A 72,089-nucleotide genomic window follows, 5' to 3' on the forward strand; every position below is an offset into this window, starting at 1 on the left:
GAGCCCAGCTCCAGCACATCGTCAGTTGCTCTTCCCCCCAAGAGCGGCTGTCACTTGACCCTTTTCTGAGCTCGCGTAGCTCAAACGGACCTGGATAATTGGATATCGGCGAACGGCAACCCTTAATGGACGACCTCCAATCGGACTGGAAAATGAACAACAGCCACACATCATTTCATCATCGTGCTCATCATTCTACCAAGGGTAGAAAAATGAAAGCAGCACAAATGCAAACCAGTTCGCTATAGTAGAATGAGAATATAATATACGACATTTAGGCAATGTACAAAGTGTAAGTGCAGCCGCCAATTAGAATCGCTCACGTAGTGCCCTAGTGGATAATAGAGCTGTAAAATAGGTTAAGTGGTTAAGAATAAAAAATGGAAATTCCTAAACAACTCCTCGCAGGTGAATTGCACTGAGGTTTCATTAGGGTTTCAGAGGTATTTCAAAGCGTATAAAGGAGTTTCAATACATTTCAGGAGATTTCACAGGCGTTTTTTGGGGGCTTCAGAGGATCTCAGGTAAATTTACGGAGGTTTTAAAGGGATTTCAGAGGCGTTTCAGAGGCGTTTCAGAGCGTTTCAAGGCTTTTCAATGCGTTACAGGAGGTTTCATATGGGTTTGAACTCTTTTTGATACAACTAGTAGCGATGACCTATAGTCAAGAGAACATTATAGGATCATCGAACTCGCTACTTGATAGATCATATCTACCTGAGGTTTTGTGAGTATGGACCTTATTCATGAAGCTCTTAGAAACAATCAACTACGTTGGTAAAGCCGATTACTTATACTCAAGGAAGTTCTTGGAGATCCTCAAACTGACAACAAACTCACCACTTGCGGCACATAGCTGCATGAGGCTAAGCAGGCATAAATTTCATTCATAATACTCCAATAGCTCACTGATTACGCTTGTAGATAAGATGGTCTTTGCTATAGGGAGTTCTCGGATACTCCTATACAATCATAGGACCCACCACTTGATAGAACACAGACGTGTGGGGCTATGTGAGTACAAACCTCATTCTTAATGCTCTTAGATACAACTAGTGGCCCTCGTAGATTCGATGACCTATACTCAAGGGAATGCTTGGAGACCCTTGAAAATTCTTCGAACTCAAAACTTGGTAGATCATAGTTAGCTGAGGTTGTGTGAGAATGAACCAAATGACAACCAAATACGTTAAAAGATCCGATGACCTGTACGCAAGGAAGTTCTTGGAGATCTTCAAACTAAAAAATTCGTCCCCTCAATAGATTTTACTTTAATGGATCCTACCTAAATAGAGGTTTCAGCGTACCAATAACAAAACAACAAGTTTTAAACAACCTTTTGAGCGAACCGTAGCAAAGGCAGTTGAGAACCCCTGTGAGTACCTAGAGCAGCTAGAACAAGTGCTTTTCCGGTGACGACGGGCGGTGTGATCTGCGGCGTTGACGATGACGACGACGACAACGAAGACGTTGACCATTGCTAGCTGATCGGGACGATCGTCGTCGTCGTCTTCGTCGGTAGGTATTTATAATGAGCGGTATTATGAGCGTCACTGATTCCGCACATAGCTAATGAGCTGATTAAATGAGAACATCGGCCCAGTTGACCGCGGTGGCAGCCGGAAGAAGATATGGAACAGAGAGGCAAACCGATCACCGATCCGTGACAGGTGTCAGAGCACTTGCTCTACAACAACAGAGGGAAAGATACGTGTCGCACTGCTGATGGAACCAACCTAGGTAGAAAGCCCCGTTTTGTTGTCGACTGAATGTATCAACAGTCGCTTACGTAATGTGCAATGTTCAACGAGACAAAAAAACGACTCGAGTACACGAAGAAATTGACAGTTGGTTTAATTCAAGGAGACTGTTTTATCCGATAGCGGCGGCGTCCCCTGCATTGTCCAACGCCTTGCTTGAGTGGGCAATTTCTCACATATCTGAGAAGGAACGGAGGAAGACCTTATGGTCCGAAAAAATAGTGTGGCGGTGCGCGGTTGACTTAATTCACATAATTGGGCTGACTGCTCGATCGCGCGCTGATCGGTTCGAGTCTCTGGTTCGTCAAATGTGCAACTCTGCGACGACCTGCTGCTGCTGTTGATGAATCTGTTGCCGCGCGCAGTGAAGACTGATGAAACAATCACTTGTATCGAATTAGTTAAAACCGAATGAAATTTGGCAAATCATGTGCAATTATGCTCCGAGGGGAGTAAAATGCTGTTGAATGGAGTGGTTAGTAGATGAGATTGGCAAATGGCACCAGTTGAGGCAGTTCACAGTTGCCCGATGGGTTTGTGGTGAAAATGGTTGGGTGGGGCGACTACCTATTGGAATTGGCGTTGCATCAATGCGAAAGGATATTATTTTGACTATCAATTGTTAGCCAATTTTAACCTCATTGACAATAACTAAAAACTACAGGTTTGCACCAATATTCAAGATTACACGATAAACGCTGGAATAGACATCGTTAACCGTGAAAGAAATATCACTATAACTTTGTCAACTAACAGCTGCGAGTACTTCGGCTTCCCAAACAATTATAGTATTAAGGTAGTAAAAATTGTGACATATTAAATCAATGTAAAAACAAAATAATAATAAATGATTTCGGCTCTATTATGCCCATGTGGCGCCCGAGACTTCCAAATAAATGAATAAGTAAAAAAAAACTCTGTCAACTATGCTGAACGGAGGTCAACTGTTTTGCATAATTATTCAATTTTAGTGTTAGCTCAAATGAAATAACATGTGTGATGACACCACAGCTTCGGCACCAAGTCCATGCCCAAGTGGCGAGGTGTATTCCGTTGCATTGATCCTCAGTATCTGCGTTATTCGTGCCGTTCCTTCTTCCTTCTGTATGGCTCGACGTTCTCACTGGAACTTGGCCTGCCTCTCTCCAACTTAGTGTTCTTTGAGCACTTCCACAGTTATTAATTGGAGGGCTTTCTTTGCCAGCCGTTGCATGAATTTGTATATTGTGAGGCAAGCACAATGATACATTATGCCCAGGGAGTCGAGAAAATTTTCCCGACCGGAACAGGAATCGAACCCGTCGTTTCCGGATTGGCGATCCATAGCCTTAACCACTAGGCTAACTGGAGACCCGTTCGATCCGTTAGAATGTTTATCGAAATGCTGTGCAACTAGGGGTAGGCGGGGCATTATGGACACCCGGGGCAGAATGGACACCCTCAATATTTTGAAATATGCGAACTTTTCTGAACTTTTAATGAATGGAGAATATAGTCCATTTGTCTAAAACGTAGTTTCAGAAAAGTAACATTCGAAATTAAAATTATGCTTGATTTTACACGAAAAAGTTGCGTCCTCCGTTTTTTGTGCATGGAAATTATAATTTTCACACCATCCAAAATAAGATTTAGTGATTAATTTATTGCAGGTCGATTAAAACCTGATATTTCTAGAACACATGCAAGTAGTTTTGCTGTATCTACATGCTTATCATGTTTATATTCTCTTCTTTATTATATCAAAAATCAAGTTTGGAAATATCTTCTGCTGCCGGGGCAAAATGGACACTCACCTTTTTGAAAGAAGCGGCAAGGGAAAAATATAACCTAAATCACAAACCAACCAAATTCTTCGATTTCAGTACATTTTCGGTTAAATGTTCACTATAGTAGACATAGGGTGAAACAAATTGGTCAAAAAACGACAGCAGTGGAAATTAGTTGTTCTAGGCACAGCTGTACATGCCGACAAAAACGAAGCTTTATACAAAACAGCCTGAATTTAAATTAACTGAACAAAAATGAACTACTTCGGCGTATTATTCATCCATAATAGTTGTTTTGTAATGAAATGACTTTATAGGTGTAAATAATGTACGAAATTCGTAAAAGTCTCATGGTGTCCATATTGCCCCGTATGCTTGAAGACGGTCATGAAAAACTAACATTTTTCATAACATTTTTTGAATTGGATAAATCATTTTTCTTCGTGAGCATTCTTATGCAATCGATGCTAAATAGACGTTAAAAGGATACATGTATCAAAAAACTAAACTTTTTTGACATCTTGCCAGGTAAAGTTGGCAAAAACCTTAGGGTGTCCATATTGCCCCGCCTACCCCTACCTTTCAATAACTTCACAACCAGTCTTTAAAAAGGCAATTTTGCACAATTCGGATAGGGTCATGTCATGAACCCAATTTCAATGACAGGCAATGGGAGCCCTTCATTTAATAACTGTGGAAGCGCTCAAAAGAACACTGTAGAGAGGCAGACCAAGTTCCTGCGGGACCGTAGAGCCATACCGAAGAAACAGAAGAAGGAATAGAAGGAAAAGAAGAAGAAGGAGGAGGAGAAGACACATGTATGAAAAGCTTCTCAACGAAATTAGGAATTGTTTCCACCCTACTGGATATAAGAAGATCCTATTTTTTCTGTAATTTCGTGGCCATCCAGGCTTCCATGTACAAAAAAGGCGGCAAAGGAGAGGTTTTTTTCGTGTTTTCAGTAGAAAACGGAGGAGCGCCTACTAAATGGAGAGCGTCCAACATAGCTCTGGTGCTCACAAGTTCCTACCTCATGCTTCCACGGGTCAAGCGATGACAAAGACCGCCAGCTAAGAGTTGTGTGCTTAGCTGGTAGTGCAGCCTGGGCACTGTTGTCCTTCTGACTTCAGCTAGATTGAGGAGGTACGACCCGAGCGTCTGTTCACCAAGGAGGTGCAGCTCAAACAGCGTCTGTTCTGGCATCTAGCGGCTGAGTAAGAAACGCTGCACCACGTCCAGCTAGATCCAAGGTGGTAGCCCCATCAGCGTGGTCGTCCCAGTGTTGGTTGTGACGTTAAACAGAACTGGCACGATGGCCCTCCGGCGAGACAGGAGTGTTGGCGTAGGCCCAATAAGCCACCCGTAAAAATCCCCATTGCGAATAACATAGGAAAAAATACGACTCGATACAATCGGCATAGACCCACGCGACGAAATAAGGACTACGATTTGAAACTTGGAACATGGAATTGCAAGTCACTAGGTTTCGCAGGATGTGACAGGATAATCTACGACGAACCACATCTCCGCAACTTCGACATCGTGGCGTTGCAGGAACTTTATTGGACTGGATAAAAAATGTGGAAAAGCAGGCATCGAGCGGCTACCTTCTACCAAAGCTGTGGCACCACCAATGAAGTGGGAACAGGATCTAGTGTTGGGCAAGATGCGACAACGTCTGATCGGGTGGCAGCCTCAACTAAAGCATCATCAACGCCCACTGTCCACGTCTCCCTTCGTGTGACCTGATAACGAGAAAGAAGCGTTCTACGCGCAGTTCGAGCAAACATACGATGGGTGCTTGCCGCATGACGTGAAAATCGTTGTCGACGACATAAAAGCGCAGGTAGGAAGGGAGGAAATGTACAGACCGGTAATCGGGCGAAACAGCCTGCACGCCGTATCGAATGATAACGGCCAGCGATGCGTAAACTTTGCAGCCTCCCGTGGTATGGTAGTCCGAAGCACCTTCTTCCCCCACAAAGATATCCACAAAGCCACCTGGAGATCACCCGACCAACAAACAGAAAACCGAATCGACCACGTTCTAATCGACGGTAAATTCTTCTCGGTTATAATAAATTTCCGCACATACCGCAGTGCGAATATAGATTCGGATCACTACTTAGTAACGACATGAATGCACCTTCTGGTGTGAAATGTCGAAAATAAACAAACAAACAAACAAACTACTTAGCAGCTGTATGCATACGCTCAAAACTGTCGACGGTTATTACCACGCATCGAAGCAGCTGCGTAACGTAGAAGTGGCTCAAGACTACGCGCAGCAGTTAGCAGTGGCCCTACCAACGGAAGAGCAGCTTGGCGCAGCTACACTTGAAGATGGCTGGAGGGACATCCGATCCGCCATAGGTAGTACCTCGGCTACAGCACTAGGCTTCGCGACTCCGAATCACAGAAACGACTGGTACGACGGCGAATGTGAACAGTTGAAAAACGAGAAGAATGCAGCATGGGCGAGAATGCTGCAACACCGTACGAGAGCGAATGAGGCACGTTACAAACAGGCGCGGAACAGGCAGAACTCAGTCTTCCGGATGAAGAAGCGCCAACAGGAAGAACGAGATCGCGAAGCGATGGAAGAGCTGTACCGCGCCAAGGACACACGAAAGTTCTACGAGAAACTGAACCGCTCGCGCAGAGGCTTCGTGCCACAAGCCGGCATGTGCCGAGATAATCACGGGAATATTCTCACGAGCGAGCGTGAGGTGGTCGAAAGGTGGCGGCAGCATTGCGACGAGCTCCTCAATGGCGACGTTGCAAGTACCGAAGGTGACGTGGTAACAGATTTATAAGTATCAATCCAAGAGATTGAGGAGGAGGTTGGCCGGTTGAAAAACAACAAAGACGCTGGAGCAGATCAACTACCAAGCGAGCTTCTAAAATACGGTGGATAAGCATTGATGAGAGCACTACACTGGGTCATTACCAAGATTTGGGAGGAGGAAGTATTACCGGAGGAATTGATGGAAGGTATCGTTTGTCCCATCTACAAAAAGAGCGACAAGTTGTATTGCGGGAACTATCGCGCGATCACACTACTGAGCGCTGCCTACAAGGTACTCTCCCAAATTTTATGCCGCCGTCTATCACCGATTGCAAGAGAGTTCGTGGGGCAATATCAGGCTGGATTCATGGGTGAACGCGCACAACGGACCAGATGTTCGCCATCCGCCAGGTGTTGCAGAAATGCCGCGAATACAACGTGCCCACACATCACTTGTTCATCGATTTCAAATCGGCGTATGATACAATCGATCGAGAACAGCTATGGCAGATTATGCACGAATACGGATTCCCGGATAAACTGATACGATTGATCAAGCCAACGATGGATTGAGTGATGTGCGTAGTTCGAGTATCAGGGACACTCTCGAGATCCCTACGGCAAGGTGATGGTCTTTTGTGCTTGCTGTTCAACATTGCTATAGAGGGTGTAATTAGGAGAGCGGGGATAAACACGAGTGGAACGATTTTCACGAAGTCCGTTAGCTACTTGGTTTCGCTGAGGATATTGATATTATTGCTCGTAAATTTGAGACGATGGCGGAAACGTATATCCGACTAAACAGTGAAGCCAGGCGAATCGGATTAGTCATTAATGTGTCGAAGACAAAGTACATGATGGCAAAGGGCTCCAGGGAGGAATCACCGCGCCCGCCACCCCGAATTCATATCGACGGTGATGAAATCGAGGCGGTTGAAGAATTCGTGTACTTGGGCTCCCTGGTGACCGCCGACAACGACACCAGCAGAGAAATTCAGAGGCGCATTGTGGCAGGAAATCGTGCTTACTTTGGACTCCGCAGAACTCTACGATCGAATAAAGTTCGCCGTAACACGAAGTTAACCATCTACAAAACGCTGATTAGACCGGTCGTCCTCTATGGGTACGAAACATGGACCCTACGTGCAGATGACCAACGCGCCCTTGGAGTTTTCGAACGGAAGGTGTTGCGTACCATCTACGGCGGAGTGCAGATGGAAGACGGGACTTGGAGAAGGCGAATGAACCACGAGCTGCATCAGCTGCTGAGAGAACCAACCATCGTCCATACCGCGAAAATCGGGAGGCTACGGTGGGCGGGTCACGTCATCAGGATGTCGGATAACTACCCGACTAAAATGGTTCTCGAGAGTCATCCGACCGGTACAAGAAGACGTGGAGTGCAGCGAGCTAGGTGGGTCGACCAAGTGGAGGACGATCTGCGGACCCTACGCAGAGTGCGGAACTGGAGACAAACAGCCATGGACCGAGTGGAGTGGAGGCGACTACTATGTACAACAGAGGCGCAGAGGCCACTCAGGCTTAAGTCTAACCGATAAGGTAAGTACTCCATAAACTTACAAGTCTTGAAATTCTCACAGAACTAAAGCCTGTCCCGTTAAGATCAAACTCTTGAAACAAACTTATTTGACTGTGCGAATTCAACACACCATTGAGCCATGAGTAAAACAACTAATTTACCTCAAAAAAAAAAAAAAAAATCATCGTACCGATTGACCAATTCATCCCCCAACCCTTCCTCACTTTGGTACCACCACGTTCTTCATCACCCTTCAACAGATCAATACAAATTTACCCATACCTAAATTTGTCGATAGTTTCGGCCTCAACAGAAAATCCCCAAGCAGCACAAACAAACTCCGACCATAATGAGCTCACGTCTGAATTGAGATTATTTTCATTTCAGCTAGTTTAAAACAATAAAATATCATTATCTCGTTCGGTTTGAGCTCTGAGAAAGAAAAATCACTGACTCTGCTGAAGCACCTGATCTTCTCGGCGCGCTCGGAGGGGACGCGCTCATCGTCAGGGTTCGGCTTGTTTATGTTTGCCCCTCCCTAGCTCCCATCATCCCTTGCTTTCTTAAGATCTTCTATTGTTGAGACGGACGACGACGCTGCGCTGCTGGGACCGTGTGAGCTTTTTTTGGCAATTTGGCTGCAGTTTATCGAAACAATATTGGTTTATTGATTGGTTTCTTCAATTACACTTATTGTCCAAAATTTTCATGCCTCATTGAGCGAACCCAGCCGGCCGCATATCGCGCTCTTGCTGGCTCGGCCGCTGGCTGAGCTGTTGTAAGTGTTTGTGGGCAAGCACAGGTGACCGTTAGGATATGCCGGCTTTTGGTAAGTCGCGCGAGTCGCGAGAAGAAGCCTTTCACTGTGAAGTACGCACCGAACAACAACGAAAATTTGTCGAGATCGATGATAATTGACCATTCCCAGAAGAAGAGAGGTTTGGTAAGATGTTTTCGTTCATGAGGACCAAGACGAAAGTTCCCAGGGAATCGGAAAACTTATGGAATTTGAGATTTGTTGCTCTTTAAAATTGTTAGTTGAAATTGTATCTTGGGTAGCTATACAATTTGATATTTGAACACAAAGTATAAGAGAGTATCACTACATAAATAAATTATTTAACTGAATGGTAATATAGATTTTCTAAGAGTTAGGCTAATGCAAGTATTTAATTTGTTTCATGTATGAGATATGGAAATATCCTTAGATTTTATGGAAAGCTCTCGATTGATACACGGTGTCAAAATTTCGATTATTATCGAACATTCATGTACCTCGGATTTTTCTTCGAAAATGATTAGTACTTGGGCTATATATTCATAATCGGAAAACTAGAAAATATTTCATCGGCGAAAATTTTTCCATACATTTTGTATGGGACGTTTTTTGGGCTAAAATAGTAATTATTTATTTTTAGTATGGGAAATAGCCAAAAACTCAGCTAACTCAATTTTTCCCCGATAGAATATTTTCAAATTTTGCATTTATACATTATAGCCGAAATTCTAACATTCTATGAAGAAAAATCCGAGGTACATGAAAGTTCGATAATAATCAAAATTTTGACACCGTGTGATAACTGTTGTAGCAAAGATAAATACTAAGATCAAACAGTACGAATAAAATCGATTTAATTTCGGGGTCTTTTCATTTTAAATGAAACGGGGTCTTTTCATCCGCGAGCCCCTTGTTTTGATATTAACTGCGATTTACTTTGGCGATCCCCTCGTTTATTATTTTGGTTTTTTTTTACTCCGCGTCTTGTTTATGTCTTTGTTTTGATTAGACACAAGGTGCGAGTTAGACAACGAAAACGCTGCAGCTGTTCCGGAATCGCCATCCCCCGGTCTCTGTCAGCAACAGCCAGGACCAACAGAACCAAGAAGAAGAAGAAGTTCCGGAATCGAATTAACGACTCTCTCGTTAAGGTAAGCACACAGTCTGTTTGAGTGAAATAAACTACTAATGACGGTAATTGAAAAAAACATTGTAGATGCTTTCTGATGACAGCGGATCGGAGCAAGTTTTTCGGATGGCAGGGTTCACTGTTAGCCCCACTCGTGACCGGTATCTCCACTGACAGTGAGAGCTGTGAAGAACCGATTTCACCCAAGCCGGAATCACAAAATTATATACCTATGCTGCAGATGGAAGTCATGGAGCGAGTGTATGGCAAGGTGAGTTTTTATAGATTTTGTGATAGGTTTCCAATCATTTTTTCCTGGAGGAGGTTGATGCCGTTTCTACAGTTACTAACCGCCTCCTTACCATCCTTACTCCTAAGCCGCCCACGCATAGTGATGAATTGTAGCAACTGAATAGCCACGAACTAGGAAAAATATGGAAACCTCCTGTTGACTATTTGAACATGTTTAAGTATTACAGAACGCGAGACAGAACGTTTATGCACCAGGGTAACTGAAGCAGCTTTCCAACATCACCATATCTAGACTTCCCATTCCAGCTGACTTTCTTAGGCATATAGGGATTGGGTTCTAGTAATGGACTCTGCGCCTATAGTGGACCCCCTACAGGAAAAAAATAACGAATATAAAAGCCCAATCAATGGATTCCAGGAAACTTTTACCGCAAGAACATCAATACATTGCTGCACAGCAGTTCCTGGCAAACGGATTACCCAGGAGCCGCAAAATAATTAGGGTATTTTAACTATTTCATTAATGTAATCACTTCAAAAGGTTCCACAATAGGCACATTCACGAGGGTCCATTACTAACACCCAAACCCTATAATCAATCATTATCTCTGTCACACGAATGCAGAAATGATGGAGTAGAGAGTTCTCAGCTAATAACTGTGGAGGGGTTAAAGAACACAATGCTAAGATGCACACTCAGAGAGAAGACGAAAAATCTTTTAGCCTATACGAGCATTTTAAGTTTCTGATTTTTCCTATTTCTGTAGGTAGCAAGCATTCCAAAATTTCAAGTCTTTTTTATAATGTTCTCTTTTCTTGGTGTAATGTCCCCAATAGGACAAATCCTGCTTTTCAGCTTAGTGTTCTATGAAAATTTCCACAGCTATTAACATAGAACTACATCTACTGCTAATGATAATTTTGCGTTCGTACATTCGTACAGGTAGTGCTAAAAAAGTAGCCTCAGAAGACGGTGGCAACAAAACAGCGTTCCTTTTTTTTGTATGAAAAATATATTCGTTTTTCATCAAAATGTAAAAATACAATTTGTGCTTTTGATAACTTTTAAGCCTCAGCATAAAAAAAGCATAGGGTCTAGGATTATTTGAGGAGGAGCACCTATTTTGGGCACTTGCTGCTATAACTCAGTCAATTTCAAGCCGATTGACTTGAATTTTTGCACCCGGCTAGATACTGTGCGTATCTGATCGTGTCTCAAAAATCAAGTCAATTGATTCAAAATTGACTGAGTTATAGCAGCAAGTGACCAAAAAAGGTGCTCCTCCTCAAATGGTCTCAGACCCTACATACAGTGTATCAAACAATTGTCCGTACAGCAAATTTTTTATCAAAATATTTTTTCTTCCGAATGTTTATAACTTTTTTATACGTCATTCAAAAACGCTGAAATTTTGACCAATCATAAACCATATATTGAAGTTTCATTGGTAAAATTTTGAGCTAGAACGAATAAGTTTTCTGAAAGTTATAGAACTTTTAGTAAAACTTATAAGATTCTTGAACACATTTTCAAAACATTATATCTCAATATGTACTCGATGAAACTTTTTCAACTTTTTTTGTGTTACAGCTGATACCTAAGGCTTTCATATGCAGCTACGTTTGAAGTTTTATATTCACTACAAAAAATATGAAAAATGTGACCCTACTCCTCTTTGCATAGCCTTTATCACTTTTCCTAGCCACGACAATTTATGGGTTTTTTTAACTGAGGCATTGAGGTGCATTTTTTATTATAATTTCCAACATAATTCTATTTGCATTCCTATGTGACAACATATCTATATATTTAATCAATAAACCTAAACCTGAACAATCCGTTTTTTATCCTTTTTAGGTCTTCCTGCAAACCATCGATAAGTAGAATATCAACCTGTTGGGTTATTTGGCGAAGGATTCTTCGTGGAGGAGATATATTACTGTTCAGTACCTCTGAAACTAGACATTAACTAAGAGTTGTAATTCCGTTGTTCCATCTATCTATTATGATATTATTCTATTGATAAATAAATAGGGTGAAAGGGGTGGGGTGGGCATCGTATTGGAAAAATAACCGAAAACTCCCAACGGAACATACCTAGATACATGGACTTCTTAACGGACTGTATCCAAAGTGATAGCGATTGTGAACTGTTCCAGAAATTCCTAGGCAATATTGTCTTTAATAAAGCTTCGATATAGGTTTGTAGGTTCACCATGTCCACCCATTGCAAGGTGATGCAGACAAGACTGCCTTTTTAATTTGACCATTTCTCTCCAGAACTTCTGGTATTGTCCCAGAAATTCCTAGGCAATTTTGTCTTTGATAATGTTTCGATGTAGGTTCACCATGTCCACCCATTGCAAGGTGGTGCAGACAAGACTGCCTTTTTAATTTGACCATTTCTCTTCAGAACTTCTGGTATTGTCCCAGAATTTCTTAGGCAACATTGGCGTTAATAAAGTTTTGGTAAAGGTTTGTAGGTTCACCATGTCCACCCATTGCAAGGTGATGCAGACCTTCATTCTTGTTTACGGGCGTATCCGCTTTCGAATGTATTTGGTTCGTTCGAAGCCGTAGCTCATTTAATTTTGCTGGCGCAAACGGGAATGCGCGCGATTTACGTTCGAAAGTGGATTCGATCGAAAACAAGAATGAGGGTGTCCTGAGTAACGAGGTGACGCAAAGTACACGAAAACTATTGAAATTAACCATTACTCATCAGAGCTTCGAGAAGTACTCCTGAGGTCCATCAGTAGTTTTTCTTTTACATCAAAGAAAATAATGTTGCTTAATAGGTTCACCATATCCTCTAAGTAGCGGAATGACGCAAAGTACATTAAAACTGTTGATATCCATCATTACTTATCAAGAGTTCTATTGGTACTCCTGAGGTCCATGATTTTTTCTTTTTCTAATGTGATTTTGGTGTTGCTCAACAGGTTCACCACGTCCTCTCAACTAGCGAGATGACGCAATGCTCATCTCTCATAGAATGCATTATTACGTCTTATTAAATATATTTATCTTATTATACTAAGGGCCAAAAGTCTCTTAAATAAAGACAAATCAGTCAATATTTTATTATATCTCTGATTTAACATTTAATTTTATTAATTTTATCGTTCCCTCCTTCCACCGTCGCTCTGCAGGTTTTCAGCAGCCACTATTTGAGCCTTATGGATTATCCGAAGCTTTCAAGAGGTTTCCAGCATACAGCCCAGGTTACGAGTGTCACTTCACGGTGAAAACGAAAAAGTTACACCGGTAAAAGGACGGTGAAAGTGATTCCCATTTAATTAACCCACAACTTTTTCACGGAACGTGAAGTGACACTCATAATAAGGGCCCCAGCGTATTGATTGGTTGATTCAACTTGTTTGACTCGAAAATAACAGTTGGTGTCGTCATATCGTCAGAAGGAATTCCGGATCCGGTAAATCCAGACTTGGTTTGTTTCTTCCGGATGAATTTTTATATGGCGGCGATGTTATCGCTGAAACCGTACTTCAGGAACATCCATTTTGGGGCTGATGGCACGGATCCAGAGACCACCTTCGTGCAATTTATCCTTGAATGTCGTACCCTTTCTTCATCATCGGATTGTCCGGATCGTGTTTTACTTTTGCGCTCGCTTTTGTGCCATCATCGATCGATAAAATTACACCGTCATTCTCGATACCTAGTTTGTTCCGCATCGAGAATCAGGAGAATTCAAAGTGGACACTCAGATGGGCGACGTTTCGCGAAACCCGCGGATTTCGATTCTCGTAATGGCACAAAACGTTTCGGATCGGATTGTTTTGATTCACTCGCATAACGCAGAAAAAAACAAATGTCACTTTGACGTTCATGTCAAAATGAAGGGGTCGACCATAAACGCGGCTAACAAATGAAAAGCCCCATATGCCGATCACAAATGACGACATGGTCACCAAAAAAATGACTAGTTGTACATCGTTTCGTTGGTTGTAGTGCTCATAGAACACTAAGCCTCTCAGCAAAATCTGTCTCAGTGAAAAGGTAATGCCAAAAATCAGCAGCTATGGTCAACATACACACTCAAAACAGATTTGCGGGCTCGGCAAAAACGCGCACAGCCGTCTGCTCAGTAAAACTATCAGCTGATATCCCAGCAAAAAGTGACATTTGTTAGCTGACTCTCAGCAAAACGATTGCCGAAGCTCAGCAATGAACTGTCAAAATTGCTGAGATCTCAGCAAAATTGTTGTTTGCTGATTACTCGGCTGTGCAAATCTCGGCAAAAGAATGGAAAAATGCTGATATCCCGGCAATCTGAATTAAGTGTGTAGATTATGAACAAGCCTCAATGACATCCCTAAGTAAACGTTTAACCAATTCGAAGTGTTTTACTCCGCTGACCACTTTCCAACAGTGTCTGACATTTTCTCGACTTCCTGAAGTATGACGACGATTTGCTCCCGTTGCTAAAACTGGTGACCGAGCGCATAAATTCCATTTCCATTTCCTGTTTGCCATGCTCACCTGAGCCCTGAGTTCTGTCCCCATCGGGTTGTGAGGTCGTCACCTCTCGTCATCATTTTCTTCACTCACAACTGTGGTATCACACCCACCTACCACCTGTGTCTTTCCCATTCCGAGTCACCGTGCTTCTTAATTGTCTCTTAATAGATGAAAATGAATTCAGCTTTTAATTTTATAATCTTTCCTCCGGTGGGCACAAACAATACCAAACCAGACCGAACGCAGAAGAGACAAGCAAAAAAAAAAAAACTGTCTTCCACACTCCACATACTCACATACCGAGTCGCAGAGACATGCGACGTTTTCTTACTGAACCGGGAGGTGGTGCGTTGAACGTCTTCTTGGTACCTATTCGTCTGGCACCTGACTGCGCTATGCGCTGTGTGTCCGTCCAGTCCACCTCATGGATGGGCGGTTGCGACTCGCAGGCTTGACGTCGCCCAAGCCTGAGTAAAAAAGGAATGAATTCTTATGAATTTTAAAACCAACTGGGCTCATTTGCAATTATGACAGTGCTCGGAGTCTTGGCTCGGAAGAAACACGTAGCTTCGGAGTGACATAAAAATGTGAACCAATTTCATTAAATTTGCTCAGCCAACCACGAGAGGATTACGGATTGGAATGTGGCTTATGGGCTAATTGCTGGACGGTCGCCCAGTGGTCGACACTTTTGGTGTGGAACTGATTGTGCTTTAGATCTTATCTGTCGTTCTGAGATCTCGTGGAACAGATAGCACGTGGATTAATCTGGCGATCAATTAACTCTCTTGATTAAAAACTAACAGAGTACGATTTGCTGTAAGTTCAATGGACTTGTAGTAGGGGACAATGTTATGAACAATCACACTAATTTTCGATTCTTATACATTTATTAGTAGGGTATAAACCTAGGTTAAGAGCACTTATAACCAAAGCAATAAACGTACAGATATTCAAAAGGACTATACTGAGGGTAACGGAACCAATAAATTCACATGCGAAATGGTCATTGACAGAGGAAGCTTTCATATGTAATGGTTCGTAGTACCCCCTCAGCAGGTTGGTGAGATTTCGTCGCGGTCTAGGGTAGTTTCGTCTGTTTGTTTATTTAAAATGTAGGAAAGTGTTTGTGTTGTTTGTTTCCACTTATTGTGTTTGCTGGTCACCCGAACAGGACGCAGCCATAAATACCAACTACCATCATCCTGCAATATTCTTCACCAGATGTCTCTGCATGTGACCATCGGGGTGATAGCAAATGGTAGTTGGTAGAGGCCATTGCTGAAATATAGATTCTGGTTTGATCGTAAACCTAAGATCGGCCATTTGTCCAGGTAGTCCCCACCAGTGATAGGTGCGAATGTGAGAGTGGTATTTTGCGGACACAGAACCCCCAAGGTCCTACCATGCTCGTTCGGTAGAACGACACAACCCCGAGGTTTTACCACAACTACAAAGGTTCACCCTAACTTCAGAATGGGCCACCTTCCGCCGTGGCTACATCCGGCGAAGACTAGGGCAGACGAGAATCCGGCCATTCGCTACTCCAGGCCGAGTACTACCCTAAAAGCTGTTCTCCAGTGGTCGCAGATACCCCGATTCGATTGGGCGGCAAAAGTCGCATCGAACGGGAAGAAGAAGGACGAGGAAGGAGAGGATCGGTGGATGATGGCAGCAGGAGGAGAAAGGAAGAAAGAAGGTCAGATTGGTATTAAGAAAGTGGGTGAAGCGAAGTTGAGTAAAGGTAGATAGCTAGAAGATACAAGGTGCACAAAGTTTGGAGAAATATACAGGAGTGGGAAAAGGCAATCCAAGTGTTTCCCTGAATCCGCGAAAGAGCAAGGATAAGCATGCCGACCTTTGAGATGTGAGGTCCTAATACAGATTCTCATTGGCCGCTGGGAAGGATCACCTTCGGTGACCCTCTCCTCAAGCCAACGGTAGCTGTGGCCGAACCGCCATTAGTTACATATGCAATAACCGTGAATGTGCTCATAGAGTAGTGGCGAATCACCAAGAAGAGGAAAATGGAGTTAAGTTAACCCTCGAGCAGTCGCAGATTCGATCACCCTCAGTTACACCGCGTGTATACTGAGTACAACAAGCGTGTTTTTTTTATCATGGTGCGTGTACTCACAATTCGTTCAAACATTCTTTTGTTTCGAGTGTACTATCTCTGTGTGATGGGTATCGCAACAAAATAAGTTGCGTTACTTGTCGTCTAGTTGCATTGTTAGAAGTGATCAATTTCAGCACTGCCACGAAAAAATATAAACATTTTGTTATGTTTTTTTCGTTTTTTTTTTCTTTCTCGTGCTTCTACGGGTCTTTAACATACACTTTTTGTGATGTTCCGATGACCCTGGAGAGATCGGTCAAGCTTATATTCTCTGAGCAGAAACATAATAATTATTATTCTTATAGTTAATAGAACAAATTTGTTTTTTTTTTTGTTGATCGGCATTTAAAAGATTATTTTTTAGCCCTGAGTTCATCGCCAGAGTACCAGGGTTCCAGGTGAATCCACTCTCAATCTCCCACTTCGTAGTTCTTATGAGCGGGTTGCTGTGTTGGAGCGCCTCTGATTAAGTACAGAAGGTAACCTAATGCTGTGTCGATTTCGACTTCATGTTAAGTTGTAAATGCTAGCTCGATTTGATGCAATAGTTTTCAGTGCAGCAACCCTTAGTAATGGAATACGTCATCTGCAATCGCGTACTAAACACGCGGACATTGTTCGAACCTTTCTGTTCTAAATTTTCTATGCTAACGCACTGGTGGGTCGTTGGCTGGTTGCCAATAGGTTTGGAGATTTGGTTTGGGAGGTTTACAAATATTCTCTTAGAGTAGTGTTTCCAATACTTTATTGAGATTCGTCCCCCAAGGTGCCTTAGTCTATTTTTTTATTTTTTAAGTATGGTGCTGAAATAATTGGGCTAAGCTATAGTTGTATCCAACGGTTCTAGCTAAGAACAAAATAATAATATTTCTGTACAAAATGCCAAAACCATAAGGTTTCATTACAATTATAACAGTGATTTGTGATTTGAAATATTTTAGGAAATATTCATATTGAGATCTGGCAACTTTTCCAAATGATTGATATGTTAAAAAGTTAAACAATCAATTTGACTACACAGCAAATAATTTTGTAATATCCAGGCGCGTAATTTCTGATGATGTATTCATTTTCGAACGTAATTTCACTCGATTACATCGTTTTCCAACAATTATCACACTTACCATGCACACCCTGGTTGGCACCGGAAAGTATCAACAAACCCATTCCAGCGGATACCTAGAAGCAGTATCATATTTATCACCTTCCATCTAACTCGGTGAAATAGCCGAGAGGCAAGGGGTACGCCTCACAATCCACGGATCAGTGTACGAATCCATGCCAATATTTTACTTATATATGAAACATCTATCGTTCCGGTTCTAGCGATTGCTAGACCCACTTTGAAGCTAAGGCGGCTGATTTGCTGCGTGGGAAGGATGTAATTTGTACATCACTTTAAAGACGCGACTGATGTGCAGCGAAAATGGTGTGATATCACAAGATTTTTTTTGCTGTGTACTGATAATCATTTTAAGTGTAGTATCATGCCTCAGTTCAAATACGTTAAGACAAAAAAAAAATACAGTAGAGCGGATTTTTTTTTTGATTTTCCATATAAGACTAACGATTTGAAATCTATTGTTGTTCTATTTTTGAGGCATAGTTACTCCCTTCATACATCTCGTTTTCTTTTACGAATGCTCTGATTGAGCTGATATTTTTGCTGTAAAACGCTAACAATTTAAATTTAAATTGTACGTTTTTTTGTAAATTGATTTTTATTGAAAGAAAAATACGAAATAACTTCATTTTTTGGAAAGTTTGCTAAAATTTAAGGAAATTGTCTCATGTATTCAGCAATATCTCGAATTACATCAATTTGACGCAAAAGTTGTGTTCAAATGATCGAAACATTTCATATTTTACTTTATAATTATGCAAAAGATTTGATTGCAATGTAAAATATTGGAATTACAGTAAATTCCATATTTTTAAAAACGTGCTTTACAGGAAAAACTGAAAAACTATTCTACTTAAAAATTTTTAAAGCACGGTCTCAAACTCAGCCTTTCAAAAGCAGACTTTCTTTTTATTTTGTAAACGAGTGTGATGAATCTGGTAGATGCAAATTTCAATGTAATTGAAAATACTGTTTTTATAAGAATAAATTTGCTTTCTGGAGACGTATGAAAGAGATTATTAGTGACTTTCTTGAAATAGTTACGTGTGATAGGATTTAGCAAGAATACAGCATGGAATATCTCGCTGACTTTTTGAAACATTTCTAAATCAAATCCTAGTGAAAAGCAAAGTTTGAAATTTTACTGAAATTATTCTATGAAATAACCTTCAAAACTCAAAAAGATCTTCCTTTAAAGTTTGTGAACCCAGAAATGCTTCAAAGACATTCGTTCAAAACGTATTCGTTTTTGGTTGAACACTTAGACAAACTGCAGAAACCCATTCGTCCTGGTTACGTTGCGAAGGATTCCTCGTTGATACTGAGATACAGGAATTTCCTGATAAACTACGTTTTCTCTCTTTCCCTGAAAAAAAAACTTACTTCAAAATCTAATTATTGGTTACACATTATTTCCCTCGCACCCGCAGTTTGTCTCACTTCAGAGAGTGAACATCTAGAAAAATTCTAAGATTTTCACAAAAATTTAAATAACTAATAATTTAACAAACACAAAAAACTGAGAAATTTCACCTTGATTTTATTTAACAATTTTGATCACTCCACCGCAATATATCTCCAATAAAACTTTATGCACATTTTCTCGAAAATTTGAACACGAACTTCATGCAAAAATGCTTGCAGTAACAGAAACTTCTCTACAAATTTCTTAAACTAATTTCTCCGGATTGTTGCAAATAGAATTACTATGCGCTATCTTAGAGAAATTTCTGTAATATGAAGCCAAAATGAAATTCTTGAAAAACTAATATAGCATATATAAAGGGGATATTTTAGGAAAAAATTGGAAAGAATTTTAAATTAAAGAAAAAAATCTTTAAGTGAATTGAAGGGAACACACTTATTTCTGAATTGCCTGTTCGGTACTTTTTTGACGAGATTATAACAGCAGTACGATCTCGGTAGTTTCGGTAATCGATTTTACTGAGGCTCAGTAAAACAACTGTCAAAATCGTATGGAAAAGGTAAACAATGCATTTTTGCTGAACGAGTTCGGTGCTCAGCAGTTTTAATCTCGTCAAAAAATTACCGAACTCGGTAATCAAAATTAAGTGTGAAAAGAACTAGAGGGAGGATAATGGATGAATTTAAACAATTTTGGTGAATTTTTCCAAGTTGATTCTCAAAAAATTTCTGGAGAAATTTCCCTTAAAAATTCATGAATAATTTTTTGGAATACAGTCATTTTTAGAATAAGAATATGAAAATAATTTATGGAATCTTGATGAGTCTCGTCAGATTTTATTTTTGACAAATACTGGTTGGACTTGATTATTCGGGTGACTCCAAAAAAATCACCGCGGATAATCGAAACATACTTTTTGTTTTTATTTTTTGTGTTTGTGTCCATCAATCAAAACCAATTGAATAAAGCACCGTGCTAGGAGTGCGGGTTCGATTCCCGCCGCAGCTGTCAGGAAAAGTTTTCGGCTGCACCACTGAGCGTTGCATGCTAGTCCGTTGTCTAGTGTTGTACTTCCTTCAAAGAGCGAATAGCTCACTGGAAGTACTAAACGTGTCCGTGTCTTTTTTTTAAAGAAGCAAACTTATATGATCTTCTAGGACTTAAACATCGGCTGTGCTAATCATAATCATTTTTATTGAATGAAATTTTTTGCTTCAAAATCTGCTCAATAAAAGAAATTCTCAAGTGGCCTCAATCTTATTTTTGAGTGTTGTTTTGACATTTGCTACAACTTTTGTCATATTTTCATTTAAAATTGTGTAGAGCTAAGTTTAATTTGTTCCCCGTATAATCGAGCCCTGGATTATCAGGTTCCGGCAGGCCCATACACATAAGTGGTGCCAAGGGAAAAGTTTTTCTTAATTTCGACAAAAGGCGGAGGTGCGCCTAGTGTATGAACCACACCCCCCCCCCCCCCCAAACCCCACCCTTGTGCACGCACTTGGGTTCCGGTTAACTGTATCTTCGGATAATCGAGGACGATCTGTATAAGTATTTTTTCTCGAATTTTAGATTTTTGGTATACTTCAAAATAGTTTTGTCAAGAATTACTCTCAGAATTTCTTAAAGATTTTTCTAGAACCATGTTTATGTCTTCTTGAACGAATTTACCGGTTCTCTGATAAATTCATTCGAACAACTAATTTGAGAAAACTCCTTAAATGTTTTAAAAGATTTATCCTCAAAATTCTTTTTTTTTTATTCTTTATTATTGTGTTTTTTAACTTTTAATGTTAGTTCAACACACAACCCTCAAAATTCTATTATTATTCTATTATTGTACATTTTTTTCATAACTAAGGTAAACAAGATGAGGGCTGGAAGCCAAATAAATACAGCCAATCGAGTTTTGAGCAATCAAGTCATGTTCATTATTTAATTACTAGCGAAAGACAGAAGGGATAAAAAATTTGATAATGAAAGCTTAAATGGGCTGACAAAATCATGTCACTAATGTAACAACTAGTCCTGAATATAACATTAAGAATTTTCCTCGCGAGAAGCTCTACCGAGCCGGGGCCCGTGGCGCAGTTGGTCACACGTTTGCTTCATAAGCAGATGGTCATGGGTTCGATCCCAACCCCTGCTCATCATTCTACCATGTACTTAGGGTTGAAAGTAAAAGCAGCGCAACGGCAACCAGCTCGATATAGTAGAATTAGAATAGAATATATTTAGGCGCTGTGCAAAGTGTAAGTACAGCTTTCAATTGGAATCGCTCACGCAGTGTGCTAGTGGACAAAAGAGCTGTAAATTAGGTTAAGTTATTGATGAATTGAAAAAAAAACTCTACCGGGATTCCTTCTGAAGACACAACACAGCTCAACCGGGATTTATTTTGAAATTTCTTCACAGATCTACTAACAAGCTCCCAACTTTGAAAGATGGCTTAGAATTTTGTTTCAGTTATTTCTCCGTATTTTTTTTTTCAGGAAATTCTGGAGAATATCTTTGAAGGAATTTTTAGAAAACATGAATAAGGAGGTTCAGAAGTAGTTCCCTAAAAATATTTCTTTGCAAAATTCGGTAGGAGTTACTGAATGAATGAAAAGAACTTTGCGGAATTATCTGGAAAAAAAAGAAACACATGGTTGAAATACTGATGGTAACTGTCAGAAGAGTCATGAACGGAGTTTGAGAAGAACTTAGGTCAATTTTCTGGCAAATGCTCTATGAATTCGTTAAGGCACTTTATAAGAAAATACTTCATTGATTTCTCCGGAATTCAAGAAATATTGTTACAGGGATTCTAGTTTAAAACGTCGAGATTTTCCTAGAATTCCTTCGTGGCTTCTTTATAATTCCTCGAAACAGTGATGCGAGCATTTAGCACATTTTGAATCGTGGAATACTTTAGAATTTCTTCAGAATTTTTCATAATTAATTCTGTGGAGAATCAGCAAGCTCTCGGAATAGTAAGAAAATATTCACAGAATTTCCGAAGTAACTTCTGAAGGAACCTCTTCTAGAGTGCTCTAGAAAACGTCTGAAGGAATCTCTGAAAGAACTTTTCAAAGCATTTTCAAATCAGCTTCTGGATAAATTCCTGCTGAAAAAAAAAACCAATAGAACTCCTCAAGAAATTTTCTAGAGAACTCCTAGAGTATTTGTTGAAGAAACTCCAGCAAAACTGTCAAAGAAACATTTAATAAATATCCGAATGGTTGCGTGACTCCAAGATTCCTAAAAAAACTGTAGGGCGAAGTTTCCGAAAGAATTTAGAAATAAGCTCCTGGTAGAAACCTCGGAGGAAGCCCAGACGGTTTTTTTTTAAATTAACTCCTGGAGCAATTCTCAGAAAAGTTCTTAAAGAGAATCTCCAAGAATTTTATTGAAAACCAAATTGAATTGAAACGATTGTTGGAAAAATTCTCGAAGGAACTCCCGAAAGAATTCACAAAAGCGTTTCTGGAGAAATAACCCATGAAACTCCTGGGTAATTAGCAAAGGTACTTATGGCGGATTTTAAAGGTGCTGGTCCATTCTCTCAATTCCTATATTCAATTAGATATTCTCAGTGGAATTTCTACCGGAATAAAAAATGGAATTTCTGAAAAAAAAAATCCCTCAGAAAATCCTGATGGATTTTAAAAGGAATTCCAGTAATTGGAACTTTAAAAAAATATCCTAGAAGAACTCCTGGAGAAATTGAAAGGAATTCAAAAAAAAGCCGAAAGAACTTTCGTACAAACTGCAGAAAGTATTTCCTAACGATTTTTGGTGGATATGTTGATGGAGCTTTGGAGTACCTCTTGGGGAGATTCCCAAATGAGGGATATTCTGAAAAGCTGGAGGAATTTCTGATGGAACTCTCGAAGGAATTCTAAAAAACTTCTGGAAAAATCCCCTAATTCGAAAATGAAATTGTTATTGCAGAAAATTTTCGTTGAACTACAGATGCGCTTATGCTGAAATCGTCACAGCACTGTGGCTCCCACCTTAGAAATATTTCTTTCCTACGGTTAAGAAGAACGTCACCGTGAATAGTGACAATCAAAAGCATGATGTGAGTGTATAAGACCGATACTCTGTACCCAAGGTGGTCTAGAAAATAGTCATTACAAATAGTTCCTGGACCGACCTAGCTTACTGTTTCGTCTATATGGTACTTAGAATGTGTATCTCTCGTGAAAAAAAAATACTCCACTGTCCCAGGAAGACCACGAACGAAGAGCCCATTCCAACCAGGTTGTGAGTAAACTCGTTCTTCCGCGTATGTTGATTCCTAAACTACCACGTCCATTTCTTGTTCATCTGCGTGAGCATGTGCGTCGTCGTTCCGCCATGCTGCATAGACCGGACCGAGAGTGCCGTAGTGTCCATTATCTGCGGCACTTCGGAAAGGTACCAACTTCTAGCCGGCTAACCAACCAACCGATCTGCTGAGGTAGTGGAGAGATGGTAATTACTCTTCGTGTGGCGACTTAAGTAGTCATTAAAGACAATTTATAAATGAGCATCACAGCACGTTATAACACCTTAAATCCCGAAGAGTGTGGAGGGGGGAAGAACAGGAATTCAGTGTGACCGAACGTCCAGTAAGACACAATCACATATGTGCGCCACAGCCAGCCCAAGTGGTACAACCCAAGTGCAATTGACTTGTCTACTCGAACGAACCGACTTGAAAAAGCTGCCGTTCGATTGTTGCCTCGATCCGGTGAAGACTGAGGAGGACGCGACGACCACGACGACGACAGCCGTTCAATAGAATTCCAAAAATTCGTCATTATTCGGTCCCATTGTACATACCTAGTTGCTGACCAGTTTCCCGAGTTATGATTGGATTGGACACCTCGTCCGCCGTCACCTGGAGCGAGTGGAAACCGAAAAAAAGCTAACTGTTCGGTCCACTTCAGGAGGATGGGCGCTTCTCGTGCTTAGAAATGAAATTCCAATAGAGGACCCCGTCCCAAGACCTGAAGGGGTCTCAATCGGTAGGAGTCCGGTTTGTTGGCTTTTGATTCCGCCGTGGTGTTTTGTGTGATCATCTTCCACACGTCGTGGCTGTCGCGTCCTCAAAGACGCATAAATATACTTACACGGTGCTGGTGTCAAAGTCGACCTCGGGAGGGAACCATATAATTTGTCGCAATATTTTCTCGTGACTTGACTTACAGTTGATCGTGGGGACAATGAGAAGCCTCTTTGCTGATAGTTCCACTCGAAGGGGTAGCACACTGTTGGGGTCCGTTTTCCCACCACCACCTCACTGCGTCCGTACGCTTTAGCATGAAGAATTGATGTCTTAAGAATAGACGGCACATTATCATAAAATTTATGCCACTCGAGTCAGGTTGATCGCTGGACCGTAGCGTCACTTTTGCTTTTCGGTTCGTTTGGGATTCACGGGGCTGGTAGAAGGGATGTACGTGCAGGTATTATGCGCGATGTCCACTTTACTTCGAGGTCAATTGTCTGGTCGGTCATCGTTGTCGTCGTTTTCTTCGGTTGGCAGAAGATCTGGTAAATTGGATTAAGAGTCAGCAGAAGTCCGTTGAAGGGGAGATTCCTCGCAAGAACAGGAACAAGAGGGGGTAATCTACACTCTTACGCTTGTCATGAATATTTATTAATCCGGTCATTTGCGACCGCGTGGTGACTTCGACATGGGAAGTTGTATGATGAGGTTGCGTCACTTGGGTGCAGGAAGTCATCGTTGCGTGATGGAGACATGTACCATTCAATTGTTGGTGGAATCTTCTTCGCAGTCATGTACTTATATCGAATCAGGCATGTGTTGTTATAGCAATTTGATATGTGTTAAGAGCATGATACAGCTTAAGAACTTCTCAGCAAAAATGCTGGAAACTTTCATCAACGCCGGACAATCAACAAACCAAAGCAGATTAGGCTTAGTAAATTACCTTAAGCATTGCTTTGGTTCTGCTTTGGCTTTGCTTCGGCTTTGCTTTGGCTTTGCTTTGGCTTTGCTTTGGCTTTGCTTTGGCTTTGCTTTGGCTTTGCTTTGGCTTTGCTTTGGCTTTGCTTTGGCTTTGCTTTGGCTTTGCTTTGGCTTTGCTTTGGCTTTGCTTTGGCTTTGCTTTGGCTTTGCTTTGGCTTTGCTTTGGCTTTGCTTTGGCTTTGCTTTGGCTTTGCTTTGGCTTTGCTTTGGCTTTGCTTTGGCTTTGCTTTGGCTTTGCTTTGGCTTTGGCTTTGCTTTGGCTTTGCTTTGGCTTTGCTTTGGCTTTGCTTTGGCTTTGCTTTGGCTTTGCTTTGGCTTTGCTTTGGCTTTGCTTTGGCTTTGCTTTGGCTTTGGCTTTGCTTTGGCTTTGCTTTGGCTTTGCTTTGGCTTTGCTTTGGCTTTGGCTTTGCTTTGGCTTTGCTTTGGCTTTGCTTTGGCTTTGCTTTGGCTTTGCTTTGGCTTTGCTTTGGATTTGCTTTGGCTTTGCTTTGGCTTTGCTTTGGCTTTGCTTTGGCTTTGCTTTGGCTTTGCTTTGGCTTTGCTTTGGCTTTGCTTTGGCTTTGCTTTGGCTTTGCTTTGGCTTTGCTTTGGCTTTGCTTTGGCTTTGCTTTGGCTTTGCTTTGGCTTTGCTTTGGCTTTGCTTTGGCTTTGCTTTGGCTTTGCTTTGGCTTTGCTTTGGCTTTGCTTTGGCTTTGCTTTGGCTTTGCTTTGGCTTTGCTTTGGCTTTGCTTTGGCTTTGCTTTGGCTTTGCTTTGGCTTTGCTTTGGCTTTGGCTTTGCTTTGGCTTTGCTTTGGCTTTGCTTTGGCTTTGCTTTGGCTTTGCTTTCGCTTTGGCTTTGCTTTGGCTTTGCTTTGGCTTTGCTTTGGCTTTGCTTTGGCTTTGCTTTGGCTTTGCTTTGGCTTTGCTTTGGCTTTGCTTTGGCTTTGCTTTGGATTTGCTTTGGCTTTGCTTTGGCTTTGCTTTGGCTTTGCTTTGGCTTTGCTTTGGCTTTGCTTTGGCTCTGCTTTGGCTTTGCTTGGCTTTGCTTTGGCTTTGCTTTGGCTTTGCTTTGGCTTTGCTTTGGCTTTGCTTTGGCTTTGCTTTGGCTTTGCTTTGGCTTTGCTTTGGCTTTGCTTTGGCTTTGCTTTGGCTTTGCTTTGGCTTTGCTTTGGCTTTGCTTTGGTTTTGCTTTGGTTTTGCTTTGGCTATGCTTTGCTTTGGCTATGCTTTGCTTTCGCTTTGCTTTTGCTTTGCTTTCGCTTTGCTTTCGCTTTGCTTTCGCTTTGCTTTCGCTTTGCTTTTGCTTTGCTTTCGCTTTGCTTTCGCTTTGCTTTCGCTTTGCTTTGGCTTTGCTTTGGCTTTGCTTTGCTTTGGCTTTGCTTTGGCTTTGCTTTGGCTTTGCTTTGGCTTTGCTTTGGCTTTGCTTCGGCTTTGCTTTGGCTTTGCTTTGGCTTTGCTTTGGCTTTGCTTTGGCTTTGCTTTGGCTTTGCTTTGGCTTTGCTTTGGCTTTGCTTTGGCTTTGCTTTGGCTTTGCTTTGGCTTTGCTTTGGCTTTGCTTTGGCTTTGCTTTGGCTTTGCTTTGGCTTTGCTTTGGCTTTGCTTTGGCTTTGCTTTGGCTTTGCTTTGGCTTTGCTTTGGCTTTGCTTTGGCTTTGCTTTGGCTTTGCTTTGGCTTTGCTTTGGCTTTGCTTTGGCTTTGCTTTGGCTTTGCTTTGGCTTTGCTTTGGCTTTGCTTTGGCTTTGCTTTGGCTTTGCTTTGGCTTTGCTTTGGCTTTGCTTTGGCTTTGCTTTGGCTTTGCTTTGGCTTTGCTTTGGCTTTGCTTTGGCTTTGCTTTGGCTTTGCTTTGGCTTTGCTTTGGCTTTGCTTTGGCTTTGCTTTGGCTTTGCTTTGGCTTTGCTTTGGCTTTGCTTTGGCTTTGCTTTGGCTTTGCTTTGGCTTTGCTTTGGCTTTGCTTTGGCTTTGCTTTGGCTTTGCTTTGGCTTTGCTTTGGCTTTGCTTTGGCTTTGCTTTGGCTTTGCTTTGGCTTTGCTTTGGCTTTGCTTTGGCTTTGCTTTGGCTTTGCTTTGGCTTTGCTTTGGCTTTGCTTTGGCTTTGCTTTGGCTTTGCTTTGGCTTTGCTTTGGCTTTGCTTTGGCTTTGCTTTGGCTTTGCTTTGGCTTTGCTTTGGCTTTGCTTTGGCTTTGCTTTGGCTTTGCTTTGGCTTTGCTTTGGCTTTGCTTTGGCTTTGCTTTGGCTTTGCTTTGGCTTTGCTTTGGCTTTGCTTTGGCTTTGCTTTGGCTTTGCTTTGGCTTTGCTTTGGCTTTGCTTTGGCTTTGCTTTGGCTTTGCTTTGGCTTTGCTTTGGCTTTGCTTTAGCTTTGCTTTAGCTTTGCTTTAGCTTTGCTTTAGCTTTGCTTTCGCTTTGCTTTCGCTTTGCTTTCGCTTTGCTGGCTCTGGCTCTGACTTTGGCTTTGGCTTTTGCTCTGGCTTTGGCTCTGGCTTTGGCTTTGGCTTTGGCTCTGGCATTGGCTCTGGCTTTGGCTCTGGCTCTGACTTTGGCTTTGGCTTTTGCTCTGGCTTTGGCTCTGGCTTTGGCTCTAGCTCTGGCTCTGGCTTTGGCTCTGGCTTTGGCTCTGACTTTGGCTCTGGCTTTTGCTCTGGCTTTGGCTCTGGTTTTGGCTTTGACTCTGGCTCTGGCTTTGGCTCTAGCTCTGGCTCTGGATTTGGCTCTGGCTTTGGCTCTGACTTTGGCTCTGGCTTTTGCTCTGGCTATGGCTCTGGTTTTGGCTCTGGCTTTGGCTCTGACTTGGGCTCTGGCTTTGGCTCTGGATTTGGCTCTGGCTTTGGCTCTGACTTTGGTTCTTGCTTTGGCTCCTTGTTTGGCTCTGACTTCGGCTCCGACTTTGACTCTGGCTTTGGCTCTGGCTTTGGCTCTGGCTTTGGCTCTGGCTTTGGCTCTGGCTTTGGCTCTGGCTTTGGCTCTGGCTTTGGCTCTGGCTTTGGCTCTGGCTTTGGCTCTGGCTTTGGCTCTGGCTTTGGCTCTGGCTTTGGCTCTGGCTTTGGCTCTGGCTTTGGCTCTGGCTTTGGCTCTGGCTTTGGCTCTGGCTTTGGCTCTGGCTTTGGCTCTGGCTTTGGCTCTGGCTTTGGCTCTGGCTTTGGCTCTGGCTTTGGCTCTGGCTTTGGCTCTGGCTTTGGCTCTGGCTTTGGCTCTGGCTTTGGCTCTGGCTTTGGCTCTGGCTTTGGCTCTGGCTTTGGCTCTGGCTTTGGCTCTGGCTTTGGCTCTGGCTTTGGCTCTGGCTTTGGCTCTGGCTTTGGCTCTGGCTTTGGCTCTGGCTTTGGCTCTGGCTTTGGCTCTGGCTTTGGCTCTGGCTTTGGCTCTGGCTTTGGCTCTGGCTTTGGCTCTGGCTTTGGCTCTGGCTTTGGCTCTGGCTTTGGCTCTGGCTTTGGCTCTGGCTTTGGCTCTGGCTTTGGCTCTGGCTTTGGCTCTGGCTTTGGCTCTGGCTTTGGCTCTGGCTTTGGCTCTGGCTTTGGCTCTGGCTTTGGCTCTGGCTTTGGCTCTGGCTTTGGCTCTGGCTTTGGCTCTGGCTTTGGCTCTGGCTTTGGCTCTGGCTTTGGCTCTGGCTTTGGCTCTGGCTTTGGCTCTGGCTTTGGCTCTGGATTTGGCTCTGGATTTGGCTCTGGCTTTGGCTCTGGCTTTGGTTCTGGCTTTGGCTCTGGCTTTGGCTCTAGCTCTGGTTCTGGCTTTGGCTCTGGCTTTGGCTCTGCCTGTGGCTTTGGCTCTGCCTTTGGCTCTGCCTTTGGCTCTGGCTTTGGCTCTAGCTCTGGTTCTGGCTTTGGCTCTGGCTTTGGCTCTGCCTGTGGCTTTGGCTCTGGCTTTGGCTTTGCTTTGGATCAGTGGATTCTTTTGTAACTTCGGATGTAAAATTAAGGACAATGAAATAGAAAATATAAAAATGATTCAACAAATCAACAGTTAAAAAGAAACTTTATGTACATTGCTAATGATTAAAGTGAAGGTGAAAAAGAACCTAATAGAAACATAGAAGATTCACCCAACTTTTTCAGCCACCATTCCGAAACCATTGAAAAATGTTTCTTTTTAAATTCGGAAGTATCCTTTCATTTCCTGCTTTGACTGCAAAATTATCAAAAAATCAACAGTTCCTCCTGCACAAAGCGAGCTCATTTTCAATCATCGCAACCTAATTTTGAAACATTTTCCGAGTACCACCCACCAGCATCCACCGTATCAAAAGTGACTGTGGAAGGACACACAAATCAGCAAAAATAACGAAAAACAAAATATCTCATCATTGCGGCGGCAGTTCTGTTTGCTTTGAAATTGCGATTTCCATTCTGCTTGAACCAGGAAGAGGAAAAAAAAATGAACTCCGAATCGTAACGAACGAATTCCGTCTATTTGAACTTTCCTTTCAAAGTAAACCAAGCAGAATGCGCTTCTGGCGGCGTGGTCCAGTGTTCTGAAAATGAGGTAACCGGCACAGAAAGAGACTGGGGCTCATGAGGGAGCGCAGTAAAGAAAAAAAAAACAGAATATTTCTATAATTTTGTCGAGTACAACTTTCACGGTAGCAGATAATTGCGCGCTTGGCGGTGGAATTTTTGCCAGAATTCCTCAACCAGGTGAGTCAGTCGATGATGATGGTTGAGGCGGGAGAAATAAAATATAAAAAGCGAAAGTATACATTGTAGGTATCAAGCGCGTGTATTTGAACTGGACTTGTTTCCAATTTCGCTGAGCACAGTATCAACTGGTATGACGCTTCAGGGAGGGTTCGGGAATGTGATCATGGCTTTTTGCTTATTAAGCACCAGGCTTGGTTTTCATTTCTTTGTAAATATAAAAATGTGCGGTTCAGTTCTTGTTTGGATTTGTTTGGTTTAACCGTCGGTGAATAATCTGAATCCCTCGAATTACCCATGCGGTTTATGAACTACCCAAGTAACCATTAGCACTATATTTCGCCTTTTTCGGCAAACAGGGCTATTTAGCGGCCAATATAGAGCATATCGGCCCCTTATTAGCATTATATTAGTCCCGAGGGAAGTTACTTGGGTAATCTTGGATTATTTGAGAAAAAGTTCTGTGACTCCACTCGTGCTCATGCAAAACTCATAGAACGCAGTAAATTCAACCCCTATTATCAACCCCAATCAAATTGCACAAAATGGCACATCCCCCCAACCCTGGACAGTTGCAAATCAGTGTTCGATGTGCGAGAGAACCTGCCGTTAAATCTGCGAAAAGCTAACAATTAAATCAAAGCAAAAAAGAACATAAACAATTAAACAATCACCAGCCAGCGCCCTTGCCTCCCTCGAATCGACTGCATCATACCCTCCCCTAAGTGGATTCGAACCTGCAAACGCAAACACACGATGCTGTTATTGTTGATGATGAATTGATATCAGAAGCTCTGGTCCCGCAATGCAATGCATCAATGGGGGCGGCGCCCTGAAATTGGTGGTGGTGGTGGATGCTCCGCCACCACCACCGCTAACTGCATGACATGACGACTTAATACTCTTCTCTCGTTTGCATGGGATGCGACGCGACTCATCATCGTGTGCTGATTTCAAGGGCTGATGCCGATACCTACGTGGGGAGCTTGATGCAAAATGCATCATCAGTTCATGGAAAATCTATCGCACGGATACAATATCGCATAGGAGACTATTTGAGAAAATTAAGGCAAAATCTGAGTCGCCAAGAAAATTTCTTAACAAATCCGGAAATGACGTTATTATTGCGCCAAATTAGGAATTATTCCGAGAAAATCCCTCCATGAATTATTTTTCACGGAATTTTTCTGTTATTCAGCAATAATTCTTCTGAAACTTCATTCGAGAATAATTTCAGAATGTTTTTCTTCCCATATATTTATGAATTCTTCCAAAAAGTCTGAAGAAATTATTTTAAGAACTCCTACGATGATTCCATTAAAAGGTGCAATCTATTCGCCTTTCTTTCTTCAATTGCAATAATTGACTACTTTTAGGTGTACATCTTGTAAAGGACCTTTTGTTTTGGTAAACAAAATTTATTTGACTCTTCTAGTACCACTACTGACGCTGTAAGGGCTTGGCAAACTAGATGTTAGTCACACGAACAGTCGTGACATTGGACTTAACTGTGGCTAGTTATTCTAATATGAGCAACTCTCGCTGAGACCGGCTCACTATTTACTAGCGTGGTTCAAAAAATCGTTTTTGCTCCACACCGCTTATTCGATTCGTAACCAGATTCTAAGCCATCTCCCAAAAATTGAGCTGATTTGGTTGAAAATTGAGAGTGCACAAGCCCTTCAAAGTTTGTATGGGAATTACTATGGGAAAAGGACGTTTTTCATTCAATTGACCGTAGCATTTCCCCAGGTGCCCCAGAGTGTTAGTTGACCCTTGGCAGTCCTAGGCTACTCTATCACCTACAACTTTGCCGAAGACCGCATTCAAATCGGACGTCTCATTAATTAATTATCGATTTTTATCCAACTGGAGAAACTTTAACAGTGACCGTACAGCTTCCCAGCTGGCAACATTGCTGCACATGGCGCCAGAGATAGCACACAGAAATCATGGCTACTATGTTTCAAGGCAAATTGCAGTGATGCCCATCGAATAGTGCAACCATCATGATCAAAGATTTTCATTCTGGACAAAAATCAATAACTAATTAATGAGGCGTCCAATTTGAATGTGGTCTTCGGCAAAGTTGTAGCTGATAGAGTAGGCTAGGACTACCATGGGTCAACTAACACTCTAGGGCACTTGGAGGAATGCTACGGACAATTGAAAGAAAAACGACCTTTTCCCATAGTAATTCCCATACAAACTTCGAAGGGCTTGTGCACTCTCAATTTTCGACCAAATCAGCTCAATTTTTGGGAGAAGGCTTAGAATCTAGTTACGAATCGAATAAGCGGTGTGGAGCAAAAACGATTTTTTGAACCACGCTACTATTTACACCTTGTCTTCAAAAATGTTATTAGTGGCGATTTTCTGAAAGTTCTCGCTAAAAAAGTAGGGAAAACGCATTTGGTTACTCAAATTGATGGACCCCCTGTTAGTTAGAGCCACAACAATGTTTGCAGACCCCTCGATTTTGGTCATATGGTGACTCATTTAAACTGTTATAACTCGAAAGTTTCCCCAAAACCACCTCAAAACGAATTGTTGATGGAAAGAGGAAAAGTAGAGCTACTTTTTACAATTATAAAAATTTGGGTCGGCCATATTGATTTTGGCCGCCATTTTGGATTTTTATACCAAAACATTTGTTTTCACCATGATGGCAACCACCGGTTTTCAAAATTTTTGCATCAATTGAAAGCTGAGACATTTATACATAACACATCAAAAAAATAGAGATGTATTTTTTTTCTATCAACTTTGTAAACTCAAGTCTAAAATACGTTTTCTAGCCTTAAATACAAAAGGAGATAAATATGTGAAACCTGGATGTGTTATAAGGAAGATTTAAATGAATTTAAGACTAAACGAATAAGTGAGTTTCCAGCAGCTAGTTTTGCGCATGTCTCAGACGCCAATCTTCGATCCTGTATTCTTTGCCAAAACTGGAATACTGGTTGGATTAGATGTTTTTTGTTTACAAACATAATTGACAGTTCGACGCCTTTTATAAGAGACTAGCTGTCCTGGCAAACGTCGTACTGCCTCCTTACTGTGTTTTTTGACATACAGCCCCATAGGGGCATCCCCCACAAAGTCATCTGTATGGGAGCCCCCCGTTCCAAAAACCGGAGAGGTCTCACACCAAGCTAAGAACCTTCCCCGGCCCCAAAAATACTCGCATACAAAATTTCACATCGATCGGTTCAGTAGTTTCCGATTGCATAAGGGTCAGACAGACAGACAGAAATTCATTTTTATATATATGGATAGATAGACAGATAGATAGATAGATAGATAGATAGATAGATAGATAGATATGCCAGTTTCGCGTGCTGGAAAAAGGATACAACTTTTTCCTTCGCACTGGCTAAGGAGTTCCACTTATGTTATGTGCCAAGCCCCATCATGCGACACATCAAACTGCGGTGATTTTTTGTAACCTTTAGGATGGTTGACGAATTTTGTGCGGTAATCAACACTGGAGACCAGAAATTACACGACGTCGGCCCAAAATTCAAGATGGCGGCTTCAAATTCAAGATGGTAGCTGATTAATGGTGTTTTAGGCTCTAAAACTATGAGTGGAGCGGACCTGGTGTGATGGCCAGAACACTTTACTATCACGCCGATTACCTGGGATCCCACTCCCACTCCCGACAAACTCGCAAAATGTGAGTTCTTCCTTCGGAAGGGAATTAAAGCATGGGTCCCGAGATAAACTAGCCCAGGGCTAAAAATCTCGTTAATACAGATAAAAAAAATCTCAAACTATGAAATATGGGTATATTTGGTATAGGGAAAAAAGTTTGGATTCCAAAAGTGGCGACCAGAATATCCAAGATGGCGGTCCAAAATCCAAGATAGCTGCTCCAAATTCAAGACTATAGCTGTTCAATTGGGGTTTGGGCTCTAAAACCATGTAATATGGGCATATTTAGTATGGGGATAAAATCTGAACTCCAAAAAATGGCGACCAAACTGCGGTGATTTTTGTAACCTGTAACATGGTTGACGAATTTTGTGCGGTAATCAACACTGGAGGCCAGAAATTTCACGATGTCGGCCCAAAATTCAAGATGGCAGCCTAATATTCAAGATGGCGACTTCAAATTGAAGATGATAGCTATTTAATGGTATAATGGGATATATTTGAGAGTCCGGACTCCTAAAATAACGATCAGAATATCCAAGTTAGTGGCCTAAAATCCAAAATGGTGGCTGCAAATTCAAGATGGCGGCTGTTTAATTAAATTTTGGGCTCTAAAACCATGCAATCCGGGTATATTTGGTATGAGGAATTTGTCCAGAGCTCAAACATGGCGACCAAAATATACAAGATGACATCCTAAATACAAGGTGGCTCCAAATTCAAAATAGCGCTTTAAATTCAATATGGCGGCTGTTTGAAGAAGTTTAGGCTCCAAAATCATTGAATATGGATATATTTGGTAAGGGGAAGATGACCGGAGTTCAAAAATGGTAACCAGAATATCCAAGATGGCGCTTGAAAATACAAGTTGACGGGTGTTCAATGGAGTTTTAGGCTCTAAAATCATTAAATCAATAAATATATATTTACACAGATCGAAAAAAGAGTGTAAAATTCTGTGACATATGATGCACATGATTGGAGCGTGGGATATCACAGAAGTTTACATGACATATCATGTAAAAGTCATAAAATATCATGTAAACTTCCATCATATGTCATGTAATTCAGCATGACTCTGTGTATTTACATGACATATAACACAAATTTACATGATATATCATGTAAACGATCATAACACTAAGTTTACATGACTAAACTGAAGTTTACATGACGTGTAAATCTCATTATTTTTTTCTGTGTAGGTGCTGTCCATAAACTACGTAGACTCATTTTTGGCCATCCTAGAACCCCCGCTCCCCACTCGTAGACTTAGGTTCATACAAAAAATTTTGAAATTTGTATGGAGCGTAGACTTTGGCTAGACTCCCCCCGGTCCCTCCCTTAGAGATGGCGTCTTTTTTATGGTTTTGTAGGCCAATAAATCATTCAATATGGGTATATCCAAGATGGTGGCTGTTTATCGGAGTTTTAGGCTCTAGAACCATTCAATATGTGTATGGGGAAGATGTCTCGAGTCCAAAAATGGCGACCAGATTTTTTAAGATGGTTAACTTAAATCCAAAATGGCGGTTCAAAGTTTAAGGCTCAAACATCAAAATCCAGATAAACGATATGAAGAATGGTGCCATGAAATGGATTTTTGTAAAACGTATGAAAATGCGATAAACATCAACATGTCACTTGAGTTTTGTTAAAATTGGTTTTCGACGGCACGAGAAAGGCGCCACCACCGCTAGGTAGATTAACTAGGGTTTTTTTACAGAGATTTGGAGATTTATTTCAGAGATTCCTCTAGAGGTTTTCCTTAGAAATTAAAAAAAAATCAAGAATTTGTCCTGAAATTATTACTAGGATTCCTCCTGCTTGATTCCTTCATGTATAAGGGATTCTCTCATTTAGAAATTCATCTCGAAAACTCGAAAGAGATGATTGAGGAAGTTTCTCCAGAGGTTTCTCCAGAAGTTTCTCAAGATATTTCAACCGGGGATTGCTTATTATTTAAATGAAACTTTCGTCTGAAATTCTATGCGAAATTTCACAGCATCTAAGCAACTTCTGTGAAAATTACTAAAGAATCCCTTATTTTTCCAGCAGATTTTTCAAGAATTTCGGCTATGATTATAATCATTAAGCTGATGATCATTTTTGGTGTAGGATCATGCCCTGAGTTCGAAAACGCGAAGGAAAAAAATACAGTAGGGCGGAAATTTTTTCGACTTTCCATACAAGGTTGATGATTTGAAATCGATTTTTGTTCTATTTTTAAGCAAAGTCACTCACTTCAAACATCTCATTCTCCGTTATCAATGCTCCGATTGAGCTGAAATTTTTACTGTATTTCGCCTACATATGATACGTCAAATAAACGTCGAGAAAGAATTTTTAAGTTGTTTTTTTCTTATTGAAAAAAAAATCATTTCTTCAAAAATTTTTGGGAATTTCGCTAAAATTTTAGAAGATTATCCCTAAAACTCACCAATATCTTGAATTTTATCAATCTGACGCAAAACCTGCATTCAGATGATCGAATGGTATTGTATTCAGCTTTTAATTTATGGAAAAAGATTTAAAATTGGTTGAACAAAACGCAATATATTTGAATTTTAGTAAATAGCATATTCTGAAAATCTAAAATGACGGTTCCAAATTTTGTGGCTTTATGACACTTGTTTGGTTTGAAAAGATCGTTGTCTAATATTTTCTGAATATTATGTTATGCTAATGTTATGCTAATATAAAATGTATCCATATTGAGTAGATTTAGCAAGCAGCTTTCATTTTGTATTTATGTCAATGACATGAACATGTCACTTGAGTTTTGTTGAAAGGATATTTTAAAGCACGAGAAAGGCACCATTACCGCTAGGTGGATTAATTAGGTTTTTTTTTAATTCCCAAAAAAAAACCTCAAATAAAAATATTTGTGGATTTCCTCAAGGCATTAATAAAAATATTTGTGGATTTTCTTGAGGCATTCCGGTTTATGAACGTATTTCTAGAGGAAACATGCAGTTACCGCGTAAATAAACTTCTGTAAAGATCCACAGAAAAATTGAGATTTTTCTACAGGATTTTTTGTGGAAATTCCAGGAAAATATGTCCGAATAAATTTTTCAACGAATCCTTGGCGAAATTCAAAAAGTTATCCTTAGAGAATGTTTTGGGAAAAAAAAAAACGGAAATCCTGAAGGAATCTCTGTGAAATTCCTGCATGAATTATTAAAAGCACACACAAGACACATTGTAGGAATTCCTGCTAGATTTTCTTGATGAATCCCTGAAAAAAAAAAATCGTGGACACATTATTGTGATAATATTCAATGGAATCCCTTGTGTAGTTCCTGAACAAATCTCTGGTGAACTACTTGAAGACGTACCTGAACAAATTTCTGATGAAATCTCTGGATAAATTTTGGTAACAAAAATTTCTGAAGGAGACCCTGTAGAAAATTCGGAATGAATCCCCGATGACATGTTACTTTTTGACGATTTTGATTTTTTTTTTTCACCTAATGGGCTATTTTTGCGTATACTTTCAGAAACGACTCTCGGTTAGTATACTTTGTTCAGAAACTCATGAAAACAACATCAAGTCAATTTGTCCCATGTTCAGTTTTGTCATCATAAGCTGGCCCATGTTCGATATTTTTCCCTCAAGGGCTATCCAATGTTCAGCATATACGCATTCAAAGATGTCGAGAATCTCTGAGGAACTCCTGATATAATTTGTGAAATTCAACATGGGACAGCCTATGGTGTAAACTGCAACATGGGATAGTTTATACTAAAAATCTCGCATGACATGGGACAGCTTGTGCCGCGAAAATTTAAAAATTGCTAGATTTATCAGAATTACAGTCCCACCACAGTTTTTCTTAAAAAAAAAAAGAAATTGCATGTTTTTGACATTTTTTGTTGTTACCAATGATTAATACCAGTTTAAACGCTATCCTGGTTAACTAATTTTGTTTTTGCCTTTGTCGTACACTAAGTGTACTCCAAAAATGACTTTTTGATAGAAGGCCCGGAGGGTCAAGTCACATATACCAATCAACTCAGCTCGACGAATTGAGGTGATGTCTGTGTGTGTATATGTATGTGTGTATGTAATATGTATGGGTGTGTGTGTATGTGTGTGTGTACAAAAATAAACTCACGTCACTTTTTGGCAGTTAACTTCAACCGATTTAAATGATCGACGTTTCATTCGACGCGAAATCTGGTCCCATTGTTTCCTATTGAAAATGCTTCGGATTGGTCCAGCCGTTCCGGATTTATGGCCATTTAGGTGTTCCGGATCGGTATCCTCAGGAAGGGGTCACACATAAAAATGCTACAAACCCATGCATGCGACGTTTCAAACCGCAGCATTTTCGATAACCTGATGCACGATAAGCAGGGGAATAGTCTCAGACCATATTTGAACCGGTAGTGTTCCGAAACTGGTTCCGGGTGTCCCGTCGGAAGAGGCCAAATATAAAAGTGCACCTAACCCATACATGCGACACATCAAATAGCGGCTTTTTCAATAACCAAATGAACGGTAAGTAGGAAAATAGCCTCAGACCATGTTTAGGACAACCGGTAGTGTTCCGGAGCCGATTCCGAGTGTCCCGGTGGAAGTGGTCAAATATGAAAGTGAATCAAACTCATGCATGCGGTACATCAAATAGCGGCTTTTTCAATAACCTAATGAACTGTGTAACGTTTTGACGTTTTCATTCTGTTTATATTTTTATTCAGTTAAAGTAAATTGTTGGTTCATTTGAATATTTTGGATTTTCATCTTAAAGGTTGTTTTTTTTTAAATTCATTATTAGTTTTCATGATTATTTTAGTTAATTTGTAGCTTTTGACGTTTTTGTCTTTTTAAGTAAAATCTTATGTAAGTTGGATTCGTTGAATTTGTCTTTGAGTTTGAACCGTTTCGTTAAGTATAGATTATCCGTTTCATATTTGGTTTGTGTCTAGGCTAAGCTAATGATGATTCATTTTACGTATCTTATAGGACTTTTTCGATGGCGTTAAATAGTTGTTACGGCCATGTGCGATTTGAATTTGGCGCACTTGTAAATAATAGTTTGTAGATTGAATAGACGACTGCTTCAATAGCGGAAAATTTACTGGACAAGAGAATTAGACTTGACTCCATGACTTTAAGTTAGAGTCGGCTGGTGAACAGAAGTGAGCTTCGGCGACCTTCTCCCAGTTTGTCATTTTTAAAGAGTCTTAAATATTGGATTTTGTCGCCAGGGACAGACACTCTGTTCCCTGTGCGCTTATTTTTTGTTTTAAAGCGTCCAAAGACGCTTTTTATTTTGGGCACCTTTAGTTCGGCGAATGTCAAGGAGAGCCCACCGTCGTCGACGATTGGCCACGAAGATAGCACCGTCAACGACCAAAAACCTGCGCAGGTACGTCAATCATGGCCATGATCACACACACACACACACACACACACACACACACACATAAACACTCACACTTGACGAGCATTTTTGTGAAAATAATATACTTTTTAACGAATTCGATTGTTTGTTGTTCTCAGTTTCATTGTTCTTTATTTCATCAAAATAAATTCATTTCAGCGACCCCTAATTGTTTGATTTTTGTTGTCAATTCTGTTTTTAGTCTCTTTAGGAGTGAATTTCCGTTATAGTTCCAGTTCGTTCGTTTTTGTGTGTATAAATTAGTGCGTTTTGGGTTTTAGTTCAAGATAGCGGCCGTTCGAGAAAGCCCTTGAGATAAGAGTCGAAATGGTCGGGCAAACCTATAATGAACCATCTTCACTTTACTATTACTTTAGAGCTTTTAGTAGAACTTGTTACTTCAGACTCTAGTTTAATTTAAAAACACTTCACTAATACTTTACTTTTGCAAAAGAAAATAAAAAATGAATAACTCTTTTAAAGAAAAACTAGAAAGGACGAGCAAATTCCTTTTAATTCTACTACTGTGCTTATCTTCGGACAGATAGGCCTATTTCGTCTGTGACTTACAGACTTCTTCAGTGTCAAGTGCTCGACTGAAGAAAACCTCGCATTCGTTGTGGTATTTATACTAGGAGGAAAACAATAGGAAAACAATAAAAAACTACTTAACAAGGATCAGGGCAATGGGTACACGTGGCTGTTTAAATTTTTACCTAACACACACAAAACATTACACAATACACAAAACACAAATTGACTACCTACCAGATCGGCAGGAAAAATAACACAACAAACACCAATTGACTACCTACCAAATCGGTAGGAATTTTCCTAGCTTTAGGTATCTTATTGACACCCTGTTTTCTAACAGGCAGATACACCCCCTTTTTTACAAATATGTACCTACAATTGTGTACCTACATTTTTATACCTACACTTTTACCCACACACGTACCTACACATACACTCCTAGTATAAATACCACAACGAATGCGAGGTTTTCTTCAGTCGAGCACTTGACACTGAAGAAGTCTGTAAGTCACAGACGAAATAGGCCTATCTGTCCGAAGATAAGCACAGTAGTAGAATTAAAAGGAATTTGCTCGTCCTTTCTAGTTTTTCTTTAAAAGAGTTATTCATTTTTTATTTTCTTTTGCAAAAGTAAAGTATTAGTGAAGTGTTTTTAAATTAAACTAGAGTCTGAAGAAACTATAATGAACCGGTGGTCTCTCGTACGCGAGAGTGGCGCAAAAGCCACCGAGTTTAAAGACTCTCGAGCAAATTCGACGAACGGTTACAACTGTAAGCAGGAAAATAGCCTCAGACCATGTTTGGGAAAACCGGTAATGTCCCGGAGCCGGTTCCGGGTCCCCCACTGGAAGTGGTCAAATATAAAAGCTAACCAAACTCATGCATGCGGCATATCAAATCGCGGTTCTTTAGGTTACCTGATGATCGGTGAGCAAGACCGTATTTGGGAGAAACGGTATTGTTCTGAAACCGGTTCCGGGTGTCCCACCGGAACTGGTCAAATGTAGAAGATAACTAAATCCATGCATGCGGCACATCAAATAGCGGCTTTTCCGATACCCTGAAGAACGGTGGCTTCGTGGTCGTGCGGCTAAGGTCACCAAGCCTTTAGTCGCAACGTGCTAAGGAGCGTGGGTTCGATTCCCGCCGCAGCTGTCAGGAAAAGTTTTCGGCTGTGCCGCTGGTCGTTGCATGCTATTCCGTTGTCTAGTGTCGTGCTTCCTTCAAAGAGCAAATAGCTTATTGGAAGCATTAAGAACGAGTCCGTGTCTTGAACGGTAAGTCTCAGACCACATCTAAAACTACAGGTAGTATTCCAGTACTGGTTTTGGACATCCCGCCGAAAGTGGTCAAATGTAAAAGTGAACCAACTCCATGCATGCGGCACATAAAATCGCAGCTTTTTCGATAACCTGATGAACGGCTTGCAAGAAAATAGCCTCAGATCATATTACTACCGGTAGTAATGTGTTTTGTGTGTTTTTTAAATGTTTAATATATTTTAGAGTCCGCAGAATATGGTCGAAGGCCAGTAAAATCGACCGAAACGTCCGGACAGCCTGACAAATAAGTTTTTTAATTATTTCTCGCCGAAAACTAATCGATGAACTACCAGCACATCAAATCGCATAATTTAAAACAATAATAACATCATACCGGTAGTGTCCCAAAACCGGTTCCGGGTTTTCCGCCTGAGTTGGTCCAATGTAAAAAATGAACCGAACCCGTGAATGCAACTCATCAATTCGCAGCTTTCTAGGAAACCTAAAAAACAGTTCGGAAGAAACTAGTCTTAGACCATATTTGAGGCAATTGGTGCTGTCCCGGAACCGGTTCCGGGTATTCCGCCGCAGGTGGAAACATGTTAATTTGGAACAAACCCATACACAAAGTGTAAAAAAATCGAAAATGCAAAGTGAAGATTAACATTCTATTTTTTTCATTCGTGTATGGCCACATTCATTGTCAACTGAATGCCTCTCTTTTTTCATTCAATTCTCTGTCATGAATCTTGCTTTTCTTGCGCGTCGTAAAATGTTCAATTTCTGTAAACAGACGCACAATCCGACCTCATGAACAAATGGAACAGATGGTTAGTATTCCAATTAGTTACTATACCCAAGTTTTGTGTTGATTGGAAGTTTAATCGGGAGCTATGGTCTAGTTTTGTTTCTCAGTGAAAATAGTCAGTGACAGAAAAACGAATGAATAAGTTAAAAAATTCATTCACAAAAATGAATTTTATTTTGATCCCTCAGTTGAGAATTTTCAAAATCCACGTTGAATTTCACTCATTGAAAATGAAAATTTTAAACTCTGCCCATACATGCGAGACATGAGGTCGCGGCTTTGTCGATAACCTGATGAATGGTTAGTAAGAAAATGGGCACAGACCACTTCCCGGCAGTGTTACCGGCTTCGAGTGCCCCGCCGGAAGGACTGTCCTGGAACCGGGGCATCAAACTGCTATGACACATCTAATTGCTGCATTTTCTACAACTTGATGACGGAACTTGTTCCGTGTGTCCCGCAGGAAGTGACCAAATATAAAAGTGAACCAAACCCATTCATGCGACACATCAAATCAAGGCTTTTCGACTACCTGATGAACGGCAAGCAAGTAAATAGGCTCAGACCACATGCATGGCTACCGATAGTGTTCCGGTATCAGATCCGGGTTTTTCGCAGGAATTGATCACACATAAAAGTGGACCAAACCTATGCATGAGACACACCAAATTGCGGCATTTTCGATAAACTGATGGACGGTCGGCATGAAGATAGGCTCAGGCCATATTTGAGACTACTGGCAATGGGGACCATCCTGTTCCCCACGTCGAGGACCCGGGATAAAATCCCACTCCCGTCAAACTCACAAAATGTGAGCTCTTCCTTCGGAAGGGAAGTAAAGCGTGGGTCCCGAGATGAACTAGCCAAGGGCTAAAAATCTCGTTAATACAGATAAAAGAAAACTAATGGCAATGTTCCGGATCCAGTTCCGAGTATACCACAGAAAGCAGTCAAGTTTAAGAGTGAACCAAACCAATACAACCACCAAAAACGGCTTTTTTTTTCAAAACCTGGAAAGCGTTGAATAAGACATGAGTTTAGAAGCTGTTGAAATCTCCCTAAATGAAATAGAACAAAATCTTGACAAAATTGATGCGATCCGGTCAAATCAAATCATTCAAAGCTTCTGAAGTGCAATAATGTAATAATGGTCAATGTTGATGGGAAATTGAAAACTTGATTACATCAACTGAAAACAAAATTTGATCAATCTCTTCTTGCGTCTAAAATATTTGCGCAAAATAGTGCGATTGTGATTAAAATTAGAATAAAACAGTATGGAAAATTTCACTCTTCTGTATTTTTGTCATGAAGATTTCAAATTAAGCAAGAATTGTGTTATAATCATACTAAAATTACAGAAAAAGTTTGATCTCACGCTTGTGCAAAGAAAATATAATTGAATTTTTCGTCTTGATGTTAATCAGCATCCATTGATATTGATGGTGGTCAAAAGTATACTAATAGGACTGATATTGTTTAGCTCCGTCTATATAATGGCTAAATCAAGCATGATCAGGATTTAGGAACACTTCGGCTTATTTAGATGGATATATCATAAGTATTGCACTTATAACGAGAAAGGCATAATCACCACTAGGTGGATTAATCCGGGTTTTTATTCCAAAGAAGATTATAACGCTGAAACTTAAAACGCGTTTTTCTCAGTTTGCTGTTTTGGAACATGGGACAACTATGTGCACACGGCAGCGGAGTTTCGGGAGAAACCCATGGAAATCTAGCTTAAATATATTTTGGAGGATTATTCGGTGAAATTCTTCAGGGAATAACTGAAGGAAGCCCTGGAGGAATTTCTTAAAGAATCTCAGGAAAATTTTCTGAAAAAAAAATACTGAAGTAGTTTTTAAAGGAAACCTTCGTATATTATTAGACCGAAACTCTGGAATAATTTCTGAAGGCATCCATGAAGCAATTTTGAAAGGAATTCATAAAATGTTTCTTGATAGAGTTTGGACTTATTTCTGAAGGAATCTTTGAAGAAACTTGTGAAGGAGCACGGTGAAGATTTTTTAAAGCTTGGAGAAATGTATAATATTATAAAAGTTCTTAAAAAAACATCGTGCATGAGTTTCTGAAAGGAAATCCAAGGAGCAGTTTCAGAAGGAATCCAAGGAAGGTTTTATTAAGGGGTTCCTTAATAAAGTTCTAGAATGAGGAACTTTGATAGTTTTTAGAGAACCAAAAATAGTACAAACCAGGGGGCGAAAGAGCACCCCTAAACACGCCCTTAACTCCCCTTAACTGCACTTGCTACTTCTTTCCCGTAAACCAACTTTATCTCTAATCTACAGTATTTCAACCGTCCCAGATCAAATGAAGCAGCGGGTTGCGACCCTATTTAGGTCCTCAGCCATCACAGGTTAGACGGGTCAGAGGGAAGATGCTTTCTGGGCCCCTAGTGGACAAGAAGAATAAAAGGAGGAAGAAGAAGGAGGAACTGGAGCTTAGGGTTGCCAAGCCAGGGAAAGGCAGGAGTGCAGAGTCTAAGTACAAGAAAGTCTTAAAGGTGAAGCGAAGCGATGCCAAGCTCGTGGATCTTGAGTTTTATAAAGGCGGAATGATCCTCGGGTTCAAGCGTGATAAAATCCGCATAGGCGTCGCCTACACGTTTGATGGAAGAGGTCCTTGGTTAGTCCGCTGGGTGAACAACGAGCCACCGGAGTTTTGCTTGGCCGTGAGACTGTAAAAAATATGACAGGTGCATGTTTTGTAAGCGGAAGTGATGGCCACATGGCTACAGAAATCCTTCCAACTGGTTGATTTATTTCGGAAATTCCGCAAATAGCAACACCTGACAGGAGGTCCAAGAGGCTCGGCCTTCGAAAGAACCACAGCTAACTTCACAGCTCATGTAACGCACGAGAACTTCAAGAATCTTCTTGAAATGCCTCCGAAAAGCCACTGAAATCCCTTCGAACTCCATCCCAAGTAATAATGAATGCTGAACAGTGAGAGTATTAGCTGAACAATAACTGTTTAATGGTGTCAATGCCTGAAAACAATGACAGCTGAATATTGGACTGAATTATGACATGCTCTACCTCTTTAATCAGCAATACATAGATGGCTGAATATCAAGTTCAATAGAATATTATTCATTTGGGTAACCAGCTTTAAAACATACACCAACATGCAGAACTAATCATCTGTTGTTCAACTTTTGATCAAATACTTTTTGACAACTGGACCCAAGCATGTTTTCGTGAAGTACACATCGCTTCTTCAGCCTCAATATAGACTTAGTTTAACTTATGTTCTTGACTATTCAGACACAACAAGTAATGCTCTTAGAGTCATCGACCACATCTCGAAGCGGACAGACGTTCTGTTCACTCGCTCGTTCGTTTTTGTGCTCGCGGTTAATTGGTGGTATAACAATAGAATCGTACGATCGAAATGTCGGGTGTAACGGTAAAAAATACATTGGCTTTTCTTTTTCCTGGAGATGCCGCGCAACCAGCCGTGATGGATATGGTGCGTTTTGTCAAAACGCTCAACGGCGATCCGTCGTTGATGGACACAGCGTACAAGATTTCTGATGAAAAATCTGTTTTCATCCGCTTCAAATCCGAGGAAGCCATGAATTTTGTGCTCGCTAACAATGACAAGTCACTGCCTTTCCATTATTCCAATGGCAATAAAGTGGCTGTCCGTATGTCGGTAGCAGGGAATACACGCTACGTGCGTGTGTTCGATCTGCCTCCAGAAGTATCCGATGCTGATCTAGTAGCAGTAATGCAGAGGTATGGGAAAGTGAAGCGTACCGTACGTGAGCGATTCCCGGCAGAATGTGAACTCGACATGTTTACTGGTGTTCGTGGTCTATACATGGACATTGAAAAAGAGATTCCGGATATTCTCTATTTCCGCAATCGGAAAGGTAGAATATACTACGAAGGAGTTACACTGAAGTGTTTTGCCTGCAAGTCCGATACGCATTTGAAGAAAAGTTGCCCAGTAGTACGAGAACGACAGTGCGCGAAAGCGCAGAAGCAGCCGACGACAGTGCTTGAGACTGCTGTTCGAAAAGAAGAAGAAGAAGATAAAGGCGCACCTTTCGCAGCAGCAGCAACGGTCAATACGGATTCTCACACCAGTAAAAAAACAGGCGAGAAGAAACAGCAGAAAACAAAAAAGATGGATGCTAAGCGACAACGGTCGTCCGATACGGATCGAGATTCGGACGTTGCGGACAGCCAGGCCCACAAGAAGATTAACCCCTCGATGAGCGAAAGCAATGATAGCCTGACCATCGTACCCGATTCTTCTCCTAACAAGGGTGCAGGGTGCAGGGTGCGGATTCCAACTTACGAATGGATCTCAGATGAAAAAGAACGACAATCGACAATCGAAGAGGATAAGCAGAGGATCGCCATCGTAACCAATACCCCGGTGGATGAAATAGTTTTTTATCATAATTAGTTTTTTTTTCGTTTTATTTTAATTATATTATTGTATAACATAAAATAGAAGAATCGGCTCCGTAAAGTGTTACACACGCCAAATAAATAAACTAGTAAAAAAAAAGTAATGCTCTTGTTCTCGAGGATATGTATACAAGTGTGTGTGATGTGAGTGCTAAGGTGATCAGGGAGTCCGAGTTCAATTCCCAGTTTTCCCACAGATGAATTTAAACATCTCTTCTGAAAATAGACGCAGCTAATGGTAAAAATAGGCTCACGAAAGTATTTTTCATTTCATTTTTACACAACTATTAAATTTAATTGATTGCTGATTAAGCTCATATCAAGCCATAAATCAGCTTTCCAATAAACTTCAAATCAGCTAAAGGTTGAATAAAATCACCAAAATTAGATGTTTAGGAGTTGAATAAAGGGTTATACCTCTTGTGCTCAGTTTTTGTTCAAATGAAGGCTGATTTAAAATAGCTGAAGAAACTTCTGTACAGCATCAAATTGTTACCTGGGATGTAACGTACCTGAGGCCGTCAGAAACCCTTTGAAAACGCTCCTGTTACGTTTGTAACGACTTTCAAAGACTTTGCTATAAATCCTCTGAAACTTCCAAAAATACCTTCGAAAACTTCATGTAACGCACTTGAGACCCTCTCAAACCCAAGAAACGCCACGTGAAAACTCGATGAAAATCCTATGAAACTTAATAAAATACCATCGACAACGCCCTTTAACACCCTCGGACCCGTAGCGTGAAGAACTAGCATAAGTTACCACGGACCCCATGCTACGTACCTGCGGCCCCCCGAAAAAAAACGACAATGCCCATGAAACGCCCTGTCATGCCCCCTTCTTAAACTCCCTTGAAAGCCCTGTGAAACTCTGCATGACCCCTTTTAAATCTTATACCAACACGCCCTTATTAAATTTCTTTGCAACCTTGTTATATATACAGGTAATTAACTGAATCAGTTTAGGTAAAAATTCCATTTAGGCCGGCCCGACTCATTACCTATATGAAGATTTGATTGTAAAGGGTTTCTCTTGTTATCCCCACAGACAAAAGGAAACGCATTTTAAAGAGCTTCTAAGATGAGGAATGTTGTAATACCAATAATATCATCCAACACATTTGAAGTTTCAAAGGATGGTGATAATACATGAAAATTGGCGGCATCCATGACATAACAATAGGCGTTTAAAATCTAAGTAATGTTTAAATAAAGTGGAGTTTAACGACTGAAAACTTGATGGAAAGAGGGATGGCTTTCTCAGTCTTCGAATCAAGAACGCTTTTTATGTACACTCTCGATAGACGATAGACACTACGACCCTTGAAGAAGGCCAAATCCCTAAGCAAAAACGTCGGGAAAGTAGATAAAAACCGTTCTTGATTCGAAGACTGAGAAAGCCATCTCCCTTTCCATGTTTTAATAAATAAACCTGGAATATGTTGTATTAAGCATAAAATTTAGTGTACAAATGAGTGCGAAGCAAAGATTGCGTTGATGGCAAGCATACATGCTCGAGACCTAACACGAGAGCCTGACCTTCCATTTTTACCGGAACTAACAAAAATAGGGTTAAGGTACAACATAAGCTTTTGATACGGGCTTGGTGGTCTAGTAGCTACCGCTTCTGATTCGTATGCAGAAGGTCATGGGTTCAATCCCTGGCCTGTCCCTTTCATCCTACTTTATATCTTTCAATCCACTTTCTCTCTCTCTATCTCTTCTCTACATATACAACTCATGTACGTACATTCATATGTTCATAGGCATCGCTACAACCAGAAACGAATTACAAAAATTCTTTTCCCTTCCTTCCAACTTTCACAGCACAGTGTATATAACGCCTACAAGTTATGCAACCAAAGCAAACTGTGCCGCTTGTCCTTTATTCACCTTATTCACCACACAATCTATCACCTTACGTTACCATGGATCCATGGATCACCGACCCAACGGTGTCTCCCAGATCTCCCATCCTTTCCGTCTAAGGGGCTGTCCATAAACCACGTGGTCATTTTTTTGGGACTTCTCAACCCCCCCCCCCCCCCCGCGTAGTCATTCGTCCATACAAAAATTTTTATTCGTAGCATAGCATAGCATAGCATAGCATGAATACTTGCACAAATCTTGGATGGAGTTGCAAAGTTGAATATATCCATTAACATTGCTGATGTCGCTACTATCTACAATGCCATAGACCCACTCAGCTCCACACACCTGGCCAAGTCCTTGCAAGCATTTATAAATCCCTTCATCAACTTAGAAAGAGCCCAGAACTGAAGCAGCTTCCAATAGATGAAAGGATGTTGAAAATAGCGAATTTTCAACTTATATGTAGTTACATAACAAATGTGTATAAGTAGATAAATAAATAAATAATATTGGAAAGATCTCACTAATTGTGGTGTAGTTTTTGTGGTTCAATTCCGATCATCTAATTGTCTTCATTAATGATCTTCACAAGCGGTTAAAGTATATCTGATTTAAGTTTGATACCTATGTAGGATAAACCATGAACGTATGTATCTCATTGCATTGTGTTGTAATGAGATTAATCAAAAATAATTAGAACAATCTCACCGAGAACCATCCAGGATCCGCTGCCATCAGTATTAAGGTTTCTACTCCAATGACTGGGTTTAGTTTCCATTTCACCTCCGTTGCACACGCGATTAGTCATCATTAGAACAAAATATCACGTTTCAAGTGATTTAAGATCACTCTTCCTTTTCAAACACATATTTTTTGTGATACGATGCACTATCCGGGTGGTTGAGCACCATGGGTCGAACTGTAAAACACACTACATATTGGAAACCTCAATATTCTTAAAACTGCCTAATGCAAGCAGCTGAAGACGTTCAGTGCACTTCCCCCGTTGTATTCACTCCCACTACTGGCCTCAGCACAAGCCAACCACACTTCGGAATCGCGAAAAAAAGGAACTTATGCTGAACAATTTGGGCCACCATCAGCCGGAATGCACCCAATAATATTCTTCACTTTTTATCACTTTAGAAAAACTTTCCAACTGAAGAAATTTCTGGTGTTGCGCCGAATCACGATTCTGCTGAACGCATCAATGACGGCACCATTTGAATCAAAACTCGCGAATCTCCCATACAAAAATTTTTATTCGTCCATACAAAATGGTCATTGGCCGAACCCCCCCCCCCCCCCCTCATGACCACGTGGTTTATGGATAGCCCCTAACATATACCCCAGTCCGTGCTAGTTGTGAAGCCAGTCGATTGAACAAAATCCTTGCAAAATCTAAGGATTTTCAAGTGAACGAACTTCGTTTGCCAAATGGTGATTTCACTTCCTCTGATGAGGAAGTTTTAGAATGTTTATTCAGTACACACTTCCCCGGATGTGTGGATATTACATCTTCGGGTGAACCTGATGTCTTGTCTTGCAGTTATGATTCTTTAGCTTCGGCTCGGAGTATCATAACTTTAGAATCGATTATATGGGCACTTAATAGCTTTGCTCCTTTCAAATCTCCTGGGGCAGATGGGATTTATCCTATTTTGCTTCAGAAGGGATTTGATCATTTCAAACATGTTTTGAAACAACTACTTGTTTGCAGTTTTGCTACAGGGTATATTCCCAAATCCTGGCGGGATATTACGGTGAAGTTTATTCCGAAAGTGGGTCGCGCATCGTATGAAGAAGCAAAGAGCTTCAGACCTATCAGTTTGACCTCTTTTCTTCTGAAATGCTTAGAACGCATAGTCGATCATCACATCCGTGATGTTCATCTGGCCAATGTGCCTCTTCATGTGAACCAACATGCTTACCAATCTGGAAAGTCCACTGTGACTCTTTTACACAAAGTTGTTTACGATATCGAGAAGGCATTCGCTCAAAAGCAATCCTGCTTGGGTGTTTTCTTAGATATCGAGGGTGCCTTTGACAACGTGCCTTTCGATGCCATATTGGAAGCCGCACGGGGTCATGGTATATCTCCAATGATTTCCAATTGGATTCACCAAATGCTCAAAAACCGACATCTCTTCTCGACATTGCGTCAAGCGGCGATTAGGAAATTGAGTGCTTGTGGATGCCCCCAAGGGGGAGTCTTATCACCACTTTTATGGAATCTCGTAGCAGATACGCTATTGAGGCAACTCAATAATAGCGGTTTTCCTACTTATGGTTTTGCCGACGACTACCTAACATTGTTAGTCGGTATGTGCATCAGCACCCTTTTCGACCTGATGCAAAACGCTCTTCAGGTAGTTGAGGGTTGGTGTCGCCAATATGGCCTTTCGGTAAATCCGAGTAAAACATCTATTGTTCTTTTCACGGAAAAGAGAAACCGTAATGGTGTTTGAACTTTACGTCTCTTTGATTCTGAAATCAATGTGACTGAACAGGTAAGTACGTTGGAGTCATTCTTGATTCCAAGCTTTCCTGGACACCTCATGTTGAGTTCAGAATCAAGAAAGCTTGTATGGCCTTCGGGCAATGCCGGCGAACCTTTGGTACAACTTGGGGTCTAAAACCCAAGTATATCAAATGGATCTACACAGCTGTTGTTCGGCCAATATTGGCCTATGGATGTCTTGTGTGGTGGCAAAAGGGCGAAGTGAGAACGTTCCAATCAAAGTTAGGCCATCTCCAAAGGATGTGCTTAATGGCGATGTCTGGAGCGTTCTCTTCAACTCCCACGGCAGCGCTCGAAGTTCTCTTTGACGTTGCCCCACTACACATTCATCTCAAACAAGAAGCACTTTCTTGCACTTACCGCCTATGGGTACTCGGTTTACTAGAGGAAACTCCTGTGAACCGCAGTTCAACACACACCTCGTTGTTTCCACTTTTGGTGAATTGGGACAAAGTTGTCCTTGCTCCAAGTGATCTTACAATTGCTTGTAATTTTCCATATAGGACATTTTCCACGAAATTCCCTTCCCGGGAAGAGTGGACATCTGGTTATCTGGAGAGAAGTATTTCAGACGGCATCGTATGTTACACTGATGGCTCCCTTCTCGAAGGTCGAGCAGGTGCTGGTGTTTATTCTCGTGAGCTAAGGCTGTATCAGTCTAATTCACTTGGCAGACACTGCACCGTTTTTCAGGTCGAAATCTTTGCTCTTATGTGCGAAGTGCAATCAGCACTTCAGCAGCACGTAATGGGCAAAGTAATATACTTCTGTTCAGATAGCCAGGCTGCTATTAAAGCACTTGCTTCGGCCAACTCCAGGTCGAAGATAGTTATCGCTTGTCGAACTCAAATTGAGGAGCTGAATTCAGCAAACGCTGTTCACCTTGTATGGGTACTAGTGTGGGACACCAAAAAACATTTTACTCCTGTACACTTTTTGAGTTTCATTTTGGCCCCATATCAACTGTGCAAAATTTCAGCTCGATCGGAGAAACTATATTTTAGCGCCAGCCGTTTTAAATTTTCATACGATTTACTGTGGGGAAAATCACTTTTTTAAAGAAAAATCACCACAGGTTGCCCCTTAACCCCTAAAAATATATCGATGAATGATTTCTGTTGGAAATTTTACGAGGAACAAACCCTCTGAAGACCGCAAAGTGATCGAAGGCATGTGGAAAAAGTTATTGACTGAAAATCGAATGACATGCCCACGCTGTTTAACACGTAAGGAATAACAATAAATAATAAAATCTCGTCATTTTATCGATCGGGTAAGGCTTAATAACTTTTTCCACGAATGTCGCATCGCTTTGCGGTCTTCGGTGGTCTGATTCCTCGTGAAGTTATCAACAGAAATCATTCAACGACTTATTTTTAGGGATCAATGGTTAACCACAAGCGATTTTTCTTTGAAGAGGTAAATTTTCCCCATAGTAAATCGTATGAAAAACTAAGAATGGCGGGCGCTAAAATATAGTTTCTTCGATCGATCTGAAATTTTGCACAGTTGATATGGGACCAAAATGGAGCTCAAAAAGTATACAGGAGTTGGAGTTTTTCCATTTTTTAGATTTTCCCATATAAACCGTGTACCAGGCTAATGGGTACCTGGCCATTCTTCCATCGCTGGAAATGAATCGGCTGATGAGTTAGCTCGCACTGGAGCATCACATGACTTCATTGGCCCTGAGCCAGCTATTCCGGTATCCAAGTGTTGGGTGAAGCTTCAGATTGACACCTGGGCTGCCACTCAGCACAAACAATACTGGAATAGTCTGGAGTCATGTCGTCAAACAAAATTGTATTGTACTGAGCCATCTCTAGGGGTGGCAAAGTATCTAACAAATCTGTCAAAGCAGAATTGCAGCATGCTGGTCAAAGCATTGACTGGCCACTGCCGACTCAGTTATCACATGACGAATATTCAGCAAGCTGATTCATTTGCATGTGATAGCTGTGAATCCGATTATGGAACTTCGTACCATTTAATATGTAACTGTCCAGCTTTTGCGCAATTGCGTTTCCGAGTACTCGGGAAACACTTATTAAGTGAAACTGACTTCAGAAACCTGAATCTTCAGGACGTTCTGTTGTTCTTGACCCGCTGTGGTAAAGAGCTATAGGCTCTCTTTACGCTTTATGCATTATCACAGTGCCCTTCTCAGAGCGCTGTTCGAACCCATTGTGGTACGCTTATGCGTTATTACAGTGTCCTTTTCAGGACGCTATGTGAACCCATTGTGGTACGCTTTTGCGAGTATGACGATCCTATTCCCTTACCTGTCCTTTCCCATGTCCTATCCTTTTTCCTTCCCTTCTCCGTCAGGTAAATGATGAATAGGCTCGTGTTCATGGCGATGGCACAAATTTCCCAAATGGAGGAGAACGTGCCTCTAGAGCCGACCTACTGATACCTGATACCTGATAACATATACCCCAGTCCGTGCTAGTTGTGGGGATGCAGAGGTGCTCTCGGTCTTTAGTAGCAACAACTAACACACCTAACATTCGTTTCCTTTTCGAACTGACTATAAGGACGTGGCCGGCATCGTTATTGATCAAAAATGTATGAGCTGCTTAAATTGCACTTTGAGAATAAGTGGAGTGTACCAGCCCTTATTAATTTGGATCTCAGTGCAATTGGTATGTACCAGCTCAGATCAATCACAGAGGAGCAACCATTGCCATGTATAGTCAGATTTGATCGTTGAACATAAGTGAAGCTTTTGGTACCATCCTCCCCCAATCAAACGACAACGAACGACCAACAGTGAAAACCCAACCCTTACAATTGAGCAAATCCAACCTCCGATTGCGACGCCGACGACACGACACTGCCAGTAGTGACTAGCAAACGTCGGACGTGAGGAGAAGCGATGGCGGTGCAACGTGCGGCAAAGCGCCACCAGAGAGTGTACAAATCGCAAACAATGTTTACGCGTGCATTCTAAAATTGCGTGAAATTACCTATGCAAATTGAATGCACCTGAGTCGCTCAGTCGGTGCTATCTCGCTCCAACCGTCGGTCGCCGACTGACTGCCTCACTGATGACTGTGGGCAGATGCATGCAGGTGGCTTCGAAGGGATGCGGTTTGGCGGTGTTCCTCTCCTTCATCTGCTGCTGTCGCTGTGGTGGCGTGGCGCTCGGTGGGATTTGAGGTATGCATGCTGCAACAATTGCACACAACAGCACATCAACAACAGTCAGTGTGCAACTCGGCCCATCGCGCTTCTCTTTGATTTTCACTCATCTTTCGAATTGTTGTCGTTTGCGGTTTGTCGTCGTCGGCGATGCGATGTGGTGTCTTGCCTGGTCTGTGGTCCGGGTGCTCTCAGAGGGGGATTGTTGACGGTCTGGTGCCTCTGATGCGCGTTCGATGATTTCCATTAGGGGGTGATTAGACTTTATAATTTATGCTTGTGTGCTACCGTGATAAGTGAAGATTCGAGAGATGCCCTCCTGGAGTTCGCATGTGCGAATGAGTGTATGAGAATTTGATTAATACAAATTACGTCATTATCGATGCGTAATGTGATTGAAAATTAATATGGATACGGGGAGAGTGTTTTCAAGAAGAAAAGCAATAGTTTCCCAAACTATCCTAAACTATCAGGGGCTGTGGGGTTAAGTGGACATTTTTATTGCTTCCAGTGGAAATGCAGCAAAATCAATCTGCTTTGCCGATGTTGCATTTTATTATGAAGCAATTTAGTATTATTTATTGGTGCTAAATTTCACTTTACATATGAAATATTAGAACACTAAACTGAGAAGCAGGCTTTGTCTCAGTGGAGACGTTATGGCAAGAAGAAGACCCAATGACCATTCGGCCTAATGACCTTCACACCAAATTTTTTTCGCTGCAAATCAGCAAAGTTTTGCTGAATTTTGCCGAGCTGAAATTTCAGCAATCCGTTCAGCAATAAAAATTACTGAAAATTTCAGCAATGTGGAATGTCATCGTGAATGACAGAAGTTTACTAAAAAATCAGCAAATTATTGAGGTTTGCTGAAAGCTCAGTGATTTGTACCGGCGTGGGATTTGGCAGCTTATTTTGCTGGTGGATATCAGCAAATAATATAAATATAAACAAAATCGATATTTATTTAGAAATAACTGACTTGTTTGATAAAAAGGCAAAAATTTATTCGAAGTGTTATTGAATATAAATCATACATAGTGCTATGTGATGGATCGGTTGTTGGTAATGGTAGTTGATACTTCAGAAGATCACGGGAATGCTTTTGGTTCGTTCGTGCTCAGAGGCTCGCAATTTGCGGGCATCTGCAAGAGAAAATTCCCGGAAATATAGAACAGTTATTTGTGTTAAATTTTGATACATACCTTAAAAGGGTGACATTGTTTAATGATGCATTGTGAACATTTTTGTCAACGAAGATGCTCTCCGAATAATACTGGATTTGCATGCCGGTAGAACAAGTGATGTTCACAGCCATTTTTTGCCTTTCTCGTATACCAAGGTGTACCGAAAGGCTATATGTTCACTCCAAAAATGAAATTTTGATAGAACCCCCGGAGGGCCAAGTCTTATATACCAATCGACTCAGCTCGACGAGTTGAGATGATGTCTGTGTGTATGTATGTATGTGTGTGTATGTATGTGTGTGCGTGTGTATGTGTGTATGTGTACAAAAATGTCACCTCACTTTTGGATAGTAAATATCATCTGATTTCAACGCTTTTGTTTTCAATCGACGCGGAATATTGTCCTATTGTTTCCTATTGAAAATGGTTTGAATCGGTCCAGCCGTTCCGGAGTTATGGCCATTTAGGTGTTCCGGACCCGTACCCCAGGAAGGGGCCAGATATGAAATTGCAACAAACCCATGCATGCGACCCATCTAACCACGGCATTTTCGATTATCTGACGAACGGTAAGCAGGAAAATAGTCGCAGATTATATCTGAACCAGTAGTGTTCCGGAACCGGTTCTAGATGTTCCGCCGGAAGTGGCCAAATATAAAAGTGAACCAAACCCATGCATGCGACACATCAAATTGCAGCTTTTTGTATAACCTGATGAACGGTAGACAGGAAAATAGTCTCGGACCATATCTGAGCCGGTAGCATACCGGAACCGGTTCCGAGTGTCCCACTGTAAGTGGCCAAATGTAAAAGTGAAACAAACCCATGCATACGACACATCAAATCACCGCTTTTTATGTAACCTGATGAATGGTTAACGGGAAAATAGTCTCAGACCATATCTGATCCGGTTGTGTTCCGGAACCGGTTCTGGGTATCTCGCCGGAAGTGGCCAAATATAAAAGTGAACCAAACCCATGCATGCGACACATCAAATTGCAGCTTTCTGTATAACCTGATGAACGGTAGACAGGAAAATAGTCTCGGACCATATCTAAACCGGTGGCATACCGGAACCGGTTCCGGGTGTCCCACTGTAAGTGGCCAAATATGAAAGTGAAACAAACCCATGCATACGACACATCAAATCACCGCTTTTTGTGTAACCTGATGAATGGTTAACAGGAAAATAGTCTCAGACCATATATGATCCGGTAGAGTTCCGGAACTGGTTCCGGGTATCCCACTGGAAGTAGCCAAATATAAAAGTGAACCAAACCCATGCATGCGACACATCAAATCGGCGCTTTTTCTATAACTCGAGGAACGGTAAGCAGGAAAATAGTCTCAGATCTGAACCGGTAGCAACCGGTTCCTGGTGTCCCGCCGGAAGTGGCCTAATTCATACATGCGACACATCAAATCATGGCCTTTTCGATAACTTGTACGATCAGCAAGAAAATAAGCTATGCCCACATTAGAAACTACTGATAGTGTTCCGGAATCGATTTGAGGTATCTCGCAAATAAAGATTTAAAAGAATGTTCCGGGCTGATGCGCCTAAATTTTAATTTTTCCATACAACGTTGATCCATCCTACTGTAAATTTACGTCTCAGGAATCTAAAATGGAGGGATTTGATGAGATCGCTTTAGTTTTTTAAGGTTTTTGTTTCTCTTACACATATCTATCGCTTGCATTAATTTAGTTCACTTTCGTAATTTCGCTAAAGCACCCAACTCTGCTTCTGCAACACCACCGGTAGCCTCTTATGTAATCTGAGTATATTTTGTATTGCTTACGAGACCCCCGGAAATGATTCCGTAACACTACCGGTATATTCAAATGTGATTTGAGTTTATGAAAACTGTTAATCAGGTTACCCGGCACTAAAAACACTACCGGTAGTAACTTCTGTGGACTGTGCCTATTTTCTTATCTCCATTCATCAGGTTACTGACAAAAAAGCGATGGGTTTGATTCACTTTTATGTATGTCCACTTCCAGTGGGATAGCCTTAACCGATTCCGGAAAATTTACATGGTTCATTTTTACATTTGACCAAATCCGGCGGGACACCTGAAACCGGTTGTGGAATACTATCGGTGGTCTCTAACGTAATCTGAGCTGGTTTTCTTGAAAACCTTTCATCAGCTTATCGAAAAAACCGCGGTTTGATGAAGCGCATGCATGGAGTTGTATTCCCTTCTACATTTGACCACATCCAGAGGGACACCGGGAACCCATTCCGGGACACTACTAGTTTTCCCAAGCATGATCTGAGATATTTTTTCTTGGTAACCGTTCATCAGGATACCTGAAAAGCCTTAGATGTGTCGCGAATATTTTTTTGGTTCTCTTTTACATTCGGCTACTTTCAGCGAGATACCTCAAATCGATTCCGGAACACTATCAGTAGTTTCTAATGTGGGCATAGCTTATTTTCTTGCTGATCGTACAAGTTATCGAAAAGGCCATGATTTGATGTGTCGCATGTATGAATTAGGCCACTTCCGGCGGGACACCAGGAACCGGTTCCTACCGGTTCAGATCTGAGACTATTTTCCTGCTTACCGTTCCTCGGGTTATAGAAAAAGCGCCGATTTGATGTGTCGCATGCATGGGTTTGGTTCACTTTTATATTTGGCTACTTCCGGTGGGATACCCGGAACCAGTTCCGGAACTCTACCGGATCATATATGGTCTGAGACTATTTTCCTGTTAACCATTCATCAGGTTACACAAAAAGCGGTGATTTGATGTGTCGTATGCATGGGTTTGTTTCACTTTCACATTTGGCCACTTACAGTGGGACACCCGGAACCGGTTCCGGTATGCTACCGGTTCAGATATGGTCCAAGACTATTTTACTGTCTACCGTTCATCAGGTTATACAAAAAGCTGCAATTTGATGTGTCGCATGCATGGGTTTGGTTCACTTTTATATTTGGCCACTTCCGGCGGGACATCCAGAACCGGTTCCGGAACACTACTGGTTCAGATATAATCTGCGACTATTTTCCTGCTTACCGTTCGTCAGATAATCGAAAATGCCGTGGTTAGATGGGTCGCATGCATGGGTTTGTTGCAATTTCATATCTGGCCCCTTCCTGGGGTACCGGTCCGGAACACCTAAATGGCCATAACTCCGGAACGGCTGGGCCGATTCAAACCATTTTCAATAGGAAACAATAGGACAATATTCCGCGTCGATTGAAAACAAAAGCGTTGAAATCAGATGATATTTACTATCCAAAAGTGAGATGACATTTTTGTACACATACACACATACACACGCAAACACATACATACACACACACACAGACATCATCTCAACTCGTCGAGCTGAGTCGATTGGTATATAAGACTTGGCCCTCCGGGGGTTCTATCAAAATTTCATTTTTGGAGTGAACATATAGCCTTTCGGTACACCTTGGTGTACGAGAAAGGCAAAAATATTCGCGACACATCAAAGGCTTTTCAGGTATCCTGATGAACGGTTACCAAGAAAAAATATCTCAGATCATGCTTGGGAAAACTAGTAGTGTCCCGGAATGGGTTCCCGGTGTCCCTCTGGATGTGGTCAAATGTAGAAGGGAACCCAACTCCATGCATGCGCTTCATCAAACCGCGGTTTTTTCGATAAGCTGATGAAAGGTTTTCAAGAAAACCAGCTCAGATTACGTTAGAGACCACCGATAGTATTCCACAACCGGATTCAGGTGTCCCGCCGGATTTGGTCAAATGTAAAAATGAACCATGTAAATTTTCCGGAACTGGTTAAGGCTGTCTCACTGGAAGTGGACATACATAAAAGTGAATCAAACCCATCGCTTTTTTGTCAGTGACCTGATGAATGGAGATAAGAAAATAGGCACAGTCCACAGAAGTTACTACCGGTAGTGTTTTTAGTGCCGGGTAACCTGATTAACAGTTTTCATAAACTCAAATCACATTTGAATATACCGGTAGTGTTACGGAATCATTTCCGGGGGTCTCGTAAGCAATACAAAATATACTCAGATTACATAAGAGGCTACCGGTGGTGTTGCAGAAGCAGAGTTGGGAGCTTTAGCGAAATTACGAAAGTGAACTAAATTAATGCAAGCGATAGATATGTGTAAGAGAACCAAAAACCTTAAAAAACTAAAGCGATCTCATCAAATCCCTCCATTTTAGATTCCTGAGACGTAAATTTACAGTAGGATGGATCAACGTTGTATGGAAAAATTAAAATTTAGGCGCATCAGCCCGGAACATTCTTTTAAATCATTATTTGCGTCTAAAATTACTACGCAAAATTTTGATGCGGCTGGAGGGCGAGCTCTGTAATGTGGTTGATATTTGAATGTGATATAGCATTGGCAATTCAAATTACTACATTACAAATTCTACATGAATTTTCCAACCAATGATAATAAAATATAGCATAAAATGTGCAGATAAAACTTTGTCAAAGTGTTCTGTGGCTAGTAATTGCCATCTTGGTATGAATCAGCCTCCAGTGAAGGTGGTCAAGCAGTCAACTGAAAGGACTGATACTTTCAGCTCTGCCCATACGTTGAATATAACGTCGGAATAAGTGCCCCAATTCGATGATGACCTTAATAAAATTCTTGATTTTCTAAATAAAGTATTCTCATGATTCAGAAATTCGTAGGTGGTACAGTCCCAGATTGCTGTTATGAGCATTTCCCCCTTCTCGTCCATTACCAAAGCACAGAGATTTGGGGCTGATCTTTGACTCTAAGGCAACATTGATTGCGTCGACGGAAAGATCATGAGTACATATTCGACGAGAAAGGCACTATCACCACTAGGTGGATAAATCTGGGTTTTATTTTGACAACTGGTTGGTCGAAGTGGCGAGCGGTCGGAAAAATTAGCTGAAATTTCAGATAACCAGACGACTTCGCTGATTTTCAGCAAACACAACCGGTTCACTGATTTTTTCAGTAAATCTCGTGTTTGCCGATAGGAGTTCAGCAAACCATTTTGCTGAAATCCTAAATCGATTTTTGGTGTGTTCGGCCGAATAGACTGACGTCATTCAATACATACAAACTACTAGGAAAGTCTATGCGGAAGGCACTAAACGTAAGAGTGTTGCTGTATATAACATACGGCAAAATCTTGTTCTTATTAAGGTGATACGGGACGCCGTGTTATTTTTCCTATCTTCTCTCTCTTTCTAACAATTTGCCTAGTGATTTTGAAGATGGCAATCTCGAGATCTATCGCACTGAAGATGCTGAAAAACAATCAGGATATGCACTGCAAGTGAGCATACACAATGATAAGTTTTTGTTGCAAAATGTGAAGTAGAATCTGAGATTGCCATCGTATTAGCGACAGAGCATTTGGATATTTCCTCGATCGTCCCGTTCGCCCTTAAAGGAAATTTTATTAAACCAAAAACTAGGTACTGTGGTGATTCAGTCTTTGGGAAAACATTTCCTCCAGTTGGTGCGACTAACAAAAAATTCATTTACCCCCGAGCGATGTTGAATCCAGGTATGGATACAGCGATCACCACTAAAAGTAAGCAGCAGTAGTCTCCTCCTAGTCTAAGGTCAGTAAATAAAGGACCGCCGAAAGACTTATCTGATCGCATGTGCGCCTGCCTCAATAAAGTCCGTCAAACTACCCTTGTGGTTCAAGAACGTTGTGCGATAATCCAGGCGATGAACACATGTGACGTGTGGCACCATTTATCGTGCCTGGGTATTTCAAAGGAATCAAGGACTGCAATTGGAGTAGCAAAGCAATCAAAAGCATCGTGCCGATACACGGAACGCGACAACTCGAACTGCAGTTGCAGAAGGTGGTAAAAAGATGATCTCCAAGGCGGGACGAACAGGCGACGTTACCAGCGAAGATAGGAGAGGTAGATGCGGAAGCTGGCGCAATCTAGCGGGACGAAAGGTATGGCAAACCAATTGCGAACACACAGGTAGGGTGTACTTGTTCCGTAGTATCAGGAGCGTCACGAATGTCTGTAAAAGCTCGTTTGGATGTGGAACTGCAACATATCGAAGTCGAGGAAGCGCTGATACGAGAAGACATGCAACGGAAGCGTGATTTGGTGAAAAAGAAGTTTGAGGTCCTCATTGAGATGGCTGACCTGGGAGGTAGTGGTGAATCCGCTCTGGATCAGCTGAATGTCATCCATAAAGGTGAGAAGTGGGAGGGCAAGCAGTCGTCGTACAACAAAACCAGAAATTGTCACTCCGAAGACGACGTGTAAACCGAAGTTTCAGCGTCTGGTAGTGATTCAGTTAGTGATGAAGATACTTCGACGGACAGTGGTGCTGATCGAGGTGGTAGAGCAGACGGAGCGCATTCTATCGTAAAGATCTAGGGCGAAGGCATCACAGGCCTAAAATGACCTCGGCCAGGAAGGTCCCAAAATGTGGAAGCAGCAATCGGTCTGAAACGGAGAGACATCATTGCGGACCGACATGAAGTTTGCGAAGGATGAACTAGCAGCCGGTCAAGTAGCTCTGAATTTTTGCCATGTTTACGCCGAAAACATTATTCACCTCAGAAACTGTGGAAAGAAAGATGCGTTCAGCGCTGTCCGAAGGTTTTTTTATGTGGACTGACACCGTGGGAAATGCGATCAGTGCGTTGAAACTGCGGTTTGGCAGACCGGAAACGATTATCGACCATTTGAAGGAGAATATTATGGCAATGCCGTTAATAAGGCCGGACGCGATGGACAAGCTGGTTGACTTTCCTCTGGAAGCACAAAACCTCTGTGCTACGATAGAAGCTTGCGAAGAGAAGCAGTACATGTGTGATACAACAACGATGCTGAAGGAATTCGAGAAAAAGTTGTCACCCCAATGTCAGCCGTTAGCAAAGAACCGAGGTAGACGAATTCTTCTACCGCCTCGAAAGCATCCCCGTCTATCGTAAAATTGCTGCAAAGGCTTGTCCTCTCTCGATTAGTCCCACGTACCAGTATGTACTTAGTTTTAGCAACATTCACCACCAGTCCGACCTTTGCTGCTTCAAGTTTCAGGCAGCTCTACCACCGTTCCAAATGTTCTAGCAATAATATCCATGCTATCCGAAAAACAGACAAATTGGCAGGATTTCGTGAAGATCGTACCCCGGCTGTTGAGCCCGGCTTGTCGCATAACATCTACCAGGGTGATGATCCGTTGTCGACCGGCCGTCGATGAAATCGGCTTCCCACGATGTCATTTATCTTAGGTGAAAGACGACGGAAGATGATCTGGGATAGCACTTTGTAGGCGGCACTCAAAATGATGATCACTTAAAAGTTCTCACACATTTACTTGTCACCTTTCTTGTGGATGGGACAGATTATCCCTTACTTTCACTCCTCCGGTAGTTGTTCGGTGTGAAAGTGGCGCGAAACAAACTTCACCTCATTTCTGCGAGTCGGATCGATTTCCGAAAATCAGCCCACGGCTTGAACGAAGTGGGCAAATTCTCAGAACATAAGTTGACAAAGGTGCGTATGCTGCAGGCCCTTAACGATAAAACGGGACTTTGTTAATTCCTAAGAAGAAGGCACAATAAATGTGTCCGAAACGTCGGGTAAAAACATAAGAATCGGTTTTGAATTGAAACAGACTGAAAGTCATTACCCCGAATCAGTTTCCCAGATCTTGACTACTAACCGGTGCAGACAGGTGGCCAGCTTTTCCGGGCCCATCTTGATGAGTTCTGCTGCGATACCGTCTTTATCATCCATTTTGTTGTTTTTGAGCTGGTGGATGGTATCCTTATAGAGTCTCCTGTTAGCCTAGTGGTTAAGGCTATGGATCGCCAATCCGGAGACGGCGGGTTCGATTCCCGTTCCAGTCGGAAAAGTTTTCCTGACTCCCAGGGCATAGTGTATCATTGTGCTTGCCTCACAATGTACAAATTCATGCAATGGCAGGCAAAGAAAGCCCTTCAATTGATAACTGTTGAAGTGAGACAGGCCAAGTCCCAGTGGGGACGTAGAGTCATGAAGAAGAAGAAGAAGAAGGTATCCTTATCTTAACTCAGCGTAGAAGTTGGTTCGTTCCCGTCCTCTGCTGCACCAACATAGTCATTTCCTCCACTGCCTAGATCCCTCGTGTCTACATTATCATCGCCATTCAGGTGCTCGTCGAAGTACTGCTTCCACCTTTCGATCACTTCACGTTTGTCCGTCAGAAGACTTCCGTCCTTATCACTTCAGATTTCGGCTTGCGGCACGAAGCCATCGCGGGATGCTTCGAGCTTATTGTAGAACTTACGAGTTTTTTGTGAACGGCACAGCAGTTCCATTTCTTCGCAATCCGCTTTTCCAGGCAGAGCTTTTTCTCCCGGAAGAGACGGGTCTGCTGCTCCCGCTTCTGTCTGTATCGCTCCACATTCTGTCGGGTTACATGCTGCAGCATTACCGCCCGCGCTGCATCCTCCAGAAACGCTCTGCACTCCTCGTCGAACCAATCGTTTCGTCGACTCCGTTCTACGTATCCGATAGTGCTCTCGGCTGCGTTGTTGATGACTGCTTTGACTGTACTCCAGCAGTCCTTTAGAGGGGCCACATAGAGCACACCCTCGTCCGGCAACGCTGCCTCGTGATTCTGCGCGTATGCGGTGGCGACATCCGGTTGCTTCAGTCGCTCCAGATCGTTCCGGGGCGGCCGCCGGTACTGTACATTGTTTATAACGGAGAGTTTTGGGCGCAGTTTCACCATCACCAGGTAGTGATCAGAGTCGATATTAGCGCCACGATAGGTCCTGACGTCGATAATGTCGGAGAAGTGCCGTCCATCAATCAGAACGTGGTCGATTTGAGATTCCGTTTGATGTGGTGATCTCCGGGTGTAACCATATGAGATGCTGTGCTGGAAAAAGGTGCTGGAATGGCTATGGTCACGGAGGTGGCGAAATCGATGAGACGTAGGCCATTTTCGTTCGTCAACTGGTGGGCGCTGAGCTTTCCAATCGTCGTTCTGAATTCTTCCTACCTGAGCGTTTAGGTCTCCTATGCTGATCTTGATGTCGTGGTTTGGGCAGCGGCCGTACTCGCGTTCGAGCTGCGCGTAAAATGCGTCCTTGTCATCATCAGTGCTTCCGGAGTGAGGGCTGTGCACGTTTATTATGCTGGTTTTGAAGAATCGGCCCTTGATCCTCAACCAGCACATTCTTTCGTCGATCGGCCACCAACCGAACACGTGCCTCAGTATGTCGCCAATCACTAATAAAGCTGTTCCCAGGTCACGTGTGTTGCCGCAACTCTGGTAGATGGTATGATTACCTCTAAACGTTCGCACCATAGATCCTGTCCAACACACCTCCTGCAGCTGCAGCGCTACGGTTCCGAACCCGTGGTCCTTCAGTATATCGGCGAGTATGCGGGTGCTCCCGATGAAGAAAACCTAATGAAAAAATTAAAATTATCGGGCAGAGCAAATCGCACCATTTTGAATTACCTAGGAGTGAGGATGCCAATTTTCTGAAATCAATAAATTTCCGGTTGTATTCATCTAGCTTTATCATCAAATGTACCCATTAGGGTAGCCCACACCAGTGCCTGCAAAATTCAGCCCAATGATGTTCAATCAGTGCGAAAACTAACACAAATACACGAACGCAGTCACCCACCAGAATGACGCCGAGAATAAACATGACAAAGAGAAAGTAAGACAACGAGAGCGACGCATCGTAGTGTAATCAGCTGTAGCTGAAGTTCAGTTTTGATCTTCAGCGCGGGCTCGGTGAATATGAATTTGATTGTTTTAAATTGGAAATGAATTTTTGTGATTTTAGACTATTTAAGGCACGCAATTGTCGATATTTTGTTCTAATTTTATTTAATATGCTTGCCTTAGGTGAATGGTATGCACCAGCAGCACTTTTTGCTTTTAAATCGTGCCTAAACCAAAGAATATCAATTGAAGATGAATATGCTGACTTTGAATATCAGTGGGTGGTTGAAATTCAGCAGACAGCGAGGTAGTGAATTTTTCGTTGCTTGAACTTCAGAGAGTGGCACATGGGTTGTCGAGACGATAATCAAAACAAAAACAAATCTACGACGCAACAGCCACTGGGCGTCGGTGCGGATGACTGTAATTTGACAAATTAGGACACTGGCCCACACTTATATGAAAAACATAAAATTCGTTTACACCTGAATCAGTTGTTTTTCACCCTCGTTCAAAACTTGAGCAAAATCGAATAATTCTAAGCGGACGTTCAAAGAACGAGCTTGAATTTTGTCTGGGAATCTGTATGCAGAAATTTTAAACTTTCGATGTTTATCGCTAGGCTACGCTGTAAGCGTTCAATTTATAAAAACTTTGGTATTATTGCCGCTATGATACCATTTTAAACGCTCTGTTAACACCATCTCCTGAAACTTCCATGAAACCCTCTGAACTACCTTAAAGTGACATTTAAACTGGAACCTTTTTTCATGCTCATGGCCAGGGGTGGCTAAAGTTAAAAAAGGCATGAAAAGAGGGAAGTTTGTGCATATATTAATAAGTTTGGGCTTCAATGAGGGAATCTAGTTCGCGAGAACATATATCTTGACCCTGGGCATTTGAAGTAGGGCTAAGAGGGTTTCCAGAAAGTTCCCAGAGAGTGAAAAAAAAGGGATTCCAAGGGGCTTCAGGGGTGTTTCAGGGGTTGGTTTAGGTGATTTCAGGAGCCTTTTAAGGGCGTTCTGTCAGGTCGTTGGCGTTTTAATGGAACTACGGGGAATTCATGGGCAGTTGAATAGCATTAAGGGGGTTTTAGGGACGTTTCAAGAGACTGTAAAGAATTTAGGGGGTCTAAGAGACTTCAAAGGGTGTTACAAGGGGTTTGAAGGGTGTTTCAAGGCATTTCAGAGTAATTTCAGAGAGTTTTATGGGCGTTCCTAGAGGTTTCAAGGGCGTTTGCTGCATTTCAGGGGCGTTTCAAGGGGTTTTTAATGTTTTTCAGGGGCTTCGGAGGCTTTTCAAAATGATTATTATGATTTAAAGGGCGATTCAATGAGATTACGGAGGTTTCAAGGGCATTTCGAGGCATTTCAGGTCAGGGTCGTATCAGGGGGTTTAAGTATACCCTTAAATCAAAGGGCATTTCAGGAGCGTTTCAAAAGACATTGTGATGGGGTCTCTGAAAATCCTCTGAAATTTCCTGAAATGCTTTCGATATTCCCCTGTGTAACGCACCTGAGACACTGAGAGACGCATCCGTAACGCATCCGAAACCTGCTGAAAATGCTTTGCTTAAACTTCCTCGTACTCCATGTAACGGATCCAAGACCCTCCAAAACACACGAAAACGCTTACAAAACCTGCTGGAAATCCTCTGAAAATTTCTGAAATGCCTTGGGTCCACCTAAGACCCCCTCGGACCACTTGTAACATACCTAATACCCTCTGAAATCCCCAAAAACGCCTTCGTAACGCCTCTGTTTCCCACCAAAAATGCTCTGAAACTTCCTAGAATGCCTCGAAGATTCTCCTACAACCCACTCGGACCCCTTGTTACCAGCGTTCGGAATTTTCGCTTATTCTCACGAAAATAGAATTCTCCCTCACGCCAATTTTCAGCGAAAATCTGGCTTGAGAAATCTTCCGCACAAAGAGGAGAATGAATACATATTTTCACTCACTCCCAAAGCGGCGAAAATTTTGTTTACCCTTTGTCGGCCGATCATGTTGTCTTTCCTTGACTCCTATGACGCCGACGATGATTGGTTTTATGCAGTAAATTTTCTACTCCCTCTGTGTGGTTGGCGTGGTGCTGTGGATAGAGTGCGCGTGTCGCGGTTGTTTTTATTAATGTTCCAGGTTCAAATCCCGTCGCGGGCACAATTTTTGTTAATCTGCTTTGAAAAGATTTTCGTGAGAATTGGATTAGTGAAATATTTAACAGAGTGAAAAGAAATTATCCGCAGGTTGAAGCGATTTTCAGTTATCATGAATCGCTGCTCTTAAAAGAAGTGCTTGAGGGGAAAAGTTTTTTTTTTTTTTTTTAATTTCTTTGTATTTGTGAAAAGGGGAAAAGTGTTCCTCAAGCAAAATAGTGAAAATAAGCTCTCCCGCCGCCGTGAGAATAGCATATTTCGTATCGCTGAAACGAAAATTACGAACCCTGCTTGTTACATATCTGAGAACCACCGAACCCCCTAAAAACGCCCCGCAGCCTCTGAAACTAGCCGAAAATGCTCTGAGACTTTCTGAAATCCAAAACCTCCTAATGACCTCTCACGTTACGGACCCCACGTAACGCACGTGAGACTCTTGGAAACCCCCGAAAACGTACCTGTAACTCCCGTCAAAAAAACTCGTCGAAAATCCTCTGAAACTCTCTGCAATGCTTCCGGAAACCCTCAAAAACCCTCCGGAGAACCCTGGTACCCTGTTAAAACCCCTTGAAACCCCCTGAAATGGTCATGCAACCTTGCTTTGCTCTCCTTTATAAGCACCTCTCCCTGCCGCCGTTGAAACAGTTACCATCATGAATCAATTTTCTCATGCGGAATATTGGTTCTGAGTAGCTTTCCCTCTTTCTTTGCAGGGCGTAAAAAAGGTGCATTAAATGAAAAGCGCATGAAAATAACATGTTTAAAATGAGGTTTTAGTGTACACTGTTTGATATGGTGCTAAATATTCCTTATTACACCAACGAACCTAACCTCAAAACTACTGACAACTCTCAGGTCATTTTGACAGATAGAACATGAACATGAAAAGGACGGCAGCAAGATTGATACAGTAGAATATATGATTCGTCTTTTTTGTACACGTGGAGGCTTGTAGGAGACACAGTAGAATAAAAAAACTATGTAAGCATGTCTAGTAATGGGAACCTTTGCTGAATGAATTTGAATATATCATCCAATCGTAAACGAACTAATCAAGGTGAATCCGGAAATGTTTTTTATCTGACTGCATCGGCGGACTATCTAGATTTTGCAAACGAAATTATATTGACGGAATATAAAGAAATTTGTTTAAGACTAGAATGTCATATACGCTTAACATTGCAGTTATCGGAAGTTATGAAAATAATTCCAAAAAATGTCAATATACTTCCATTTCACCTTCATAACAAATCCTTCAATTACATTACCTCTACTCATCATCTAAAGATCCACAAGATCGTCAGACACAACTCAAACCTAGTATCCAATTGTACAAAAAGTCTAGCTGCACTAAATTTGCCTCTTAACGAGATTATAATAGGGACTAATTATGTTTACCCAACCAATAGAGCCGTTCCAATCCGCTCGGCTCGGCGAAACAACGACGTATCTCATAATGCGAAGGTTACGGCGGCAAAGGATCCATTTTCTTCATACTAGCTTACGCAAATTCGCCTCGAGTGGGACGACCCGCGTGTACTTTACCTGTACTCCCCGATGCTGCTCGTTGGCTGGCTGGGGCCAGTGTTGAGAATACTCACTTGCAAGAGCGATACTCACTTGCTTCTATCTCAGTTCAGAAGCACGCTATCAAAAAATGATGTTTGAAGGGCTTTTAAATTGTAGTTTAATCTAAAAGTTTGCCGAATAGAGTAAAGGTCGCAAACGCATACCAAAGTTGTGAGAGAGCTGTGAGTACAAGGTGAGTAAAATTCGTGTAATTTATACTCACCTTGTGCTCACAGCTCTCTCACGATTTTGGTATGCGTCTGCGACCTTTACTTTATTCGGCAAACTTTTAGAATAAACTACAATCCAAAAGTCCTTCAAATATAATTTTTTGATAGCATGCTTCTGGACCGAGATAGAAGCAAGTGAGTATAACTTTTCGCATGTGAGTATTCGCAACACTGGCTGGGGCTGTTCTTGGAACATTTTAATGGCCTGTTGAGTGGACTCGACCTGCCGCGCCGTGCCTATGTACCTCCGCGAGAAGAAGATAAAAACAGTCATCATTATTGTCGTTGTCGATTGAATTGAAGTGCACTGGATTTCAACTTTTGGTCTGTCAGCGCGAATCGAACGCTAATTAAATGTCAGTTTTTTTCCTTCTCGGATCAAAACGCAGGAAAAAATGTGCCTTGGGGTGAGTCAATTGGCCATCATCATCATCATCAACGAGAGATGGACGCCGGCTTCGGCGTCGCTGGTGTGATGGGTGCTCGCTTTGCGTGCAAGGGAAACCAAAATCGAGACCAATAAATTATGACCGGGCGGCGGCGATGTCGCTCCATGAGCGGCGACGACGCGACGTTGATGCGCCTCTTCACAAGGCACTGAGACACTGACACTGAGGACCACCGCGGGCCGGTCGAAAAGCCAAAGTGATGGCCATCGATCAATCAATACCGGGCATGATGGCACTGAAGGCGTTACAAATAAACATAAATCGATTGACTAACGCGTCGCGAGCGACGTGAGTGGATTATTGCCTTTTGCAATCGAAATAGTGCTGCCGTCAGTCGGTTGAGAGCTAGTGATTCACACATGTTTTCGGAGACGAATGATGTTAAGGTCATCTTCAAACTGAAGCGTGTCCCATTTAAAAGATCGGAGTCACTTCCTTTGGGTCGAAATTCCTGTGAAGATACTTACAGAGAACAATTTTAAAGCAAATCAAGATAATTTAGGTATTTTCAATCATATAAATATCATATGATACGTCGTAATACAAAAATAATAAAAAAAAAGAAAAAAAAAATGTAAAAATGATAATTTGAGATATACAGGTATTCTTCGATATAACGTACAAAACAAACTTTGTACGTTATATCGAAGCAGAGAAAATTTTATTATTTTTTATACTAGTGTCGATGTATTTGACGTGAAATTAACTTATGAAAATGATTTCGGTGAAATTCACGAAACAAATAATGAAAAACATGAGTTTTCACGAAAAACTCATTTCGTTTTTTGTGCTTCGATATAACGTACATTTTGCTTCGATATAACGTACAAAAAGTTTTTCCCCAAATTGCGCTAATTTTGGGTAACAAGGCTAATGCTGCAACACAACATTGATTTCAGTGATTTCGTAGTTTATCTGAGGGTTATTCCTGGGAAAAATAAAAATGTTCAATGTTGTACGTTATATCGAAGCAAAATGTACGTTATATCGAATTCGCTATATCGAGGGTACATTACAGTATGCGGCAGGAAAAAATGCGAAAGTGTTTTTCAACTTCAAACCTCATTTTCGTCCATTTGACATTAACCAATCTATGTTTCATCGTTCCATGATCTATAATAGGCTAGTTTTCTGAAAAGTTAATTAAAAAAATTCCCATTTTGGTCACTCACCTTTACAGGGCGACGCCTGAAGATGAAGACAACGAGAATTTTCAAACCGCAGAAAATCATACAGGTCGCTAAATTTCGCATCTGATAAAACAAAATTTATGATTTTCTCTACAATATCATCAAATATATGTACTTATTTCATCTGGTATGTAAAACTACATGGCTCTGGATCAGTGTGGTCTGGTTGTTCATCGAATTTGAGCTAATTTTGTTACTGTTATAGTCATTTTGTTTAATGACCATTGGGCGCGCAGTTTATTGATATCCGCTAATTAGGCCTACATTATCACATGTTAAACATCAAATATGTTCATTTTTATTTTTCAGTGCTAGAATATAGACATTGACTGATACACTGTCATGAAAAAATAGTCATATATATCCCATATTTAGCGTGTAATAGTGCCTTGAACTTTTCGCATTTTTTCCTGCCGCACCCTGTATATCAAAGAATACCTGTAATATAGAATAAAATAGATTAAAGATGCCTAAGGTAATTGATTTGACGAGATGTAACCCGCACCCACCTGATATTTACTCACTTCCATACGAACTCGTCGACTCCCCCATCCCAACACGACACCATATCCGCGTGAGGTCACGGAAAGTAATTACAAAAAGTGCACAACCCGACCGTTCTAAACATATCACATTCAACCGCAAACCACCTAACTGACCCGACCGACAGGAAAATCTCATTATCCCGACCAAAGACGAAAATAATTAAAAATTCACCAGTTTGCTCTCCAGCCCAGCCAGCCAGCCCCCATCACAGGTTCGCTAGAGCTCTATGGTAGAACGTGGCTTCCCCAAAAAATTAGACGTCCTTTTTTTCGGTTCGCCGAAGCGCGAAAGCAGTCATCTCACCGGTTGGCTGGCAGGCTATTATGTGAGTGTGATCCTAACCGGTGACCCCGATGGTAGGTGGACGACGTCCGTCCCTGTCGTCGTCATCACGTTGTTTAAAGTAAGTGAGAAAGGTTGCTCGCTTTTTGTCCCGTAACAAAAAAAAATCACCCCCTGAATGGAAAACAATTAAAACTTGGTGGGTTTCAATGAGTTCTTTTGTTCATTGGGCTCACTTTGCAAGAGGCGGTTGTCGGTGGTTGCTTTATTATTACAGAAAGAATACATGGGGTTAAAACCATGCACCTTAATGTGCAACTCTTTTCCAATGATTGGTTATTATAAATGCCAGCTTTCGGGTCAAGCCGGGTTTTTCCATCGTTTTCCAAACGTGCTTCTTATTATCTGAAGTAAATCACATAATTAAAGAATTATGCAATAAAAATTTCCTGATTACATTAAAAACAATCTTCTTTTCAAAAATTCTACTCACTAACTTTCAGTCCTGAGCACCCACGGTTGTGCAGAGCTCCGAATTGAAAGATCTCCATTTGCTTGATATCGTTGTTGAGGCTGCGCCGCCACTGGGTCTTTTCCTGCCTCTGCTGCGATGTCCTGTTGGATTCCAATCTAACTCTTGCTTGCAGACTTCGTTTCCGACCCTGCGTAGAGTGTGGCCGACCCAACTCCACTTTCGCTCCCAAATTTCTGTCGGCTATCGGCTTTTGATGACATCGACGATGGAGCTCCACGTTGGAGATCCAATTGTGAGGCCACCATGCACGAATTATATACCGCTGGCATCTATTGATGAAGAGCTGCAGGCAGAGCCGTAGCGTGGTCCCATAGCGCCCTTGGCAAAGCATCCAGGTTGGCGCCCCGCGACATTGTTGATTTGCTAAGTTTGTAGTTATCCATTTTTTTAAGTTTCTTTAGATTCGGGCCAGCCGCGTCGTCATCGTCGCCGATTTGATTGTGCTCATCTTCGTACGGGACGGATTAGTGTGATTTTGGAGGCAAAGTGAAAAGACGCTTCTTTTCAAATTTGCGAGCACGAAGAAAACGTGACAAGCAAAATAAAAACACACGCGTTCGCGGCAACGCCTGCTGCGATCTACATCAAACATTCAATTTTTCTACATCAAAATTAACTAATATTTTGCCTTGGTAGTTGCTATTTTCCATTGGTAATGGTTTCCATTATCATCATTCTTGATGCCACGATGCGGAATTCGATAAGAAAAAGTGAAAAAAGTGCAATTTGCCTATGCTGCGCTCTGGCAAATTTTGGCGGAGTCACTCTTTTCACAGGGCTCTCATTCCTGCTACCAGCGAAAAGAGTGATCGTTAGCTTCCGCAAAATAAGCCTATAGAAGAATTTGAATACTTGTTTATTGTAACTGCACCAGAATCGTTTACCATCAATATTTTAATTTTTAACCCTCAA

At 41.6% G+C, this 72,089-nt stretch overlaps 1 protein-coding gene across 1 annotated transcript; it reads right to left on the minus strand.

Annotated features, from left to right (window-relative positions):
• Positions 1-14,791: 14,791 nt before the first annotated feature.
• Positions 14,792-41,794, minus strand: LOC134290177 (uncharacterized). The gene is given in 3 exon segments (XM_062857238.1): positions 14,792-14,966; positions 27,704-28,916; positions 41,731-41,794. Coding segments are annotated over 3 exon segments (1,452 nt in total).
• Positions 41,795-72,089: the final 30,295 nt, after the last annotated feature.

Source organism: Aedes albopictus, chromosome 3 (assembly GCF_035046485.1).
Source record: "Aedes albopictus strain Foshan chromosome 3, AalbF5, whole genome shotgun sequence".
In the NCBI taxonomy this organism is placed as follows: domain Eukaryota; kingdom Metazoa; phylum Arthropoda; class Insecta; order Diptera; family Culicidae; genus Aedes; species Aedes albopictus.